The following is a 72,089-nucleotide window of genomic DNA, read 5'->3' as shown; positions in this document are numbered from 1 at the left end:
TCAATGCTTTTGGTTGCTACGAATAGAATTCACTCAAGATTGTTTTCAATAAAAAGTAATGACTGAGAATTAATCTCAGAGACTATGGAAAGAGGAACAATTCCCCAACTCTACCAATTTCAGCAGAGAAACCACCATGGAGGCAGCTCAGCAGCAGCATATATATAAACAGAATGCACTTTCCACTGACTCTTTCTGAGCTGAAATCTCATATTGGTGTCTAATAAAATGATTATTATACTATGATGATATGCTTCTTCAGAATTATCATATCCTTCTTTTAAGCTTGTGTTTGGGATAGTTATGGAAGGCCTTTAGCATTCATCATCTTTGTAATCTTTGCCAGTTATACAATGATACTATTTTCATATTTTAACATCTGTATTATCTTTTTAAATATAGGTGATACTTTGTTATATATCTTGAAAAATTTTCATACATCAATGTCTCATTCATTTAATTCCTATGTGAGTTTTTTTTTCCTATGTGAGTTTTTATGTTATTTTACTGGCACAAAAATAGACACATAGATCAATGGAGCAGAATAGAAAGCCCAAAAATAAACCCACAACTATATGGCCAATTAATTTCCAAAAAGGAGGAAAGAATACCCAATCGGAAAGACAGTCTCTTCAACAAATGGTGTTTGAAAAACTGGACAGCAACATGCAAAAGAATGAAACCAGATCACTTTAATTAAAGACCTACATATGAGACCCAAAACCATAAAAATCCTAGAGGAGAACACAGGTGGCAACCTCTTTGACATTGGTTATAGCAACTTTTTTCTAGATATGTCTCCTGAGGCAAGGGAAACAAACGCAAAGATAAACTATTGGGACTGCATCAAAATAGAAAGCTTCTGCACGGTGAAGGAAACAAGCAAAAAAACTAAAAGGCAACCTACAGAATGGGAGAATATATTTTTAAATGACATATCTGATGAAGGGTTAATATCTAAAATATAAAAAAAACTTCTCAAACTCAGTACCCTCCAAAACCAAATAATCCAGTTAAGAAATGGACAGAAGAAAAAAAAAAAAAAGAAATGGACAGAAGGCATGCATAGCATGAATAAACATTTTCTCCACGTAAGACTTTAGAGATGGCTAACACACATGAAAAGATGCTCAACAATACTCATCATCAGGGAAATACAAGTACAAACTACAATGAGGTATCACCTCATAACTGTCAAAATGGCTAAAACTAACAACACAAGAAGCAAAGGTGTTGGGAAGGGTGTGGAGAAAAGGAAATATTTATACACTGTTGGCGATGCATACTGTTGCAGCTACTCTCTGGAAAACAATGTGGAAGTACCTCAAAAAGTTAAAAATATATACCTTATGATCCAGCAATTGCACTACTAGGTATTTAGCCAAGGAATACAAAAACACTAATTCAATGGGATACTGTACCCCTATAGAACCTGTATTTACAATAGCCAAGATATGGAAGCAGCCCATGTCCATTGAGTGATAAACGGATAAAGAAGATGTGGTGTATACATACAGTGGAATATCTCTCAACCATAAAAAAGAATGAAATCTTGCCATTTGTAATGACGTGGATGGAGCTAAAGAATATAATGCTAAGTGACGTAAGTCAGTCAAAGAAAGACAAATACCATATGATTTCACCTATATGTGGAATTTAAAAAACAAAACAAAGGAACAAAGGAGAGGAGAGAGAGAGAGAGAGAGAGAGAGAGAGAGAGAGAGATATCAAGAAATAAAGTCTTAATTATATAGAACAAACTGATGGTTACCAGAGGGGAGGAGCATGGGAGGATGGATTAAATAGATGATGGAAATTAAGGAGTGCACTTGTCCTGATGACCACATGGTGATATATGGAAGTGTTGAAATTCTTAATTGACATGTTCATGTAATAAATTGAAATGATATATTTTATTTTATTAGTTGTGGATAATTCCTTTAATGTGTTCTTGAATTTTATTTCTTAAGAATTTAGAATTCTTGGGGCACCTGGGTGGTTCAGGTTGAGCATCTGACTCTTGGCTTTGGCTCAGGTCATGATCTTAGGGTCACATTGGGCTCCATGCTCAGCTGGGAGTATGCTTGAGATTCTCTCTCTTCCTCTGCCCCTTTCCCCACTCTTGGGTTTTCTCTCTCAAATAAATAGATAGATCTTTAAAAAAAGTAAAAACTACAAAAAAAGAATTTAGAATTCTTTTGTTAAAGTCTAAAATGAACTTGGCCTCTGGGGTTGTTTGGTATGCTGTTTTTACCCTGCTTTGATACAGGGATCTGTCTCTTTATAACTTGACTTGGGTGCCTTCCATCTTTTTTGTGCTCTGGAGTGCTTAATGATTTGTTTATTCAACATTTTTTCATATTCTACGGGCATGTGATTCAGGTATTCTTAATAAAGGTAATTCTTTGCACATTTAACTATTAGTAGAGAGGAATAATTCTCAAATTTTAATGTGAATAATATTTACTTGATAGAGATTAGATTCCTGGATCACTCTCTAAACATTCTGACCCAGTAACTCTGATAAGTCTTATCAACTGCATTTCCAACTAATATTCCAGGTAAGTCCTAAACTGTAGGGTTAAGAACCATGCCTTGAGAAATACTGGCATAAGTTTCACCTCATATGCTCTTTTAAATATTATCTCCTTATATTGCTTGTTGTATCATTTACCTCATTCCTAATTTTGTTTTCTTGGGGTTTTCTTTATCTCATTTAGAATTGCCAGTGGTGATCACTCACTTTTTAAGATTTTATTTATTTATTCATAAGAGACAGAAAGAGATGAAAGCAGAGGGAGAGGGAGAAGTAGGCTCCCCACAGAGCAGGGAGCCTGATGTGAGACTTGCTCCCAGGACCCTGCTTAACCAACTGAGCCACTCAGGTGCCCAGGTTATCACTCATTTTTAAAAAGTACAATATTTTGTATTCATTTTTTTCTTTGTACTTTTTATAATCTACCGATTTCCTCTGGGATATCTATTATTTCCTCCTTTACTTAAATTTGTCTTGTTTTTCTCAGTTATAGAGTTGCATATGCAGTTTACTTTTTATTTCTGTTTGGTATAAAAATACTGTAGGTCTTCATTTTGAGTATCCTATTTTCATTTCCCATGAGATATAACATAGAATCTTAATTTTAGTCATTTTGTAAAAATCTGGAGTCATAATTTTGAGTTTTATTTAGTACAGTAGCATTGAAAATATTTTATTTCTAAACTTTAACGGTGATGTTTTCTTAACCCTCTGCAATTGGCTTCTGGTTTACTGCGTTGTGGGAGTATATTATAGTTCATGTGATTTTTTTTTTTTTTAAGAGAGAGAGTGCATGCAGGGGTGAGGAGTGGCATAGGGTAAAGGAAAGAGAGACTCTTAAGCAAGCTCCGACACAAAGTTGGACTTGGGGCTTGATCTCAAGACCCTGGGATCATAACTTGAACTGAAATTAGGAGTCAGACACTTAACTGACTGAACTACCCAGGATAAAAAATATGTGATTTTTTTTTAAGAAAGTTACTGATGCTCCAGTGGCTTAATGTGCCACTCACTCTTTTTTAGATTATGACTACTTGAAAAGGTTCAGTTTTGTAGAATACAAACTTCAAAGTTTACTAAATTTTTTATAGTTTTGTATTTTATATAAAATATGTTTCCAAGTTTATATATTTTAATATATTATGTACATTCTTTATGTCTTTTGTATACATATTATGCCAAAGGTTTATTGAAGTATAGTTAAACCTCTCACTGTTTCTATTAATATCTTATTTGCTTTCTAAGAGTTTGTACTGTGCATAATTTGATGCATTTTTATTTGGTATGTAAAATTCCTTAGATGTTAGATGATGAGTTCTACCTTTGTATGGTATACAATCACTCTAAAATCTACTCAGCTATTGAACTTATTTTCTCTTGAATTCTATTTTTTCTAAAATACTTTTCCTACTTTTGATTTATCTTGAAATGTGTTTGATAAATCTCTGCCCATTATTTCATTTTTAACATTTATTTATTATTTTATTGTAGTTGTATCTCTTATAAGCAAGGGAGTTAAAAATAGAACTTAGTTTATTAAAACTATTTATTTATTTATTTATTTATTTATTTATTGCCACGAGGTGTGTTTTATTTCCATTAGTTTTTTTATTTTTAAAAAGTCTTGCCTGTATTATTTTTAATTAAATTATTTTTTCTTATTTAATTATGTAGAACAGGAGTTGGTTGACCTTTATGCTCCTATTCCCTTCTCTTTGTTTTTGTTGTTAGCATGTAATAGACTGCTTTTTTAAAAATCCCAAATTACCACTATTAAATCATTATTTTTACATTGCATATCTTACAGTGAGCATGTATTATCTTCTTAAGCACAGCTCATCAATTTAAAGGCAACCTCTTATTTTTGGCAGCTGCTTCTTTCTACACTTGAACCACCTCTTCTGAGAAAGATGCCATTTGGGGAGCTTTATCTAGGTGGCTGTAATTGATATGTACAGCAATTGGTTTTTGACCAAAGCTAGGCTAACCTGAGTTCTTCTTCAGAAATTTTTGGGCTAGAATGTGTCAAAAGATAATGCTAAATTATCTGGTGGCAAAATATTAATCATGATCTATGGAAAGTGCCAAGTCCTTTGTTTCTAGACCTTCAAGATGCCAGTCTGAAAGAAGAAATCTGATGAGCAAAGAGAAGCAGAGACAGAGATGGAAAGGTGATCATGCTGACATTTGAATACAAATCTTCTTGTTCCTGAGCCCCAGCCATTTCTTGGACTTTCCTGTGGTTGTGTTGGCTATCCCAATTCCCTAGACCAAAGAGTAAAATATGGCTTCCGATCAGGGCCAGCAAAGATTGAAGAGCCCTCTAAATTCTTAAAAATATATATTGAAGGCTAAACAGTTGGTTAAAAGCTTATATGGCGGGCAGGCTGGGTGGCTCAACGGTTTAGCACTGCCTTCAGCCTGGGACATGATCCTGGAGACCCAGGATCAAGTTGCACGTCAGGCTCCCTGCATGGAGCCTACTTCTCCCCTCTGTCTGTGTCTCTACCTCTGCCTCTCTTTCTCTGTGTTTGTCTCTCGTGGATAAATAAATAAAATCTTTAAAAAAAACCCATAAATTTCACAGAGGAAGACATAGACATGGCCAAGAAGCACCTGAGAAAATGCTCCGCATCACTTGCCATCAGGGAAATACAAATCAAAACCACAATGAGATACCACCTCACACCAATGAGAATGGTGAAAATTAACAAGGCAGGAAACCACAAATGTTGGAGAGGATGTGGAGAAAGGGGAACCTCTGGGAATGTGACTTGGTACAGCCACTCTGGAAAACTGTGTGGAGTTTCCTCAAAGAGTTAAAAATAGATCTGCCCTACGACCCAGCAATTGCACAGCTGGTGATTTACCCCAAAGACATAGATGCATTGAAACGCCGGGACACCTGCACCCCAATGTTTATAGCAGCAATGTCCCCAATAGCCAAACTGTGGAAGGAGCCTCGGTGTCCATCGAAAGATGAATGGATAAAGAAGATGTGGTTTGTGTATACAATGGAATATTACTCAGCCATTAGAAATGACAAAGACCCACCGTTTGCTTCAACGTGGATGGAACTGGAGGGTATTATGCTGAGTGAAATAAGTCAATCAGAGAAGGACAAACATTATATGGTCCCATTCATTTGGGGAATATAAATTTAGTGAAAGGGATTAAAGGGGAAAAGAGAGAAAATGAATGGGAAATATCAGAGAGGGTGACAGAACATGAGAGTCCCCTAATTCTGGGAAACAAAAAAGGGGTAGTGGAAGGGGAGGTGGGCGGGGAGTTGGAGTGACTGGGTGACGGGCACTGAGGGGAGCACTTGACGGGATAAGCACTGGGTGTTATGCTATATGTTGGCATATTGGACTCCAATAAAAAATATATACATACAAAAAAGGCTTATATGGCTAAACCCACTAATAGGAGGCAAAGTCAGAAGACATATTCTACTTTCCATTAAATAAGCAGAATTTTCTGTTTCTTTTTTTTCTTTTTTTTTTTAAGCTTTTAAAATTTTTATTTATTTATGATAGTCACAGAGAGAGAGAGAGAGAGAGAGGCAGAGACATAGGCAGAGGGAGAAGCAGGCTCCATGCACCTGGAGCCCGACGTGGGATTCGATCCAGGGTCTCCAGGATCGCGCCCTGGGCCAAAGGCAGGCGCTAAACCGCTGCGCCACCCAGGGATCCCGAATTTTCTGTTTCTAATAACATAGAGCACTTTGGCCAAAGTGGGCTTTTCAATTTGTCTCATTGGCTGCATACAGGAAATGTTTTCTAGGTTCTTGAGAAATAATGATCACTAGTCAAAGTATGTTTGTTGTTGCCTTATTTTGACTCTTACCTTTCCATTTATGTAGCATATATTAAAGTTAGTTTGAGGGCATTATAAGCCAGATACTACCACATACATTCTTTTCATCGAGGAAACATTCGTTTTTCATATATTTGTTTTAGTCCACAATCTTCTCCTATTTGCCCTGTATAGTTAGGCAAAGGATATGCAATTTAATTACTTCTCCATTCATTGTTAATTACTTCTCTATTCATTGTGTAAAGAATCAATCAAGTGAACTCATTTTACTTCTTAAAAAGTTGACAGATCGAAGAGGTTTAATTTATATTTGAAAACAAACAGAAAATAGATTAGGTGAAAAAAATTGTATTGAAAACATTTCTGAAAATAAGCCAAGGCATCTCTGACCTTAAAGAAATCCTACTAGAAGTGCCAGGGTACTTTTATTTGAAAGGTGACCTTTTCCAAAGTTGATCCTTTGTAGTTCATCACCATTTGATTTAAATGGTTCAGCTTCACTAATTAGAGCAAAGTTTAACATGTGTCATTTCAATTCAGAAAACTGCCATATTTGAAAAGACCTGAAGCACTGATTGATATAGATCTGAGTTCTATTATTAATTGCTTTTATACCTGTAGCTTATTAAGATAAAACAAATAATAAAGAAAGATTATATCCACTTCATTGCAATGTAGTGAATAAGGGGTACTATCTCTAAGAACAAGAGGTGACAAGTTATTTGGGCAACTTTGATAATTAATTTCCAGAATTATGTAGCCCTTGAAAGTTGCTATAAGTCTGATATCTTAATAAAGTATTAAAGAAAGTTCATATATATGTAATTTTTCTAATTTTTCTGTGATTCTGAAAAGCAAAGATACAAATTATAGAAAGGTTAAATTATAAGGCTACTATAATCATTAGACCTGGTTGGGAAAATAGTTTCTTTTACTATATTAGCTGTCTTGCAGTTATTCTGAGCCAAATGTCCTTAACTTGTGTTCACTCATTTAGTATTTGAATTTGAAGGGAAGAAATGTATATTTTCACTGATCTCTAATTGAAAGTTAGATTGTTTTCTTTATAATTGAGGCAACATATTTCAATAATGTTAGCATTAGCTGTTATTTTGTTATCAACTGAAATTATAGTTTTCTGTAACATAAAACTGAAAATACTGTTACACTTATAACTACTTCAAAATTATGCTAGTTAGAATACCCACCAGATCTTGCAATATTGTGCATTAATAATGCAGCACATATATTACTATACTAAACTTATTTTCTAATATTTTCAGGCCTGCATCTCAAGATAACTAGTTTTACTTATAATTCTATGTATTTTATGCATCTAAAACATTATAAGAAGTGGTCTAAGAACAACAACAAAATGTTAAGAAAGCAAAGGTTGCAAACTCATGAAACATTAAAAAAATTAGGAAAGAAAAAAATTAGACAACATTATATTTTCCAGGAAATTTCTCATAAGTTTTAGAGCATTTCATGAAAAGAGGACTAATTAAGGCTTTAAAAAGAAAAACACATTTTGAGGGTAACCATATTTTCTGGTTTGCTTGGGATAATCTTAGAGTGATTATTAAAGCATTCCTTTTCACTCTCAAAAGCATCTTGGGTTGATAGTAAATGTACTCATATGCTACACATTATGTACCTAAGCTCACAAGAGAGTAGATTTAGCACTGATTTAATTTGGAGGATTAAAAATAGAACACCTGTTTTTTTTCTTTTCTTTTCTTTTTTCTTTTTTGCTCTTTTCCAGGTTCTACTCCTTTCCTTTTCTTTTCTTACCTTTTCTTACCCTTTCTTTCTTTCTTTCTTTCTTTCTTTTCTTTCTTTCTTTCTTTCTTTCTTTCTTTCTTTTCTTTCTTTCTTTCTTTTCTTTCTTTCTTTTCTTTCTTTCTTTCTTTCTTTCTTTCTTTCTTTCTTTCTTTTCTTTCTTTCTTTCTTCTTTCTCTTTCTTTCTTTCTTTCTTTCTTTCTTTCTTTTCTTTCTTTTTCTTTCTTTTTAAAGATTTTCTTTTATTTGTTCATGAGAGACACACACACAGAGAGAGAGAGAGAGAGAGAGAGGCAGAGACATAGGCAGAGGGAGAAGCAGGCTCCATGCAGGGAGCCCGACGTGGGACTCGATCCCAGGGCTCCAGGATCACGACCTGAGCCCCTGAGCCCAAGTCAGACGCTTAACAGCTGAGCCACCCAGAGTCCCTTTCTTTCTTTTTTTAAAGAGAGAGACAGAGGGCACAAGCAGGGAAGGCGAGGGCCAGAGGGGGGACTCCTAAGAGAGAATCCAAGCAGTCTCCATGTCCAGCACGAGCCAAATATGGGGCTTGATCTCAAAACCCTGATATCATTACCTGAGCTGAGATCAAGAGTCTCACACTTCACTCATCAAGCCAGCCAGGTACTCCAGGTTCTTTTATTTCTTAAATGCAGAAAGAAAACCAAGTAGAAAGCTTTTAAGATTTATCACACTTGAGATTCAAAATAGGAAAACACTGGTAGAGCCTCAGTAAATTTCTACTGTAAATTAAAAGTTCTCTAAAATAAGGTAAGAATGGGACCCCTGGGTGGCATCTACTTTTGGCTCAGGTCATGATCCCAGGGTCCGGGGATCAAGTCCCACATCAGGCTCCCTGCATGAAGCCTGCTTCTCCCTTTGCCTCTGCCTCTCTCTCTCTCTCTCTCTCTCTCTCTCTCTCCCTCTCTGTGTCTCTAATGAATAAATAAATAAAATCTTAAAAAAATAAAGTAAGAATATAATGTTCTCACTGTATAGTTGGTTTTACTTCCTGTGGTTTCTGTTTCCTGTTGGTTTCAGACTACCTCAAGTTTTAGTTTCCCGCCTTTTCAGTTTCCCAAGTTTCAATCTCTCCCCATTAACTGGAGGTCCAGAGCAGACGATTCTCCTCCTGAGGTGCTGTCAGAAGGTCAGCAGTAACCTAACACTGGCTAAGTCACAATGTCTACATCATTTGCCTCACAGCATCTCATCACATAGGCATTTTATCATCCACATTATTACAAAAGGGTAAGTACAGTATAGTAAGTTATTCTAAAAGAAACCACATTCCATAATCTTTATTTCATATTGTTATTATTGTTCTATTTTATTAGTTATTGTTGCAATCCTTACTGTGCCTAATTTATAAGTTAAATTTTATCATAGATATGTATGCATAGAAAAAAGAAAAGTATATATAGGATTCCATACTATCTGTGGTTTCAAGGGGCCACTGGCATTTTGGAATGTATTCCCCAGGGCTGAGAGGTGACTACAGTATTCACTGAGTTAGTCTGTCCTTCTGCAGCTGTAGTTTAAAGTAATCTATACACCAGCCATAATCTAAAATCTAGAATAATCATAAAATGGCCATGCAAATAGGTTATAGTCCATTGCTCACATTGGAGTATTACCCAAAAATCCAAGAAGCAAGCAGACACTGACTCCTTAACATAGATTCACTTAAAAATGAATAAGAAATTGGGGCATGTGGGTGGCTCAGCCACTTAAGTGTTTGCCTTCAGCTCAGGTCATGATCCCCGAGTCCTGGGATGGAGCTCCCACCCCTTTGGGCTCCCTGACTGGTGGGGAGCTGCTTCTCCCTTCCCTTTGCCTCTCTTTTTGCCTCTCCTCACCCTCATACTCATCTCTCTCCCATGCTCGCTCTTTCTCTCTCTCTCAAATATATAAAATCTTTAAAAAAAGAATGAATAAGAGACAAGTCCTTAGATGCATACAAAAATACAAATATTATATATGAGAAAAGCAAAGTTTCAATGTAGAGGTACAGAATAAGAGACTAAGTGCTCATGATATAAGAATTTATGTGTACAGTATACTGGCTGTACATTTCATTCAGGAAATGAGTATTCACTTTTTACAGGTAAATCATAGAAGTAACTTTTCTTTCCCACGTTCTTTTGTTGCTTTAAAATAGTTTTTTTGTTCTCACAATTTTTCTATAATCAAGAAAGGATTATTCCTTCTTATTTGATATGTGTCAGCAAAAATGTTTTCTATGTGGGGTAGCTCCCTGCATCTATTTTTATGGAAATACCAAAACTTCCAAATGAAAATCCATATACCATGACTACTTTAAAATAGGATAATGCTATTGCAAAGAGTAAAATTTTCTTTGTATGTGATTTAAAACAATTCCAAAATAGAAAATACATAATGTTATGAAACAGTTATGAAGCAGAGTTGTCTTTTTAAAATAAATTGTGTGAAAAAATAAAACAAAAGTGCGTGCTAAAAATTCAAAAGCAGCCACAGCAAGCTGTAAATAAAATATTCTATAAAAAATAATTGGTATAGTTGATGGGATATTGAAAAAGCAGTAAAAAATATGCTTTTGAGTGACACTAGTAGTAAAGCAGTTGAATTTTTGTCTTGTTTTATACTCTGCATTTACATAATTAAACCCTTGACAAACAAGGGAAGACAAGAAAATTAAAATACACACAAACAGAACAAATTTTAAACACACACCCTCAGATGTGTCTCAAAATATTTGTACCAAGCAAATATACAGCTTTCCCTTTAAATGCAAGTTAAAAAGCTTACCCTAAAAAATTAATTCAGCAACTAGAGAAAATAGTTTTTAAAAAAGTCAAAAAAAAAAAAAAAAAAAGGAAAAAGTCTGGAGTCAAGAAGATTTTTCCAGTGAGTTCTTTAAAAATTTTGAAGTGAAAGATACTCCTTATGAAATGTAAACTTATTTAAAATATGAAGATAATAGGAAGATGTACAAAATATTCTACAAAGTTTGCATTAAACAATTATCAGAGCTCAAAACAAACAAAAATAAAATTTTTGAGCAATCTCTTAAAAAAAAACAGACAAATCTTAAATAATGTGCAAACAAATTAAATTTAGCTGCACATTTTATTTTATTATTTAAAAAATATTTTATTTATTTATTTGAGAGAGAGAACACAAGCAGGAGGAGCAGCAGAAGGAGAGGGAGAAGCAGGCTCCCCACTGAGCAGGAAGCCCCATGTGAGGCTTGATCCCAGGACCCTGGGATCATAATCTGAGCCGAAGACAGGCCCTTAACTAACCAAGCCACCTGAGTGCCCTTAGCTGCACTATAATTTACTGAACTGCTATTATTGGACATTTATCTTATTGCTGATCTGTAGTATGACAAATAATGGTAGAGTGCAGATCTTGTGACATTTAAAATTTTTTATTATTAGTATAAGATTAAAAGGACTCAGAAAGAAAATAGACAATTTTATGTTTTTGAAACTGGGTACCATGTTTCTTACCAGAAAAGTTCTAGCAGTTTACATTCCAGTAGCAAGGTATTACAGTTTCATTCTCAGTATAACCAGGCCAAAAATAAGTATTTTACTTTGGTTTCTAATTTAACAGCTAGCTGAAAAGTACAAATAATGTTTTAATTTTTATGTTTAGAAACTAATTATTTTAATGTCAAACTTTAGGGATTTTAATTTTTTCTCCTGTAAATTGCCTTTTAGAATTTTGATCAGGTTTTTGTCATTTTCTTATTAATTTATATAGTGTAGCCATATGATGAACTAAAAGGGACACATTATAGATCAAGGGATAATTCATGCTATAATGTAAAAATTTTTATATGCATATCATACATAAAATCTTTCAAATATGTATGCGTACAAATACATATCCAAAATGTACATACATATGTATTTATACTTATAGATAACCAGAAGTTTACCTAACTAGAGTACTACCAATGCACTATAAATGGTGTAATTAAAATTTTTTTTGTTAAAAATGATCTCTTTCAGAATTATTTTACATTAACATATTACTTCTATAATCTAAAAATGTTATATATATATTTTAAAGCTGAAATATCATGTTTGTTTTTTATTCTTCTGGCTATTGTTATATTTCTAATATGGCTTTATTTTCTCAAAAAAGCATCCACTACATGATGGTTAGAGGAGAGTGCACATGTAAAGAGTAATATCTATCACTTAGCTAAAGTTCTCTATTTAGTTGACCCAATGACTTTCTGATGGGAAATCAAAATGGTTTTGAAATAATGTTTAGCTGTGAATAAAAGGAAATATAAATTTGTTTAGTATATGAAATCTAGATTTCAATAGCAAATTTTCCTCTTGTACATATTATTAGGGAACTATCTTCAGTCTCCCAAAGGGTTGAAAATACTGCGAATTAACATTTTATTCAAGGAAAAATTTGGCTGGAGAAATTGAAGGCTTCCCCTCAGCAAAGCTGGAGGGAATACAAACTAGGCTCTCTTAAGATATAATTCTAATTAAGTATATTTCTAACTGTGGAAAATTATTTTATTAAAAAGTTCAATTTTTTGAGTAACTGTGGTTAATTCGGTGTAATTTAAAGATTCTGTTTTCAGAACAAAACAAACATTTTAAATTTCACTTTAAACAAAAGTTAGGCTATCTGCCTTCAGACTGCAATGATGCATACCACAAAATGATACAGAATAGTAATTTCTGCCTCTGCTTAACATACTACCAAACTGCAGCTGTGTCTTCATATTCTGTGATCTGATTATTGATGTGGTATGTCACATGATATGTCAGGTAACTCTTGGGCTTATAAGTTTTGTCCAACTTGAACTTCACAGTTGAGAGCTTTTAAATCATATTTTCAGCATATTTTATACTGAAATTTTAAATACTTAAAATTTTTGTCAGCTATAGGTGTGTGTGTGTCTGTGTGTGTGTGTGTAAGAAACTCAACTTGAAAATCTAAAGTTTTTATATCTAGTTGCAAAACCAATGTAAATATCAAATGATTCTAAAATGAATATATGTAATGTAGAACAATTATAACAAAATTATATTGAGGCCTAGTATGAGTAGCAAAACTCACTTTTATTTTTTTTTTTAAATTGAATATTTTATTTATTTATTCATGAGAGACACAGAAAGAGAGAAGCAGAGACACAGGCAGAGAGAGAAGCAGGCTCCATGCAGGAAGCCCAATGTGTGGGTCTTGATCCCGGGACTCCAGGATCACGTCCTGGGCTGAAGGCACAGAACCACCCAGGAGACCCAAAACTCATTTTTATTTATTTATTTATTATTATTTTTAAAGACTTTATTTGTTTATTCATGATAGACACACACACACAGAGAGAGAGAGAGAGAGAGAGAGGCAGAGACATAAACAGAGGGAGAAACAGGCTCTGGGCAGGGAGCTCAATGTGGGACTCAATCCTGGGACTCCGGGATCACACCTTGAGCCAAAGACACCCAACCGCTGATGCCACCCAGGCATCCCAAAAACTCATTTAAAAAAAAAATATTGGGAGCTCACAAAATCTGTGGATTATCAGGGAGTCAAGCTCTCACTCAAGAACACTCACATTTTTCTATCATACTATTCTATTGGCAACTCCTTTGTTACTGTCCTGTTGATCACAGTTTAAAATGCTGGCATGAGACAAAGCCACTGGTATGCCACCACAGCTGTTGGAACCTGGATGTCTCTCTATCTTTTACTACCATGTTTGCTTGCTAGATTAGATTCCAAATGGCATCCTTTTTCCTTCATTCTCTTTGGCTAGAAAACCTCCTGTAAATGTACTTCATCAATGAAGTGTATGTCCCATGCTTGGGCCTTACTTGCAGGGGACTTTAGGAAGGCAGGTTTCTGGGTTTTATTTTAGAAATGCAAGAATCTAACATAGAAGATATCCTGAACAGGAGAGGAATGTTCAAAAGTCACTGGGAAATAATAATAAAAATGTTTACTAGAGTCAATTCTTTACTTGTCCAATTCAAAATACTCCCTCTTGCAGGTTTGAACACAATGTAGGTACTCCAAGTAATGTAGTTACTACTTACACAAAGAAAATTGTTTTCCTTTGTATCCAAATATAATTAACAAGCATTTCAGTAGTTAAAGCAACCTACTTCAAGTCTAGATGGTCATAATGTTTTCATTCCTTCTTGAGTTTTAGCTTTTTGATATTCTGTAAACTATGAACTAAGTTGTTAAAGCTAACTACCACTGATAACATTCTATATATAAAAAGAAAAGAACAGGAAAAGGAGAGAAAAGAAAGATACATGAAAATCATATTAATCTGCTCATGACACTGAAAGAATTAAAGCTATGGGTAGACACCCTAAGCTATGAACCCAAGATCAAGTTTGTTTGCTAGCCCAGATCCACTTTGACTTTCTGTACTCTAGCCTGAGACCTGCCTTACTTCAGAATACAGCAGCTCCAAAGTAGGTCACAAAGGTTTGATTATTACAATTTCCTTTCATCTCCCAACATGACACATAGTTTCAGCCTCCCTCAGGGTCAAGGGCTGGGTTTGTACCGACTGTTGGATCTGTGGTGCTGGAGACTGACAGTAGCTTTAGTGTCCAGGTCCATCCAAATGAAACCACCAAAGCTCTGAGTTTCCCAATGGCTACCCAGAGGAGCTAACTAACACAACCCAGAACAGAGGAGTTGTACTTCCCTATGGGTTGAACTGTGACTAGTGGAAGCCAGGAGATGGTGAAGACTACAGCAGATTCATTGCTTCCCCTTCCCAACCACAGTGGACTAGAGGTGGTGGTTTTGTATGGCCTCTCCAAAACCCTTTACCAGGAAACCAATTGTGTTCTCTTAAGAAACTGCAAAAGCTAAAAAAAAAATATACCACCCTGTATTTGTTTTCTTTCCTATCTTATTTTTTTCTTCCCTGGGATTGAATATCCCTGTAACATTAGCACAATAAACTTTTCCTTGTTATGTTTGCTAGTGCACCCAGATGAAGATATTATGTTTCTACAGTTGTCAGAAGGCCATCACTGGTATTTATGCTTTCTTTCTTTATTAATTATTCAATACTTTATTTGCAGCCATTAGTGCAGGAAATTGAGGTTTATTTCATAATGAGGTAAATCAAAGTATTGTTTCTCAGGAATAGAATTAGTTGGTGGTCTTGTTTGATATTTCTGTAGTCTTTCTGAAGTTTCTGGAGCCTTTCAATACATTTTACTACCAGATTAGGGGGCACCATAGGGTATACCAGTGGTTTCTAAATATACTATAACCCTGTCCCCAGCAAACCTGTTTCCTCCTGAAAATCATGATCTATAATTCTATTTTGCATCTTTGTCCTATAGCAGGAAGAGCTTGAAATGGAAAAATGAAAGCTTTAGGCTTTAATTCATGAAACCATTGTAGAGTTCTCTCATGGAATAATTTATCTTTGTGTTCTAAAATCTCCTGGCAGAGCTCTAAGACAAAGGGGCAGAACCCAGAGATGTAAAAGGGAAACATTAACTTGTAAGGGATTCACCAGGTATAAGAGTGAGAGTTCTACCTACTTTTATCCTCTGCTTCCTATATTCTGAGTTTGGTTCAGAGAATATACATACTTCATATTAGATAGCACCTTAATTTTGTTAGATGTTATTGTCTACCTTCCTTCCATTCAGACAATTTCAACTCTCTCTAAGGACAAGTGATTTGATTGATATGGTATCTTATCAAAGTAATTTCTGTGAGTGTCAGGTTATTGCCTTAATTTTATCTGGGTGAAGTCAGTTCTTTGGTCAGAAACAATATTGTGAATAAGGCATTCAGTAAGCTCAGAGATGGGGTTGCTAGAAGAAACATGTCAGTTGAAAGGACAAGTTAACTCCAGGGTAAATGTTTAGTACAGTTAGGATAAATTATTATTCCCCTCATGATGGAAGAAGTTTAATGTTTCAATCCACAATCAGGTAGCTAACTGTACCCCTAGGGAATACTAAGAGTTTAGGTTTGTTCTCTTCACTGTTGCTGGAAAATTGGATGCTTAGCAGAGGCTGAAGCCAGTGATCCATGGAGTGGGTAAATACTTATTGCTACATCACCTCTGATCCTGTCTTCTGGGTCATAGCATCCATTAGCCAAGGGGTAAGATGGCTTGGAAAAGAGGTTGACTGAAAATCACCAGAATATGGAGAGTCCCTATTGCAGTAGGGGCCTTTTGGTGAACACTGACATGGTGTATAATATGCTCACATTTTGAGTCCATTCCAAAAGTTCCATCTATATACTTATTTTTAAAACAACCTAGAAACCAATCCCTACATATCTGTTTTTTCCAAGCTCTTCTATGTGAAAATAATTATTCACCATGCACTCATGTAGATTATTTGTTTTATTCAGCTTGCTTCTCTTTTGCCAGAAGAATTAGATGCCATATAACTTAACTTGTGAGTGGGGCTAAAATGTCACAACTTTTCAATTCCTACTTCCAGCATTCCATGAAGGGTCTTCAGTAAATCACTTGACCCCCTTGTTTGCAGCATGTCCCTCCATCTGCAACTGTGGGTTGATGGAGGAGTAGAAGTTTGGCCTGGGTAAGCAGAGTGGGAATATGAGCTACTTGTCAAAGTAACACACTTGTGCTTTCAGAGCATGTGCACATTTGTGTTTCATGATTTAGTTCTGAGGCACATGCATGACATTTCTGGTTTATAACAATCTGGTAACACCCAGTTCATAATGGACAGGTCAGCCAGATTACCTAGCCTTCTTGTTTTATAGTCAGGTATTCAATCTACCAGGGCAAGGAGCAACAAGCCAATAATGATTTCTCTAAAGGAAAATAATTACTTGTTAATAAAGTCCTGGTTTTACCTTAAAACCACAGGGTTCTCTGTGTTAGAGCTTACCACAAATACTACATAACTTCTAGGTATGACACAGATACTTTGGACAATATTGAATTCCCAAGGTCATAAGGTCCCAGTGAAAGAGCTACAGGCATACAGCCTAAATCAGTTAAAATATCTTCATTTTTCTATTTTTCTCTTATACTGTTAGAATTTTGAGCTACTCAGTAAGTGAATCAGAGCAACACACTCCAAACAATATTTTTCCTGTAAAATACAAAAGGTTGTACCACATGTTGTGTCTATTTTTTTTTTTTTTTGTAGTAAAAAGTGCAAGGTGAAGCAAACTGTCTTTTGTTTTGGAAGGAACTTGAAATTTCCAGACTTCTAAATTCCCCCAAAGTTCACTGAAGAATCAGGCCCCTGTATTTTACTAAGAATCATTTCTCACCCTCTGGCAATAGCAACTTACCAAGTCATCTTGCAGACCTGCTGTTTTCTGTCCACCAGGTCTTATGAGCCTGTTGTAATCAAGGTAGCAGAACAGTATATAGCCTTGGGAAGAAGATAAAAAGGTCTTGAGTGGTACCAAGACACTGAAGTAAGTTAATAAAGGCATAATTTTATCCCTATGAAATTAATGCAAACAAATCCTGTTTTTTGCTGAATTTTGGGATGGAGGAAGAAAAATATATTCCAGATCAATACTTGCAGATAATTTGTTATGAGTTTTATTTATATGCTTAGGAAGATACCATATAAATATAATGTGATAACGAATATAATGTGGAATAACATTAGCAATTGGAATCACTAGTTAACTGAATTTATGATAACTCATTCATTCATTCTTAGAGATCTACCTATCTTCTGCATAGGACAAAAAAAAATGTTAAATCATGTGATAAGAATCATCATCCCTCTATCTCTTGTCTTTATTGATAAGATAAATCTCTTGGACTTAACCACGCAGGTGATACTGCTAATATTTTACTTTTCTGAACAGAAGGATATGATGTTTAATTTTATGCGTCAACCTGACTGGGGTATGAGTTGCCTAAATTCCTAGTAAGACATTATTCTTAGGTATGTCTGTGAGGGGATTTCTGGAAGAGATCAGCATTTGAGTGAATAGACTGAGTAAAGAAGATCTGCCCTCACCAGTATGGGTGGCATCATCCAATCCATTGAGAGCCTGATTAGAACAAAAGGTGAAAGAAGGGTAAATTTCCTCTTATTTCTTCAGCTGGGAATTCAATCTTTTCCGGCTCCCAGACATAAGAGTGCACAGGACTTTGGACTCCAGAAATTATTCCAGCAGCCCTCTGGTTCTCAGGTTTTTTGGACTGAGACTGAATTATATCACCAGCTTTCCTGGCTCTCCAGCTTGCAGACCACAAACTGTGGGACTTCTTAACCTCCAAAACCACCTGAGCCAATTCCCATAATAAATTTCCTTTTCTATCTATGTGTATATGTATATATGTATGTATGTATATATGTATGTATGTATGTATGTATCTATCTATCTATCTATCTATCTATCTATCTAATCTATCCACACATACATCCAACCTATTGGTTCTGTGTGCCTGGAGAATACTACTAATGCAAGGTGTAAGGATCAGGAACTTCACTCTTTAAGCACTATTTGTCACAAAACAGAGAGTTCTTATGGATATTCTCTCAATTGCTTATTATATTTATTCTCCTCTTAATGGGAACCAGAGTAACCACCACTTATTTGAATCAAAAGGCCTACAAGTACATTTATTGATTCCAATAAACTAAACTACCACTTGGACCAAAGTGTTCTAGATTACCAGAGAACAGTATTAGTACCATTTCCTGGTACACAAATGCTCTAGTAAATGCCTATAAATCCTTTTGGACAAAACATAAAAAATTATAGCACCTCTTTCTGATATCACACAAGCCTTCTTCAGTTGTGTCCAGTTTCATTTCTATTGTCTTATTCTCTATGCTCCAATAAGAATTCAAACATCCCACAAAGACAAAATTATTGCAAGATCAGAAGGGCTTAATACCAACATTATTTTTCATCTCACTGCTAAGGAATTCTGTTTAAATTCTAAAACATAAGTAAGAATTCATAACAACTGTGGAGTTCTTTTATTTAATTACTGTCATCATAGAATTAATTAAACGTGATTTAAAGATGAGATGAAGAAAATCCAAACTTTCTTTTAGATGGTCATAATGTAAAAAGAGATTTAAAAAAATGTATTCATTGTATTGACAGGTTATCAAAATCCAAAACAAGCAACTCTTAAGTGGATTTACCAATTATCTCTAATAGTGTGGTAACCTTTGCCTCAATCATTTGATGTTTTGGTCATGGTTAAGTTCTGAGTGGGGCGTCTGTCAGTGATTGGAAAAAAATCTCAATTCTCATGAAGAAATCAATGAATTATTTTTTTCTTTAGTAATTTAGGCATTATAGGCATTTTTTTTTAAATCACATTGCCCAAAAGCTTAAAAAAGCTCTGCATTGAGGTACCTGGGTGGCTCAGTCAGTTAAGTGTCTGCCTTCAGCTTAGGTCATGATCCCAGGATCCTGGGAGGGAGCCCTGCATCAGGCTCCCCATTCAATGGGAAACCTGTTTCTCCTTCTCCCTCTGCCTGCCACTCCCCCTGCTTGTACTCTCTCTCTTTGTCAAATAAATAAATAAAATCTTAAAAAAAAAAGCTCTGCCTGTCGATGTATCTGGATTAGATAAAATTATTTATTGATGACTAAAGGTAATAAGCTGTGATTCTGAGTCTTTCATAGGTAAAATTTCATTAGAAGGCAAAATTTTATGAAGAAAATAGGCCATGTTTCTATATCAGAGATACCAACCTTTGCATAATGGATCTGCCAGTAGTTTTTTGAACTTAGAGATTTATCTTTTCTGAGCCTTAGTTTATGATCTTGAATTAGAAATGGAAATACCCAGGGGCATCTGGGTGGCTCAGTGGTTGAGCATCTGCCTTTGGCTCAGGTTGTGATCCTGGGATCCTGGGATCCTGGGGTAGAGTCCTACATCAGGCTCTCCAGAGGGACCCTGCTTCTCCCTCTGCCTATGTCTCTGCCTCTCTCTCTGTTTCTTTCATGAATAAATAAATAAAATCTTAAAAGAAAAGAAAGAGAAATACCTACCTTGTAGTTTCAGCAATAATGTGTAAAAAACACATGGTGAGGGGCTCCTGGGTGAGGCAGACAGTTGAGCACCAGACTCTGGTTTCTGCTCAGATCATGATCTCAGAGTACTGAGATCAGGCCCCATTTTGGGCTCTGTGTTCTGCGTGGAGCCTGTTTAAGATGATCCCTGCCTCTTTCCCCTTCTCTCTCTCAAATAAATAAATAAATCTTAAAAAAAAAGTGGTGAGTATAGGGCATATTACTCAAAGAGTAGTTATTGATTATATGATTTAAAAAATAAAAATTATGAGATAATGGTCTCATTAAATATTTTCTGCATAAACATCTTTAAAAACAGAAAAAGTAGCTATCATTGATATGGATCTTTATAAAGTTTGGTGGCAGCAATATCTCTCTTTCCATACCCTACCCACATTTCAATCACCTTTTACAAATGATTGTGCAGATTAATACTGGGGCTTAATTTATCCTGGACACTGAGGGCCCTCAATAGTTTGTTGAATGTGTGGTAGAGGGTCCAGGAGGCCATAGCCAAGACATTGCACACCAGGCTAAACTAGAGGAACAATGTTTTTAACCAATTTAAATCTTGGTCTTTACAGTAAAATTTAATCTGAAGGAAGAATTTTATACTGCCCATATTTTGAAAGCCACTAGCCTAGATCTTTTCTTCTTAGTTTTTTGAAAATAACAAATGCTGGTTAAAACCACAAACAAGAGCCAGATTGATGTAATATTCTGTTTCTCCCTTAAATACTTACTTTATATAAATGGGAGGACATTAAATTGAATCTGACCTAAGCGTAAAGCCATGTGTTTTTATGTCTCTATAAAAGGAAATTTATTTTCTGTTCTAGTGTTTTCTCTTATATTAAAATGAAGTAAACTATTCTAATTCTCATTATTAAAAGTATAAATATAAGGTTTATTTCAAAATGTATATTATATTTTTCCTTTTACAGCTTCTAAAGCTTATCTCCATTTCCTCTCTTCATGAGTTTAAGAAATAATAGCTAACGATTATGCAACATCCCAAATTTGTGTCAACATTCTCTGATCTTAAAAAAAAAAACAAAAACAAAAAACAACACTTTGTCGAGCACTTTATTGCTCTTCTTCCACACTGTTCAAATGTGTTTTTTCTTCCATTTAACATTTAAAGAAAATTGATTTGGTTATTTTTTCTGGAAATGAGCAGTTATGGGCTGAAGTAAGAGGTCTGCAGTCGGGAATATATATTCCTGGAAGCATATATTGAGTCTGTACCACCTACATTTGGGGTGCTTCTACTCAGGAAAATAGTAGGTACAGTCCATATGGCTTGGGGCTACCTTTAAAACTTATTCTTGCATAAACATTTTTGGAAATAACTCTTTCTTGCCCTTGTATTTTGCATGTATCCTTAAGGGCTTTCCTTGGTCTAGCTGAAGTTGTGCCTTTCAGTCCCACCTTTCTAAAGCATCACAATCTTTTTTTTTTTTTTTAATTTATCATAGCTTTCTGTCCAACAAGGTCTCTGTAGTCTCAGTAACCTCCTTTTGTATATCACTTGCAGTATCCACTAATAAAAAGCAAAACAAAAGAAAACCCCTACAAAATATTCCAGTACAAAATAACAAGAACAAAATTTTAAAACCTTTCATTCTAATAGGCACTTAATCTAGTTATCAGTTTAAAATTGAACACTGTTTTAAATTAAATCAAAGATAACTATTACCTCACCAATAATAATTAAAAACTTAGAAAATTATCATGAAATTCTACCATAAATTCATATTATGGATATAGCCTAAGAGAAAAACTTAATATCCATGGAATGGATAGTTCCTTACAAAAAAAGTTTGCTGTATCCTACTCTACATTGATGATGGTATTAAAGTGAACAGTATTAAACCATTGTGGTGCTCAGTCATCAAGATTACCATATGTTATTTTTGCAGTAGCATGATATGTTCCATATCAATTAGTACAATAGTCACCCACATCATGGCACATAGCTGTAGCTCATTCATTTTGAGTCCTGCTTAATACTTCTTTATGTGGTTATGGCACAGTTCATGTAACCAAGTCTCTGCCTATAGAATTTGAGTCATTTGCAATTTTTTCCCCACCAAAATCATTGCTTCAAAATTTTCAGTTTTCTGTAATGGAAGAATAGTTCCTATTGTACCAAACCTCCCACAGATTAAAAACTGTGAACTCTGGACAATGACAAAAACTTTATGGGCACTGGATAGTAACTGAATAAAGGGAGATACTTCTAGGGTCACTAATTGGAAGACAGAAACTGTACTATGCAGATTTTTATGCCTTTTAGACATAAAGGGCCCTAGTATGTGTTATGTTGGTTGGCTAAAAGTCATTAAAATAACTTTCATTATTCCAGGCTTGAAAAATCAAAGGAGAGAATTTGATACAACCACAAAAACTGAAAAATTAAGACCATAGATCATGGAAAGTACAGAGACAAAGACAGAAGACCGAAAGTATTTGTATAACCTCTGCTCAAATTTTTGTGTAGCCCCTAAACTGCACATGTACTAGGTAGATTCCAAGCAGCCCACTGAGGCTGAAGAAAGTGGGGTAAAATTACCACAGCCACTCACCACAGGGAAAATGATTTGCAGTCTGAATTTTAGTTAAGACAAGATAACTCCCAGTAAAAAGTTCTTTTTTGAAGGAAAATAACAAAATCCAGAATGTCTATAATGTATAATTCACAAGAGTCAGGATAAAATCTACCATACCTTGCCATATTTTTTTTTTTTTAAGGAAATGGTTATCGGGATCCCTGGGTGGAGCAGCGGTTTGGCGCCTGCCTTTGGCCCAGGGCGCGATCCTGGAGACCCGGAATCGAATCCCACATCGGGCTCCCGGTGCATGGAGCCTGCTTCTCCCTCTGCCTGTGTCTCTGCCTCTCTCTCTCTCTTTCTGTGACTATCATAAATTAAAAAAAAATAAAAAAATTAAAAAAAAAGGAAATGGTTATCTACACTCAAAAGAAAAGACAATCAATGAAACTGAACCTGAGATGATATGGTGGAAATAACTGATGAGGATTATTAAAGCATCTATTGCATCTATGAGTATGGATATGAGGGAAAGTTTGCCTCTATTGCATGAGAGAAATGGAGTATCACAGCATCAATAGATACTTTAAATAAGAAGCCAGTGGAAATTCTAGAACTGAAAAATGCCATATCTGAAATATTTGAATGGGCTTAATAGCAGATTGCAGGTGACAAGATTTCAGGTTGTATGAATAGAACTATCCAATACAGAGAAGAAAAAAAAAAGAAATAATCAGAGTTCTGTGGGACAATTTCAGAAATCTTAAACATACATAATTAGAGTCCCTGAATTAAATGAGAGAGAAAAAGAAAGAGAATTAGAGAGATAAAATACTTCTACGAATATCCAAAATTCCTAAAGTTGATGAAGAATGTATCTGTGTAGGTTCAAGAAGCTCAGCTAACCTCAAGCTGAATACATATAAGACATATAAGAGATCACACTTAAGCATACTGAACTGCTGAAGGCAAAAGATGAAGAAGATTATTAGAAGTAACAATTAAAAAGTGGGCAAAAGATCTGAGTAGATATCTCACAGGAGATACACAAATGGAAAATAAGCATATAAGGAGATGCTCAGTGTCATAAGTTATTAAGGAATTGTGAATTAAAGCAATGAGATACTACTCTGCAAGTATTGGAAAGGCTCAAACCCCAAATGGTAGCAAGGATTTAGAGCAACAGAAACTCAAATTCATGGTTCATGGTTTTGGAAAATGGTACAGCCACTTTGGAAGGCAGTTCAGTGGTTTCTTACTAAACCCAACAGACCCTTACCATGTGATTCCACAATTGCGTTCTTTGGTCTTTACCAAATGAGTTGGAAATTTTGGTCTACCAAAAAACATGTATACAAATGGTTATAGCAGCTGTATTCATAACTGCTAAAATGTAGGAGCAAATAAGACGTCCTTCAGTAGATGAATAGATGAATAAATTCAGACAATGGTCTATTATTCAGTGATAAAAAGAAATGAGCTATCAAGTCACAAAAATACATGAAGGAATCTTATATATATTTTTAATTGAAAGAAGCTAGTCAGGAAAAGCTATACTTGTCAACTATAATGACATTCTGGAAGAGGCAAAACTATGATGACAGTGAAAAGATTAGCGCTTGATAGGGGTTTAGGGAGAGATAAGGAGTTATGAATAATTGTAGCACATGAGATTTTTAGAACTTTATGATACTATAATAGCAGACACTTGTCATTATACATTTGACAAAAGCCATAGAATATGCAGCCAAGAGATAACTCTTAAGGTAATGAGATTTGGCTGGAATTACACTAACTTTAGAGAATGATTTGAGGTTAATTGATCTTGTAATGATTACAAGGGATGTTTCAAGTTTTTGTTTTGCTTTTGAAAATACCAAACACAGTAATATTGTTGTAAAACATTTGCCATGTTTATGGAATTCTTAACATAGTTTTGTTAGTAATGCTTTATATTAGCAATACTAGTAATACTTTGATATATTGATATTAGTATTAACTTTTTCTAGGTACTCTTTATTCTAGGTATAAACAAAGTGTTTCTCAAGTGCTCTTCTCTGGTTTCATTCTTTTTAAGATGTATAATTATATAATTCTAGAAAGATTTCTCCTATTTTTGATTATTCAGCTTTACTTTAAATTCAGTTCACGTTAATTTACTTAAAATTATTAGAAGTTTTCTTATAAAATTGAGTAAAGGGAAGTGTATTTCATTAGTGAAGTCAAAATAACATTTTAGATTTGACTTTTGACCCCCATATTAACAAATAACCAAATAAATACAACTCTACATTTTATTTATCCCAATTGTTCTAGTTGAAGATTTGGTTTGGGGGCTTAACTCCAAATTTGTATGCTAGTAATTTTCAAATGAAAAAGAATATCATAAAGCAACACATTTTTAATATGCCCATAATATTCTTGAACATTTTGAAAACTTAATTAAAATAATAAAAGGAAATAATGAATTGAAATGCAGTTACCTGAAAAGTTTCTATATGAAATAGAAAGTTTTATATTAGATGAATGAAAAGGAAGTTACTAAGTCTCATTCATAGTCTTTGTAACTATTATCCTACAATTACAGTTAATTACTGCAGAAGTGGTGGGTTCTCAGCCAAATTTCCCAGTGTACTTTGGCATTGCCCTCTCCTTGTTCATTTCTTAGGTCTACTTGGAAAAGGAGTGCAAATTTTAGAATCTTCATTGAAATTTGACTCTTTGTTTTGATTCTCCCTTCACAGAGAAGATTTAAGAGCCTTGAGGGACTTTTAAATAACAATAAGGGACAATTAAATAGATTCTGACCAACTGGATAATAACATTTGCTCTGAGTAGAAGGAAAAGGTGGATAAAATATGAAAAATTAAAGTATTTCATTTGTCCTTTTAGAATAGAAATGACTTACTTTTATACATATTTAGTTTTCTTCATGATGATGAAATAGTAACTGGAGGTAACATAATTGATGCAGTATGATAAACTTCAGTTAGAAGTGGCTACCTCTTTTATATTAATTGGTTGCTTTTGAATTTCAAAGAATTGTGGGATTTCAGGGAAAAAGGGAAAAAAGGAAACAAGATTTTGAAGTAGGCATTTCCAAAGAAGTCCTTTTGATTTTTGTTTTTGTATTTTAATGTTGGCATATATTATCCAAATGGATGTTGACATAAAGGATGAGTATGTCTATCCTTAGCAAAAAATCGTATTTACTCATTTTCAATATTTCCAGAGGAGGATTTACATTCTTTCTCTTTAATCTATTCCAATGCTTTTCACACTGCACAAACCAGACCACAAAACAAGCGCTTGGTTCCTCAAACAAGTTCTCATTAGACCTCAATTAATCTAAGCACATATTTCTTTATGAAGATGATTATTACCAAAATATGCCAAATATCAGAAAATATTACGCATGGTATTTTCATGTAGCAAATAAATTGCTGAAAGAGAAAGAAAAAGAGTAGAGCTGGTTCTCAAGTGATGGCGATGTTGCTCTCACTCATATGTCCTCATTTCTTTCCTGCCAAAATGTTTACGTGCTATTGTGTAGTCTCAGGCAGGCCATCTGTTGCTGTTGTCAGGGCCAGTAAGCTTAAGGTGATTAGAGGGTGCTAACATTCTTGATTTCAGAAGAGATCAGTTAGCTACACACAGAGAAGCATTCTGGTTTTTTTGGCTACTTCCTATACTTTCAAATCATATAAACTCTCCTGCAAATATGTGCAATGTGTTATATGGGAGATTAGATACAAGCATATGAAGCCAGTGGAAAATCTAGTGTAATCACGTTACTTTAGTGATTAAGAGCATGTCTTTAATCAACCAACTGGACTGAAATTTTGGCTCTGTTATTTACTAGTTCCATAACCTTGGGCAACATAATATTATTCTTTAAGCCTTAGTATCCTCATTTGTGAATCTTAGAGGTAACAAAGGTACCTTTATGTGTTTATGAAGTAAAGCATGCAGAAGTCCTAGAGTGCCTAGCTAATTGTAAGCATTTGATCTTCATTAGCTATTACTATTATTATTATTATTATTATGTGCCTTATGAAGTTGGTATCATAGCAATTTTAGTTTTTTGTTAATGACCTCAAAAATAAAATTAGAAAATAAAATTGAAACATGTACAATATATTGTACTTTATTGTGGATCGAAGTAAATATAAGTGATAATATATTCTCAAGATCATACAATGTTATCCATGGCTGATTTGGGAATAATATATTATTCTCTGACATTGATCCAAAGTTACCTTCACCCACCTAGCATACTTAAATAGACTTGTTTCTTAAAGACATGCCAGTTTATTCACACCTTTAGTTGAAGTAAAATATCCATTATTATTTGATTTCAAAATAAGCATAGTTTCAAAGTATTGGCAATAATGGGTGCTACTGGAGAAAATACGAATGTATGGAGAGAAGTGTTGTGATAATGCTGAAAATCTCTTGGAGAAGATACAGTTTTAATGAGTGATTTTTTTGGCTAAACAACATCCTTTGTCATTTACTCAAGTAAGTGCACATATATGAAAACAAAGTGAATTAACAATTGGAGAAATTTTAGCTGAAGTCAATCAATAGAACCAAACCAGGGATCCCTGGGTGGCGCAGCGGTTTGGCGCCTGCCTTTGGCCCAGGGCGCGATCCCGGAGACCCGGGATCGAATCCCACATCGGGCTCCCGGTGCATGGAGCCTGCTTCTCCCTCTGCCTGTGTCTCTGCCTCTCTCTCTCTCTGTAACTATCATAAATTAAAAAAAAAAAAAAAAAAAAAAAAAAAGAACCTAACCAAAGGAAATCCAGCAGGGGCAGACTCCACTATCCCTTCCTTGGGGTTGTCCCTTTTCCAAGTAATTATTTTATTTTTCTAAATCACATTCCTTTTTGAGACATGTTTTTAGATATTTGATTATCTTTAAGGTTTTTTGCCTGGATATTCTAAGAATTTCCTGCAAGGAGTCCAAGACTATGTTCTGTATCAAGATGTACCTTACAAATTTAGCAATGCCTTACAAAATGTTTTGTTTACTGTGTTCAAATGAGCAACTTTTTTCCTAAATGTGGCAGTTCAGTTATTCTTGGTTACCTTTTCATAGTTACTGCAATTCAGATATACTTAACTAAGGGATACAGATTTTGTAATATAAGAATTTTTGCAGTATCTCCATTTGGCTTATGATTTTGTATTTGGCTCATTTATATATTCTGGTACTACCCATTCAATCCTCAAAACACCTTTCTAGTATTATTTGTTATTAATATTAGTAGATTGCAAAATTAAATAATAAACTATGTAATATTTTCTTTAATACTCAATGTGTTACAAATACTGTGGCAGCCAACTTGGTCCTGAATCCCAACATGAATAAAACAAACTCTTTCCTTAAGTATAAAGGATTTCACAGCATTGTCAGGGGGAGGAAGAGATGAACAAGTGACCAAATTATCATGAGAAATATTCTAAAATGGTAGTGGCGGGCTGCCCTGTTAACTCAGTGGTTTAGCGCCACCTTCAGCCCAGGGTGTGATCCTGGAGACCCAGGATCAAGTCCCACGTCGGGCTCCCTGCATGGAGCCTGCTTCTCCCTCTACCTGTGTCTCTGCCTCTATCTCTCTCTGTGTGTCTCTTGTGAATAAATAAATAAAATCTTAAAAAAAAATAAAATGGTAGTGGAAAGCATCATGAGGAAACAGAGGGCTACATTTGAGTGTGATTAGTATTTCAATCCTCAAGTCCATGGGGTTAGACAGGGCTTGTAACAAGTTATGGCCTCTGAAGTGTACCTCAGAAGGCAATAGGCAGAACTGTGGGAGGGAGAAAATCCATGATCATGAAGCTTTACTTTATTTCTATTTTTCTGTTAAGCTCATCACTTCCTTAGATGTCTAGCTGATACTGCTGCCTCTACGCAAAATCCTCTCTCTTAAGATTTTTTTTTTTTTTTTAAGATTTTATTTATTTACTTTATTTACTGGAGGATCAGGCCCTGGGCTGAAGGCAGCGCTAAACCGCTGAGCCACCCAGGCTGTCCCCGCCCCCTCTTTTTTTTTTTTTTTTTAATTCACATGTGTGAGCAGTATTTGGGAAGCAGTGGGAGAGGGAGAGAGAATCTTAAGCAAACCCTAGGTCCAGCATACAGCCCCATGTGTGGCTGTATCTTACAACCCTGAGATTGTGACTTGAGTCAAAATAAAGAGTTGTGGACTTAACTCTCATAAGAATGTTATCATGACCAGTTCCTTATTGCCATTCAGGTCTCAGTGAAAGGTCACCTTTTAGATAGGCCCTCCTCAATCTCTTCCCCTTTATGTAATTTGCAGTATTTCTCAGACTTGATAATTTATTTGTTTTCTGATTGTTTTTTTTCTCTCCACCCTCATTTGCTCCTCCCACTGTGATGCAAATATCATGAGAGTAAGATCTTGCCTTATTCCCTGCTCTGTCCCCAGCACTAAGGGACAGTTTGGATGACTAGTTGCTCCTAAACTATGTGTCCAATGGATGAATGCATTAATGAGGAGTAAACAAAAGCATTGGGGTCCAAATTAGAAAGTACTTATATTAGGTAAGTTCTTCACCCACTGAAGGAGAGGAGCTAATATGTAAGAGACTTGCATGAGGCTCACTAATTAGCTGCTAACATAGAGTTTCTTCAGTTCCTCCTTTTGGGACTGTTAGTGTGTGGCAAAGGCCTGAAACTATAGGTAAAAATTAACTATAGGTAAAAATTAACTATAGGTAAAAATTAAATAAATCTTAACAGAATATAGGGTCAAAATAATCACTATTTTATTTTACCCAGCCCTTGTAAAAAAATGAGTAAATATTCTTAAGACACATATTTTTAATTTTATGTACAAACATGAGTATAGTTTAACATATTTAAGCATATCCAAAATTTGGGGTTGTTTATGTTAACCAAAGAGAAGATAGATTTTGCTTCCAGCTTTGCCAGGCTAACAGTGACTGGATTTATCCTCTTGCTCTAAAATAATGAGTAAACTAGATAAAATATATGAAATAATGGTTTTTGTTTTTGTTTGTTTGGTTTTTTTTGGTTCTGGATTACAGGATCCACAAAACTGTGATGCTTAGAAAAGAGAAATAAAAATATTGAGCCTAATGATTGCAATAGCTTAATGCTAGAAAATTTTTCCACATATCAGAAATAGAGATGAACCCAGATAATGTCTTGTAGTTACTTGAAGTTACAAAGTCACCATTAGAGAATTGGGAGAACAAAGGTGAATAGATTTGTAGGACAGAAAACATGATAAGATGGAGTTGCCAGAGAAAAAGCTCTGATGATCTTAAAAGTTCCCTGGAAAGTTTGGTAGATTGATTTCAAAATAAATGAGAAGACACTTCCCAATGCCACTAAGGATTACAAGAATGCAACAGGTCAAAAATTTCCTGGAGCTCATACAGGACCAGGAATCCCATAAATAAGAGTATAAATCCCAAGTATAAATACATGGGACATTGGATAGGATGTTAATAGTGGGTCTAAATTAGCCTTGACTAAATGTTACTCTGGACCCAGCCAAAGAAACATTAAGCTCAAGCCTCAGAAAGAAGCCATGTATCATTATTTTTTCTAAGCTCACTGTCCCCCACAAAAGGCAGTACTTGAGATGCTAAAAATAAGCTTAAATACTGAAGGACTGAGCAAGGTAGAGCTACTGGATCAATACAGTGATAAACAAGGTCAACCAAAGCACAGTCTTAGAATACTGCTCCTAGGGGCAAAAGTCTAGTAGAAGTAACTGGATAGAACCAAAAGCATGATGTCAGTACAGGTAGGTTCAGAATTGCATGAGACAGAATTGAAATAGGCCCAACAGAACCTAAAGTAACATTATCTTATTCATTTTTGTAGAATGCCTATAGTCTTTTGTGTCTGAATGGAAGGAACTTTATGGACATAGATTGATTTCAGAGAATTTTTCTGCTAGAATATGGCGTTAGTTTACCATTATTTATGCCAAAGCAATAATACACATAAAAATTAAATAACCATAACATAAAAATGGTTTTCTCTAAAAAAGGAAACCTCATACAGGACTGTAATAAATATTCTCTTAGCTAATTTGTTTCACCACATTCTTGTTCAAGTAACATATCTCCTTCTTGCAGATTCCAGCCTTCCCACTATATTAGGAATATATGAATTATTAAATTTATACACTTACTGTAGATTTACATAAGCTTTTATTTAACAGAGAACATTAACACAAATACCAAATACTAATTTTATACCCAAAATATTAAAATGGACAATTTCAGGAAGACATATTTTAAACTGTTATTTTATCTTTATGGCAATTGTTGTTACTCTATCTTTTTGGGTAGCAGAGTTTGAATTAAAAATCTTCATTGATGTCATCAGGCAGACATGAATTCAATTTTTTTATCCCTTCACCTTACATTACACTCTAACCTCACTTTCTTTTTAGATTTTCCTTCTCAGCTAGAGTTACTTCTGAGCTAATCCCTACCTTCTGAGCTAATTTTTTAAAATAGTCTTGGTCCATTTAGCCCTGTAACCCCCATTGCTCACTATGGTATATTACAGTCTCATATCTTCCTCCATTCATGGGCTATAAGAAATATCTTATATACAACACTGTTAATACTTATTGGAAATATGAAATTCTTTTTCTATTCAGAAACACAACATCAATAGAATATCATAAGGTCATACTCTCTGCCCTATATATATATATATTTTAAGTTTATTTATTTATTCATAGAGACGGGGGGGGGGGAGGCACAGGCAGAGGGAGAAGCAGGCTCCATGCAGGGAGCCCAACTCGGGACTCAATCCAGGGTCCCCAGGATCACACCCCAGGCTGCAGGAGGCGCTAAACTGCTGCGCCACCGGGGCCTCTCTGCCCTATAGAACATCTTAGGTAGCTCAAGCAAGAAAAAGGGGTTGATTTTTACACCTTTATTCTAGCAAAGACAGAATCTTATGCAAGTCAGAAACTGTATCATGAAGAGCCTAGGTGCAGTACGAGGAAAAGGGAATGAGTGAGATAAACACATCGAACTTCCCTAAGATTTACATCTTAAAATTAGGAAAAAAGCTATAGTGTCCAAATACATTTAATATAATAATTACTATGATAGAATGATGTACAAAGTTTTATGAAACTAAGGGTAGGCAGGAAAAGCTATACCTGACTTGTGACATTACAGATTTGATGTCTTAGATGAAGCATGAGAGATAAGTATATCTCTAGACAGAGAAGAATTCTGTATACTTGTTATACTTGTAGAAGACAATTGCCTGGCATATAGTATTATTTGTTGAATAAATAGATATTGTTGAATGAAAGTGAATAAGAGATTTAAACATTCCAAAAAAAAAAAAAAAAGATTATGGCTCAAAGTCAGGCCAATCAAGTAGATTATGTAATAGTAATATATATTTTTTTAACAATTGTCACAAACCACATCAATGTTCTGTCTTTTAGAATAGCCTATATAATGTACATAGGATTACAGAAAAAAAATAGTCCAAAAATATAATTTTCATGCTCTTTTATAAAATTATTCAATAGCAGAAAACGATCATAAAACTGTATTAGAAAAACTACTGTAGATGCAGGGCTCTCCCAAGATGTATCTTAAGTTGGTATTCAAGACAACCTTATTTTCATCCTAGTACAAGTAGAACTCTCTTATTAAGAAAAAAATCAGGAGAGGAGTTCAGATGGTGGAGTTGTTGGAAGATCCTAGGCTTGCCTGTCACTTGACACAGCTAGGGAAATATCAAATAATTCTGAATACCCAAGAAATCGATCTGAGGACTGACTACAAGCTGCACAACTCGGGGAAGAGAGGAGGCCACATTGTGGAAGGTAGGAGGTATAGAGATGTGGTTTACAGGAGAAATGGATCACAGATGCTGTGGAGTGGAGGGAGCCTTGGTTGTGGATAGAGGAGAGTGAGAGAAAGAGAGAGAGAGAGGCACACAGAAGATCACACAAGGAAAACACTTCCTCAATGCCATTGATGGGGAAATGAGAGGGGCTGAGTTTTGCAACCAGCAGGGCTCAAAAGCTGGAGTTTTAGAGCTCCATGATGAGGCTGGTACAATGTCCTGAGGGCACTGTATTGCTCTTACAGAGAAGGAAAGCAGGTAATCAACCCCAGGGACAGAGTTGCCTCTTCAGAATAGGAGGAGAGATAAAGAGTTTTTCAGGCAACCAAAACTAAAGAAATTTGTATCCACTAAACCAGCCCTGCAAGAAATATTAAAGGGCACTCTTTGAATAGGAAAAGGACTAGAAAGGAATAGAGAAAATCTCCAGAAACAAAGACAAAACAAGCAATAAAATGGCACTAAATTCATATCTATCAAGAATCAATCTGAATGTAAGTGGACTAAATGTAAATGTCCAATCAAAAGACATAGTATGGCAGAATGGATAAAAAAACAAGACCCATCTGTTTGCTGCCTATAAGAGACACAGTTGAGACCTAAGAACACCTGCAGATTGAAGGTGAGGGGGTAAAGAAATATTTATCATGTAAATAGACATCAAGAGAAAGCTGGAGTAGCAATGCTTTATGTCAGACAAACTAAATTTTAAACCAAAGACTGTAACAAGATGAAGAAGGTCACTATACCATAATAAAGGGGTCTATTCAACGAGAAGTTCTAACAATTGTAAATATTTATACCCCTCAACTTGGGAGCACCCGAATATATGTCAATTAAAAACAAACATAAAGAAACTCATTGACAATAATACAATAATAGTAGGGGACTTTAACATGCCACTTAGAGCAATGGACAGATTATCTAAGCAGAAAATCGATAAGGAAACAATATCTTTGAATGGCATACTGGACCAGATGGACTTGCCAGATATATTTCAGAACATTTCATCCTAAAGCAGTGGAATACACATTCTTTTCAAGTGCACAGGGAACATTCTCCAGAACAAATCACATACTTGGTCACAAATCTGGGCTCTATATGTACAAAAACATTGAGATCATACCATGCATATTTTCAAACCACAATGCTATGAAACTTGAAGTCAACCAAAAGAAAAAATTTGAAAGGCCATAAATACATGGAGGTTAAAGAACATCCTACTAAAGAGTGAATGGGTCAACCAGGAAATTAAGGAAGAAAAAAAAAATACATGGGAACATATTAAAATAAAAACACAACAGTCCAAACCCTCTGGCCTGCAGCAAAAGTGGTCCTAAGAGGGAAGTACATAACAAAATAAGCCTATCTGAAGAAGCAAGAAAAATCTCAAATACACAACCTGACCTTACATCTAAAGGAGCTAGAAAAAGAACTACAAATGAAGCCTGAAACAGGCAAAAGAGGAGAAATAATAAAGATTATAGCAGAAATAAGTGATCTAGAAACAAACAAAACTCCGGTAGAACAGATCAATTAAATTAGGAGTCTTTCATTGAAAAAAATTAATAAAATTGATAAACCCCTAGACAGACTTATCAAAAAGAGAAGGGAAGGAATATAAATAAATAAAATCATGAATTAGACAGGAGAGATCACAACCAACATCACAGAAATACAACCAATTATAAGAGAATATTATGAAAAGCTATATGCCAATAAACTAGGCAATCTGGAAGAAATGGATAAATTCCTGGAAACATATAAACAACCAAAACTGAAATAGGGAGGAATAGGAAACTTGAAGAGACTGATAACCAGCAAAGAAATGGAATTGGTAATCAAAAATCTCCCAACAAACAAAAGTCCAGGACCAGATATCTTCCCAAGGGAATTCTATCAAACATTTCAGACTGTTCCAAAAAATAGAAATGGAAGGAAAACTTCCAAACTCATTCTACTAGGCCAACATTACCTTAATTCCAAAACCAGACAAAGACCCTACTGAAAAAGAGAATTGTAGGCCAGTATCCCTGATGAACATGGATGCAAAAATGCTCAACAAGATCCTAGCAAATCAGATCCAACAGTGTATTTACATAATAATTCACTATAATCAAGTGGGATTTATTCCGGGGGTTCAGGGGTGGTTCATTTTTCACAAATCAATCAATGTGATACATCAGATTAATAAAAGAAAAAATAAGAAACATATCCTCTCAATAGATATGGAAAAAGCATTTGGCAAAGTATAGCATCTATTCTTGATAAAAACCCTCAACAAAGTAGTGAGCCAGGAAACATACCTGAACATCATAAAGGCTGTATATGAAAGACTCACAGCTAATATCATCCATAATGGGGAAAAACTGATCAAGACAGGGATGTCCACTCTCACCACTGTTATTTAGTATAGTACTGGAAGTCCTAATCTCAGCAATGAGACAACAAAGAGAAATAAAAGGCATCCAAATCAGCAAGGAAGAAGTCAAACGTCTACTTTTTGCAGAAGACATGGTACCCTATGTAGAAAACCTGAAAAATTCCACCAAAAAATTGCTAGAACTGATACACGAATTCAGTAAAATCACAGGACACAAAATCAATGCACAGAAATCTTTGCATTTCTATATGCCAACAAGGAAGCAGCAGAAAGATAAATCAAGGAATTGATCCCATTTGCAATTGCAACAGAACTGTAAGATACCTAGGAATAAACCTAACTAAAAAGATAATATTTATAATCCAAAAACTATAGAACACTTATGAAAGAAATTAACATGAGACAAAGAAATGGAAAAACATTCCATGCTCATGTATTGGAAGAACAAATACTGTTAAAATGTCTGTACCCCCAAAGCAATCCATACATTTAATGCAATCCCTATCAAAACATTTTTCACAGATCTGGAACAATACTAATATTTCTATGGAACCACAAAAGACACAAAATAGTGGAAGCAATCTAGAAAAAGAAAAGAAAAGCTGAAGAAGCTGAAGGGATTACAATTCTGCACTCCAACATATATTACAAAGCTGTAGTGATCAAGACAGTATGGTACTAGCACAAAAACAGACACATAGATCAATGGTACAGAATAGAAAACCCAGAAATGGATCCACAGCTGTATGGTCAACTATTCTTTAACAAAGGAAGAAAGAATATCCAAAGGGAAAAAGATAGTCTCTTCAACAAATGGTATTGGGAAAATTGGACAGCAACATGCAAAAGAATGAGACTAGGCCACTTTCTTAGACTATATAAAAAGTAAATTCACACTGGATGAAAGACTTAAATTTGAGACAGTAAACCATCAAAATCCTAGGAGAGAACATAGGCAATAACCTTTTTCACATCAGCTGTAGCAAATTTTTGTAGATATATTGCCTGAGGCAAGGGAAATAAAAGCAAAAATAAACTACTGGGACTTCATCCAGATAAAAAGCTTCTGCACAGTGAAGGAAACAATCAACAAAACTGAAAGGCAGCTTGTGGGATGGGAGAAGATATTTGCAAATGACATATCTGATAAAGCATTAGTATTAAAATTTATAAAGAACTTATCAAATTCAATACCCAAAAAACAAATAACCTAGTTAAGAGATGGGCAGAAGACATGAATAGACATTTTTCTAAAGAAGACAACCAGATATCTAACAGACACATGAAAAGATGCTCAACATCACTCATCATCAGGGAAATGCAAATCAAAACTAAAATGAGATATCACCTCACACCTATCAGAATGGCTAAAATTAACAACACAGGAAACAACAGATATTGCAAAGATATAGAGAAAAAGGGAACTTCCTTATTTTTCTGGTGGAAATGCAACCTGGTGCAGCCATTCTGGAAAACAGTATGGAGGTTCCCCAAAAGTTAAAAATATAATTACGCTACAATTCAGTAATTGAACTATTAGGTATTTACCCAAAGGAGTAAAATACTAATTTGAAAGGATACATACACCCAATGTTTATAGCAGCATTATCAACAATAGCCAAATTATAGAAAGTGCCCAAATGTCCATCAGCTGATGAACAGATAAAGAAGACATGGTATATATCTATATCTATATATGTAGAGAGTATTACATGTATATATTATATGTGATATGTTAGATATATATATACACACACACACACACACAATGGACTATTACTCAGCCCTAAAAAAGAACGAAATCTTACCATTTGCAAGGAGGTGGACAAGGCTAGATAGTATTATGCTAAGCAAAATAAGTCAGAGAAAAACAAATACCATATGATTTTATTCATATGTGGAATTTAAGGAACAAAACAGATGAACACAAGGGAGAAAAAGAGAGAAAGGCAAACCATAAAACAGACTCTTAGTTATAGAGAACAAACTGAAGGTTGCTGGAGGGGTGGTGCACAGAGGATGGGTTAAGTGGGTGATGGGTATTGAGGAGGGCACTTGTTGTGGTGAGCACTGGATGTTGTATGTAGGTGGTGAGTCAGTAAATCCTACACATGAAATTGATACTACACTGTATGCTAACTAACCAGAATTTAAACAAAACCTTGGAAGAAAATAAAATTAAAAAAAGAAATAAACAATGACCTTTGCAAGAAAAGAAAAATCATATGACTTCCATTATCATTAAGAAAAATGGCTAGAATGGTAAAAATGCTGGGATAGACGTTGGAAGATCTGGTGTGTAGTTCAGCCTCATAGACTAATAATTAACATGTCCTTGAACAAACCTCCTAACTTCCCTAGTCTCATTTATTTATCTATAACACAAGGAGAGGACACAATAGCTTAGCTCCAGATCTAATATGCTAGCACACTGATAACCACAGAATAAAATATTATTTCTCCAGACATTTCAATGTGCATTTTCAAGTTCTTTATATGTGCTATTTTATGTATGACACATGTGTATGTGTGCGCATGCATGTGTACAGAATATCATACCTCTTGTCTCAGAAACAAGGATACAAAAAGTTAAGTAGGAGTTTCTTTGTCAGGCACATATCTATTTCCCTTGGACAAGTGAACCACATATTAGGGAGTGAAACTGATTCACAGATTTCATGTGACCTAGACCAATAAATACATCAGCTCTGTCTTGCTGTTCGTATCAGTTATACGTTCATTTTCTGATTCCTTCTGGTTAATAGACTAGTAAGTCAGTCATAAGATCAATAAAATCAAGACTGATTGCTTGAAAGAAAAATGGAGTCTCCAGAAACTTGTCAGTGGAAGTCTTAAATTTATAACTGGAATTTTTTTCTACAGAGAACTATTAGAAGTCTAAAACTATATTGTAGATATGTAGCTATTTCAGTGAGAATATTTTTTTTTGTTTTCATAACAATAAGTAGGCAAATATCCAAATGCAATTTCTTTTTTTTTTCTTAATGAGAAATCCATCCAAGTTATTCAAATTCCAGTTAGTTAAGATAATATGTGATATTAATTTTGGATGTAAAACTTAGTGATTCATCACTTACATACAACACCCAGAGCTTATCACAAGTGCCTTCCTTAATCACCTACTTAACCCATCCCCGTTTACCTTCCCTTCTGGTAATCATCAGTTTGTTCTTTATAATTAAGAGTCTGTTTTTTTTGGTTCAAATGCAATTGCTTTGACTAAGGATAGATATTATTTTCTCATGCATAACTTGCACTAATCTTTTAAAATGAAAACATTCTCCTTAAAAAAAGATTAAACAGTATAGAAGTTAAGCAAAATGAGATCCTCTCCCTTACCAACTATTCTTGTCACTCCCCTTTATACACGTAACCACTAGCAGAGGTGGAGTGTGCTTCCTCTTAGGCCTCTCTATATGTGTAGATTTACCTTCAGGCATAGATTTATTTTCATATTTAAATGTTTAACCACTGTATATACATGCATTGCCTTCTATGTAATATGATTTACATATCTTTCTACCTTGGTAAGTTTAGATTGATCTCATCATCTTTAATGGACACAAAATATTCCATAGTATGAATATGCTAAAATGTTTTATACCATTTGGACATTGGTGAAGGCTTGATTACCTTCATTGTTTGTCCTAACATACACAGCAGTGGAATGTATATCATTTAACATATATTTTTTGCAGATATGTGTATATTTGTTGTGGGATTAACTATGTTATTCATATTTTTCATATATCCTGTAGGTTACATTCCAAAGTAACTTCATTAGTTTTCCTTATTACTAACAGCGTGACTGTGTCCCTGCTTCTGTATTCTCAACAAAACTTACATTTTCAAACTTTAAAAAATGTTTTATTAGTCTTATAGATTGGTAAAATCTAGAAAATGATCTCATTTTCATTCTCTAAAACTGCTAAGATTCAGCAATGTTTTATATGCTTATCATCCAGCATGTTCCTTTTGTGAACAATTGATGACAGCCTTTCCACATTTCCAGTTGGTCTGCTTTTCTTTTCACAATCTGTGTGTACTGTGCATAGAAACTCTTCTCAGCAAAATGCATTGCACATATTTTCTTCCAGTCTGTTACTTGTGTTTTACCTTTTGCACATGGTATCCTTATTGCACTGTTGCTTTTAATTTGTATGCCATATGATCTGTTACTCTACTCCTTTGTGACTTCTACATTATGTGTCTTCTATCTACAGAAAGGCATTTCTCATTTTAGATGATTTCAAAAATCTGCTCTCTTCCTTTGTTTTATTTTTATGTGTTTAACATTTGTTTACTTAATTCATGTCGAATTATGTTTCTTAAACAAGCAAGAGGGTGATTGGACCTGTTTTTTTTCCTAGATAACTCATTTTCACAATGCTATTTATTAAATCATTTATTTTCCATGACCATCTTAAAACCATAATTTAAAATGCTATCTGAACTATATCATAAACTAAATTTTATAGATATAAATATTTATTTTGGATATTATTTAAATTTGGTTCTCTATTTGTCTTTTTTTCCCAATATAATCTTTTAAATTACTATTGCTTTTAAGTATGTTTAAATATATGATAATACAGATCAACACAGATTGTTCCTGCTTTTGATTTTCAAAATATTGAAATTATTTTGCAATTTTTCCTTCCAAATTAATTTGAAAATTAGTCAAATTTTATAAAAATCTTTCTTGGATCCTGAATAGAAGTGTCAGTGAAGTCATAAAATTGACATTTAATGCTAAGTCTCTTCTTTAAGGATTGATTGATTGATTTTGCATGTCACTCAAAAATTTTATAATTTTTATCATGAAAGTACACTTTTTAAGGATTATTCCTATGTATTTTGTTGGTTTTCTTGCAGTATTTAATGAGATTATTTTTCTTTATTCCCTTATAAATACTGAAATATATTTAATCAGGGAAGTTCTACTTACTTTACATGTTTATCTTTATTTGACTACTTTAATAATAGATACTCCTATGAATTTAAATTTTTATTTGATTTGCTTTGATTTTGTAAGAAGGCAATACTAATCACTTCAAATAGTTACAGGTGTGTGTCTTTTTCTAAAATTTATCTTTGCATAGCTTATCTCCAGTGAAATATTGACTAGTGGCAATGATATCAGGTAGTGTTGCTTCATCCCTACTGCCTTTGGTAAGAATATTTCTGTTTTGACCATCATATATGAAGCTTAGTGTACTGTTTTGGTTCTACCTTTTATAGAGTAAGAAATTTTGCTTGTGTTCCTAGCTTATTGAAGTTTAACTTTTTAAAAATTATATGTAAACTTGAATTCTAGCTAAAGCCTTTTATATTAAATCTTCTCAAAATCCTGGAATAAACCCTGCAGTGGCATGATGCCTATTAATATCTCTTTAGCAGCAGCACACTGATGGCCATTATCCCCAGAATAAACTAGTCTTAAAGTGGGTGGTACTGTGAGGGTCGAGGACCTTAGTCTGTGTGCAGGGCCAAAAAGAGATTATGTTCATGTTTCTTATTCTCTAGATTTTAATCCCCCCAAAACATGATATTTGTGGTGGAATACCATCACTGTGCTGATGAGACACAAAAACAAAGACAGTGAGACAGTTAAATCAAAGAACCAGCTACTTCTAATTGGTCAAATATGAATGCACGACTTTTGGGTAACTAATTTTCAAATAACTCAGATGTCTGAGACTTGTTGCATCTATGTTCATGAGAGGTACTGGTTTGTAGTTTTCTTTTTTGGTATTAGATTAATGACTGTAGGGCATGGGGGTGTTGTCTAACAGAATAAGCAAGGAAGTATTCCCTATGTTTCAGAAAGATATTTTAAAGAACAGATATAATTTCTTCCTTAAAGGTTTGGTAGAATTTACCAAGGAACCCATCTTGGTGTGGTACTTTCTGTTTTGGAAAAATATTAATTATTGATTCAATTTCTTTAATAGACATTCTCTATTGATTTCTTTTTTTCAATTTTACTGATTTCTGCTCTAATTCTTATTATTCTATTTCTCTGCTTACTTTGGATTTAATTTGCTCTTCTTTTTTCTCATTTCTTAAGGTAAAAACAGTATTTATTATGTCTGTATTCTTTTCTAATATATAGTTTTCCTATTATTTTTAATTAATTTATTTTTTTTGAGAGAGAGAGAGAGAGAGAGAGAGAGAGAGAAAGAGAGAGGAGAGGGGAAAAGGAGAGGGAGAGGGAGAGAGAGAGAATCTTAAACAGGCTCTATACCTCCACCATGGAGCCTGATGCAGGGCTCAGTCTTATGACCCTGAGATATGAACTGAGCAAAATCAAGAGTCAGATGCTTAACCAACTGAACCACTCAAGTGCCCCAGTATAGTATTCCTTTTAAACTATGCTGCATCCCACCAATTTTGCTAAATTTTCAATTTTCAAGAAGTTTAAAGTATTTTTAAATATCTCTTGGAGTTTCTTCTCTGACCCATGTGTAATTTAGAAGTGTATTGTTTAATCTCCACATGTTGCGATTTTTCATTTATCTTTTTGTTATTGAGTTGTAGTTTAATTGCATTATGATCTGAGAGCAGACATTGCATAATTTCTATTGTTTAACATTTGTTAAGATGTGTTTTATGGCCTAGACTGCAGTCTATCTTGGTTAATATTCCACATGAGAATAAAAAAGTGTATTCTGCTGTTGTTGGATAAAATAGTTTATAGGTGTCAATTATACACAGTTTTGATTATGTTGTTGAGTTCAACTATGTTTTTACTGATTTTCTGCCTGTTGGATTAATCCACGTCTGAGTGGGTGGTATTATAGTCTCCAAATATGATAGTGGATTTTATCTATCTATTATCTCTATCATCTATCTATCTATCTATATCTATCTATCTATCTATCATCTATCATCTATCTATTTATCTATCTATCATCTATCTATCTATCATCTATCATCTATCTATTATTATCTATCTATCCTTGCAGTTCTATAAGTTTTTGACTTATGTGACTCTCTTATTAGTGTCATACATATTAAGAATTTTTATGCCTTCTTGGAGAATTGGCTTTTTTATCATTATGTAATGCTTTCCTTTATTCCTGGTAACTTTCCTTACTTTGATGTTTCTCTGTCTGAAACTAACATAGGTATTCCTGCTTTCTTTTGATTAGCAAATGCATTTACTATTAATCTATATGTGTCTATATGTGTCTTTTTATTTAAAGTAAGTTTCTTACAGACAAATATAGTTGGATCTTGTTCTTTGATCCATTCTGACAATCTCTTTAATTATTATTATTTTTTAAAAATTTATTTATTCATGAGAGACTCACAGAAAGTGAGAGAGAGAGAGAGAGCAAGGCAGAGACACAGGCAGAGGGAGAAGCAGGCTCCATGCAGGGAGCCTGATGTGGGACTTGATCCCGGGTCTCTATCATCAGGCCCTGGGCTGAAGGTGGCGCTAAACCGCTGAAACATCCGGGCTGCCCTGACAATCTCTTTTAAATGGTGCATTTAGACTATTGCATTCAAAATGATTATTTTATAGCTTGTTTAATATTTGCCATATTTGTTACTGTTTCTATTTCTTGCCCTTGTTTGTTTCTATTTTTGTTTTCTATTCTTGTCCTCTTGTGGTTTTAAGTGAGCATTTTATATGATTGCATCTTTTCTTCTCTTAACATATATTTTACTTAATTTTTAAAATGTTTTTTTGGTCATTTCCCTACAATTCAATACACATTTACAAATAATCCAAGTCCGCTTTCAAACGACACAACACCACTTCAAAGATAGTGTGATTACCTTATAATAATGGAATAATCCTAAATCCTTTCTCCTGTCCCTTGTATCATTGCTGCCATTCATTTTATTTTTATATAAACATACTACATAAGCATATATATATATATATATATATATATATAATATAAGGGACAGGAGAAAGGAATATATATATGAATATTTATAATTGCACATATACTAATATGTATATGCATATTATATATGCATGCATAATTGGGTTCATCATTGTTATTATTTTGAACACATTTTAGATCAATTAAGAATATAAAAAATAAATGTTTTTATTTTATCTTTACTTATTCTTTCTTTGAGTTTTTCCTTTTTTTCTGTAGTTCCAAACTTCAGACTTATATTATTTTCATCTCTCTAAAGAACTTCTTTTAACATTTCTTGCAAAGCATGCCTACTGATAATAAAGCCCTTCAGCTTTGTTTGTCTGGAAAAGTCTTTGTTTCTCATTTTTGAAGGCTAATTTTGTAGAGTGTAGAATTGTAGGTTCTCTATGATTGTATTTCTCTTGAGTTTTTAACTCTCAGACTTGGCTTTGTTGAGCTTCAATCTGTGTTAATTTTTCAATTACAGTTGAAGTTTCCTACCCCTGGCACAGGTCCTCCAGGCAGTTTCTGCCCAAAGAGTGTCCATTCCAGTAAGCCTCTACTGTCTGTATTCACTTGTCTGACTCTCCAGTCTTGGATAAGGTGGTTTGCCTTGTGTCCTCTCCTCTCCCTAGTTCCAGGAAGAATTGTTGTTTTTTCAGTTTGTTCAGCTTTTCACTTGTTCAGATAGAGTGGCAGCTTCTAAGGTACCTACATGTAGAACCAGAAACTAGAAGTCCTTGTCATGCTCCATTTTAAGAGTAATGTCCATTTTTTCATGTGTATGTTAGCCATCTGGATGTCTTCATTGGAAAAATGTCTATTCATGTCTTCTGCCCATTTTTAACCATATTATTTGATTTTTGGGTGTTGAATTTGATTAGTTCTTTATAGACTTGATACTAACCTTTTATCAGGTCATTTGCTAATATCTTCTCCCATTCTGAAGGTTGTCTTTTAGCTTTAATATTTCCTTCACTAAACATGTCTTCAGTATACACACACACACACAGGAATATTACTGAAATATTACTCATCCATAAAAAAGAATGAAATTAAACATACAAAACAGATGAACATAGGAGAAAGGAAAAAGAAGAGAGAGAGAGAGAGAGGCAAACCATAAAAGAGATTCTTAACTGTAGAAAACAAACTGAAGGTTGCTGGAGGGGATAGGCTAAACGAGTGATGGTTATTAAGAAGGGGATTTGTTGTGTTGATAACTGGGTGTTATATGTAAGTGATGAATCACTAAATTCTACTCCTGAAACTAATGTTACACTATATGCTAACTAACTAGAATTTAAATTAAAACTTTAAATATAAAAAAATAGAGGTAATGTCCAAACTCATCATAGATATATACCTGAGTTTGTGCATTACTTTGACACAGTATAAATATAAAGAGGCTTATATAGAACTTGGGAACCTCATCAAGAAAACAACTTTAAGAAGAAAGAAATCTATGACTTTCCAACAAAGAAAATCTTTTTATTTATACTGAAGTCCATAATAAAAGCACATTTAAAAAGTGAAAGTGATACTCTTGCTAACTACCCTAAAAAATAAGCATCAATTATTAGTTTTACAATTAAAAGCATTACAACAACAGATATTTGATTTTATTTTCAGAACCCTGAAGAATATATTTTAAAAAATACCCTACAGATAAGAAAGTATATTAACCATTTCAATACTTTCTCAGGAATGATGATAGATGATGAAAATTTCAAGGCAGTTTCTTGGTGGTTCTTAAATCTATTTGCAAGACATTTATTTCATGTGAGCATCCATAATGGCAGGAATAGTATGGCTCAAACTTCACAAAAATATTAGTGAGATAATTTTCTAAAGGATTTAATGAGTGACTGAGTCTTGTCTTATCTATAATTTGTTATATAAACTGAATTTTTTGTACAGGTTCAACAAGTCTGGTAACTACTTCAAGGACCATTTGAATATTTACAAATGGATGTCATTTGTGCAAATCACAAGCTGTTGTGCAAATCATAAAGTTTGGAATATGTTTTAGAAACAGTTTTTAAATTTTATTGTGGATTAAAACTTTTTCTTACCAAAGGCAAATGGTCTGTAACACAAAAGCTTATGCTGTATCATTCAAGAAGCATTTATTGAGCACCTTCTATATGTTTGACATTGGGCTAAAGAATGTGAATACAATAATTAGGAAGACAAACCCATTTTCTACTCTTACAGATCGTATCATCTCATGTGTAGTAACAATTAACGATAGACATCCAAAGTGAATATTAAAATGTTATACAGATATTTTTCCAAAGAAGATATATAGATGGCCAACAGGCACATGAAAAGATGCTCAACATTAGTAATAATCAGGGGAATGAAAATCAAAACTCAATGAAATATCACCTCCATCACATTAACTATTATCAAAAAAGACAAAAAATAACCAGTATTAGGATGCAGAGAAAATACATTGTTGGTAGAAATGTAAATAGTCAGCCACTATGAAAAATAGTGTGGAAGTTTCTCAAAAAATTGACTATAGAACTAGTGAATGACCCAGTAATTCCACTTGTGGGCATATATCTGAAGAAAATGAAAACACCAATTCAAAGAGATATCTGCTCCTTTGTTTATTGCAGCATTATTTACAATAGCCAAGACATGTAAGCAATCTAAGTGTCCATTGATAGATGACTGGATAAAATAAGTGTAAATATATACAATGATATATTATTTTTCAGCCATAAAAGAGAATGAAGTCTTGTCATCTGCAACAAAATGAATGGACCTGGAGGATACTATGTTAAGTGAAATAAATTGGGCATAGAAAGACAAATACCATACGATTTCACTTACCTGTGGAATCTAAAAAACAAAACAAATGAACAAACAAAACAAAACATAAATACTCATAAATACAGAGAACAAACTGTGGTTGCCAGAGGGAAGGGGAATTAGAGGACAGGCAAAATAGGTGAAGAGGATTAAGAGGTACAAACTTCCAGTTATAAAATAGGTAAGTCATGGGGATTTAATGTGCAGCATAGGGAATATAGTCAATAATAACATAATAACTTTGTTTGGTGACAGATGGTAGCTAGACTTATCATGGGAATCATTTCATTATGTATAAATATATTGAATCACTATGCTGTACACCTGAAACTAATGGGATACTGTAGATCAATTATACCTCAATAAGAAAGAAATGTTATTTTAAAAACACAATCAGATATGATTTGCCTAAAAAACTAAGTGAACTTTTCAAATTAATAATTCTAGATTTTCCTGAAAATTTTCATGAAGAATTTTTCCTAGTTAAATATGAGTCAAAAAAAGTATTGAATATATTTCATTGAAGAATAAACATATTGTTTCTTAAGCAGGGGTGTCCTTTAGAATCACCTGGGGATATCTTGGAAATACCTATGTCTCACTCCTAGAGACTGTTCTGCAAACATCTCTAAGTAATTGTGATGCTCACATCTACCTAAGAACTGTTGTAATATTAAAATCCTTATTAGAAAGTCATGTAGTCCATATGACTCCACAATAGTAATAATTTGACATAAAGTAAGACAAAGATAGACCTAAAGTGATTAACTACATTAATCAATAAGAAGAGAAGAAGCAACACTCAGTGCCCCAAGTAAAAGATGATTTCTGACTGGTTAGTGGTGCTTCTCACTGTGAATGAAACTTTAGAAGTGGTTGATATCTGAGATCAGTGAACTAGTAGAACAAATAGAAGGATACTTCCCCTTGTTCATGGATTTGGATAATTTGGAAAAATGACTAAAGGATTCTATTGGACATCATGTGATTTTTTTTGACATCATGTGATTTTGAAAAGGTTAAGGAAAAGGTAGTAGGTGATACTAACTGGTGTATTTGAATTGTTCTTTTTCTTTATGAAGATCCTAGGAAAGAAAAGAAAAAAATACAGAGACTGTTAAGGATCTGTAACCACCTGAAAAATGCTAGGAAAAAATTATCCCCAGGATGTTTTGCTAATCATCTAACCAGGAGAAGTAGCGAATTCTTATTAGATGATATGATCCAACTGAAAACCTTACTTGGGTTTATGCTTAATTCTATCTAAGTTAAGAAGGAACAAAAGATATTGACTAAACAATGCACTTATATTAACTATACAGTTTTTTATGCCTTTATAAATTATGTTAGAATAAAATACTTTTGCAAAGTCACATATACTTTTGAATGTTATATTTAATAACATTGCTGCTTGGTAAAATTACAGTTTTAAAGGAGAAATATGTTTTTAAAGAACGCATTTCTAAACACATTTCTAAATGTGCCAATTTGATTTCTGTTGTCATTAGAAATGCAGATGGTGTGGGGTCCGAGAGCCCAAATCTTTCTTCTTTCTGTTTTGATTAGAAATAGTAAATGAACCCTTAATTAGTATACAGGAAAATACATTTCAGTTTGTAATAGAAATGCATTATGTTTACGAGGTTAATTTTATTATTACTAAGGAAACCATAAAGCTTTGTGTAGAAAATCTGTTCAAAGTGAATAAGTGAATGAAACAAAGTAAGCAACAGGGAATTTGGATTTAGACTGGAAGAGTGTCTTGTTCAATATGTGTACTTTTGAAAAGCAGCTCTTTCATTTAATTAAGTACATATAAAATATATAACTCCTTGTAAATACTTGACCTTGGGGTGTTTAGTTTTGATTTTGTTTTTGTTTTGTTTTTTAGAGACAGAGAGAGAGCACCTGCATTTGCCAAGGGGGAGAAGGAAGAAGTGGAGGAGGGTCAGTGGGAGAAGGAGACAGATAATCTCAAACAGACTCCACAGAGGAACCCAAGGGTGGGCTTGATCTCGGTATCCCAAGATCATGAGATGAGCTGAAATAAGAGTCGAGGTCTAACCAACTGAGCCACCCAGGCACCCCATGGGCTGTTTGTTTTATACCTTGCACATCTGTTCACACCTTACTCGTTCTTTTGTCTGTTTATTTTGTGACACTGTTAGAGGGGGGACAAAAAAAGAAATTGGATTTTCAGAGGACTCCTATCTCTAATTCTTTAAAATAATCATTTATTCAATTAGCATGTTTCTTCAACAATTTTTCTTTTGATATAAAATTTTAAAAGAGGAGTTTAAAAAAGGCCCATATTTGGAATAATAGAAGAAATGAGAATACAAGATTCATATTTAGATTTGAGTCTAGAGATTTGGTAAGAAAGTTGGTAGAGAGAGGAAAATTCAAAACCATCAGTGAACAGTTTGAGGAAAGCTCCGGAGATGTTCTCTCCAAAGATGAAAGGGAACCCAAAGGAAGAAAGAAACTCTTCCGTATCTACAAACGCCCACTTTCTCCACATACTGCCATTGAGATCCAGTTTACTTTTTGTTCTAGCCCTGCATATTCCTGAGATAAAACTCAGGTCATGACCTACACGTTATGAGAATATCAGAGCTTTTCTTGGTATATAATGTGCTGTATCAGAAATATGCAACCTATAAGTATGAAGAAACAGTTTTATTCTTTTTATCAAAGAGCCCCTCTCCATAATAATAATTTTTTCAGGTTATGTATGTTGATCAAGAAATAAAATTTTAAGTTCTTTTCAATTTTAAAATTCTAGGTCAAAATTCTGTTTAAAACATTTCTATATAAGCCTAAACACTTTTTAAAAACTATTTAGAGGAAAGGGTTGATTAGTAAATCACCCTTCTGATTACACTAGCATTTTCTACTGATGATTCTGTTATTTACATACTTTGTAGATAACCTATGGGAGTTTTATAAGATTTTTTTTCAGGGGGATCGTAAGGTCAAAACTACTTTCATAATAATAGTAAGGTATTATTTGCCTTTTTTCACAGGTGTTGACATTTTCACTGATGGTACAGAAAAGTCAATAAGCAGAACTCCAGATGGCCTGGCCCAGAATCCAAGCAATGGCATGAAACTGAACCAGGAGTTCTTGTTTACTCTCATGCGCTCATAGTTAAAAAATTAAAAAAAAATACATGAATACTTTCACTTAAAGGGTTCTTAATGGAGCAGGGGATTTTATTAATTTCATTAAGTCTCTAACCTTGAGTATAGCACTCTTTAATATTCTGTGAGAGGGGATCCCTGGGTGGCTCAGAAGTTTGGCACCTGCCTTTGGCCCAGGGTGCGATGCTGGAGTCCCGGAATCGAGTCCTGCGTCGGGCTCCGGCATGGAGCCTGCTTCTCCCTCTGCCTCTCTCTCTCTCTTTCTTTGTCTATCATAAATTAATTTAAAAAAATCTTTAATATTCTGTGTGAGAAAGTAGGATATATGAGTAAAACACTTCTGTTGGTTAGCAAGGTAGAATGGTTGTTTCAAAAGAAAGCATTTGTGCAATTGTTTGAGATGTGAGCTGAAATAGTAGGTTTTGTTTTATTTGTTTTTGGTTTGTTTTGATTTTTAATGGTGCACACATTTAGATAAATACAGTTATCCGGACTTCGATATTAGGCTAATATTTTCTTGAAAATGAACAAGTGAGCCCATTAAAAAAAAGACATATTTGTTGCCGATGATAAAATTTGAACTTTCAAAAAAAATTTAGAATTTTGAAATACTATCCACCATCGTGAGCTTGACAGTTTCCCAATACTTAAAAAAAAAAAAAAAAAAAAAAAAATCTGATATCTGTGGTAACATTTGAAAATGTGATTTTTTGAACTTTTATGTAATGAAACATGAAAACATTTGGGCAGTCTAGTGACTGAACCAAGTGAACCAAGATATTTCAAATGACAAATGCCTGACATTATGTATGAATAAAATATCCATTTACAGTGCAAGATAGAGGACGCCCAGGTGGCTTGCTCAGTTAATCCGACTCTTGGTTTCACCTCATGTCATGATCTCAGGGTCCTGAAATAGAGCCCCACATTGGGCTCTTGTTCAACCGGGAGTCTCTCTCCCTTTCCCTCTGTCCCTACCCCAACTCGCACACCACATACTCTCTCTAAAATCAATCAATCAATCAATCAATCAATCAATCTTTTACAAAAAAGTGCAAGGTGGACCAATGGATTTTATTGTAATAAAGTATGAAAAGTTTTTTGATATGTTTTTAGATTCTATACTGCAACTAATGTTTAAGGAGAAACACCAAATTTTGCTGTAACTTCACAGAAGAATATTCAAAGTTATCTGAAAAAGGTTATTAAATACTCTTTCCTTTTCCAATTATATGTTTTTATGAGGCTGCATTTTCTTCAAATATTTCACACAACACAAGGTACTACAATAGATCGAAGGAAAAAGCAAATAGGAGAACTCAGGTTTCTTCTAGTAGCCAAAGATTAAAGAAATTCACAAATATTTTAAAAATCCCATTCTTCTAATTTTTCGAAAGTAATTTTATTAACAAAACTATGTTATTTATGTTAACATATAAAGACTTTATCATTGACATATAGAATTTATACATAAATATTTTAAAATTTATGTTTTAATTTCTAGTGGCAAATATCAATAGATATAACCCACATAAACAAAAGTTCTTTGGAGTACTCAATAATTTTTAAGAGTACAAAGTGCTTTTGCAATCAAGGTATTTGGGAAACCTGGGTTAGATTCTTCTGGTGTTCTATGTCAATCTGGGATCATCTCTATCTGCTTCCTAATATCTTACAAATTTGGGGATGAAAATTTCAAACCTACACATAGGTAAGTATAATAGTATATGTTAATAGTTATGAATTATTTGTAGTAATATATATTATATTATATGTTAACTATACGATTATATGACATAATTATATATCAATATCCAGTTTCAATAATTATGAACATTTTGCCAATGTTGTTTCAACTATTTCTTCTTTCCATTGATATTCTATTTTGTTTAAGTGTTTTAAAAGCAAATCTCAGATACTATAGCATTACCAGGAAAGACTTCAGTATGTATATAAGTTGATAAAATGTGTATATACACACAAATACACACATTGTATTCATATACTTGCATTTTAAAGTTCTAAGAAAAAGGCATATAAATATTCTTAATAAAATCAGTAATATTCCCTTAATATCACCCAACATCTTGTCTAAAAATATCCCCAATTGTTTAAGAAATATGTGATTGTATATTTAGTTGTTTTGTCAAGTTAGACAAAACAAGTTAGAATCTATTTAGGAGTTAAAGTCTACTCATTTTATGGGTTATGTCTCCTTTTTAACACTAACTGTGTCATCTCCCCACCCCCTTGTCCCCATGTTGTCAATGATTGAAATATTGGAGAAATCAGCTCTGTATGCTATGTTGGAGAAGCCAGTTCTCTTGTCCAACAGAATGTTTCAATTTCCACGTTTGGCTGATTGCTTCATTTGATGTTATTCACTTTTCCTTTATTCTTCATAAGCTGGTACTTAAATATGTAGGTACGATTAGATTCAGACATATTATTTAGCAAGAATGCTTCCTAGATGGATGCTTTCAACTTCCTTCTGAAGTACCTCTTAAAACTCAAAGTGTTTTGTTATGCTTTTTATGAATAATAAAGTTAATCAGTGGGTTCAGGTGTGGTCACCCTGATTTCTTCATGATAAAGTTCTTCATTATCACTTCAGTCAATAGCTTTAGAATCCATTTAATAATTGTTTCTTAGATTTATTATTTCAATTTGGGTGATTTCCTTATTCTGTTATTCTTTCTGCACTTTTTAAAGCTGAACATTTTCTATAAAGAATAATTTTCCTCATTTACTATTGGCTATTTTGAAATGCCACTATTCATGAATTACAGGATAAATGCTTAATCATTTTCCCTTACTTTTTCTCAACATAATGAGTTGGTGCCATAGGAGCCAGCCAGCATTATTGGCCAATGAGAATTTATCAATATAAACACAGGATTTTTTATATAAAATATGTTAATCAATTGCAGTGAATGTTTTCTCTGATGATCAAATTACATCACGCTTGCTTAGTGGGAACCCCTTCAAGTTAGCTGTTATATTTTGTGTCATGACTTCATTAGTTATGTGAAAACTTCCTTTCTTTCTGGCAAAAGATGTTATCGGCTCATTTTGTATATTTCTTACCATAAAAATGGAAATACTCATTTCTGCAAGAAGACTTGTTTCTGTCCATAGGAATTAGTGATAGAAACTAAAACCTAGGTGCAATGCCACTTCATTTTTAATTTCTCATATTAATTGAGGCAATTAAATTAGTAATTAAATACGTACTAAGAAAATCCCATCATATATCTTTCAGAATGAATAAGTATTGTTTGGTCATTGGTGGAATTTGGAGAAAAGCATTTGATTGATTAATGTTTATTTTTATTTCATGAACTATGATAATTAAGAATTGATCACAAGTTTGAATTGTATAATGTCTTTCAGTTTAAACTCATTTAATTCTCTTAATATCCCATAAAAACCCCAGAAAGGATGAAGTATTTTAAAAAATTGGCAGGTAGTTTTATATTACCGTATTAATGATATGACCACACTAAAAGCTGGTTCTCCTTACAGTTTCTTTCAGATTTAAAACCGAGTGCCTTAGTAGTCCTACATAGGGAATTTTCTAAGAACCCAGGTCAACAAAGATGAATAATACAAGCCCTTTAAATTTCCAGATTTTGAAATCATATTTAGTTTAGATTTTCCATCTGATTAAAGTAGATATATAAACTCCATTTCACTTTTGCTAAGATATGGAAGATGTACAGTTCAGTGTTTTACCATCTTGATACTTTTTTAAAGTGACAGTTTTAACCCTTCTTTCAAATGAAGTATTACCCATAATCCCAATATTGGCAAATATATTAAAAAAAAACATGCCTAGCTGTTCGTCTGAAGCAGAGATGGGTGGGAGGGAAGCTCTAACTGTAGTTGGAGAGCAATTAATTTATGTCAGTTACTCTCAAAGTGTGCTACCCAGACCTGCAGCATCCTATTCCCTGAAAGCTCAAAAATGCAAAATCTCCAGCACTATCCTGTGCCTACTGAATCAGAGACCCAGGAAATGGAGCCCAGATGTCTGTATTTTAACAAATCCTGAGGAATGCTAGAGTTTGAGAACTACTGAAATGTAGCACTCTGTATTTTCTAAAGTGCCTTCCCCAATATCCGCTCCCTGTATCTTTGTAATACCCATAGGGGCAGTCAGTTGCAAAATCTGCTTTATAGTTGAGAAACCTGAGAGGCTCCAGCAAATCTGCAACCAACATTCTGATCTCTTTACCTTTGAACTGGAGTATATTTTACCATATTGTGTGGCTATAGTGATAAGTTCCCTCTGTCATGGAAATTATGTATTTCAGATGCTTAGACATTTTCTAAAGTGATGCTTGGCAATTATGTAATGAGAGCAAGAAATCCTTTGCCTGTAAAACTTCTTGTAAGACAGTAATCTGAATGCAGAAATGACATTTATCTTGTGAGGCTGCAGTAGCATCTTTTGAAATCAGACCAGTCTAGCTAGGGACAGCAAGTATGTTGGGCATATGCATCAATTTAGCTTTCATAATCCCTTATTTCCTTTTTTTATCAGCTACTCAGGGAATTGGTCACAGTGTAAAATACCTCTATTTTAAATTACTTTCATTCTTGAGGTATCCTGGACTATAAGAAACACTTCACTTCTCCTTGTAAGACATGGAAGAGATTGAGTTTAAAGATAAGAGTTTGTTTCCTCTTCACAAGAGACAAAGTGTTGGATTATTTGTTCAGGTCTCTTGAGCAGCTGGAGCAGCAGTGGCCACAGCAGCCGGCTGCAGTGTGAAGGGCATCATGTGCGGTGAGAGGGAGATTTGGTACCCAAGGAAATGAAAAAAATATTAGAACTGTTATTATCTGTACTTACAATAGAAGTACTGCATGGCAGATAACAGTATTCGACGTTCTCTTTATTTATCTTACATTATATCTCCTGAACAAAACCAACGTGTAGACAACTGAAGCTTGTTCTAATAACAAAATTGTTGCCTGAAATGAAATTCTTGACATACCAATCATTCTCTGTAGCCAAATCATTCTTTCATATAAAACATGTTCGGAGAGTACTTTAATGAATGTTTTGCACTTAGTCATCCACTTTATTTTCTTAGCTAAGAGATCCTTCAGTAGCCACAAAAGAACAAAGCTTTCCTGGGCAGTATATTTCCTGGTATGTTATTAGCAAAAGATCTTCCCAGAGAGTTAGGGAGAAAGAAGCCGACAATGACTGGGAACAAACATGACTTTTTTCTTGCAATTGAAAAGAACAAATGAGAAATTTAGGGATTTCTGTTTTTGATAGTCTCTGAAGTTTTGAGTTAGAATGTTCTAGGTCTGAGAAAAATCTGAGACGTAAGAGATCTGGTAAAGGCCAACCACTAATTTAACTGTTAACTGATAGAAATAGACCATGGTCCTTGAGTTTGATGTGGATGATAGAAGACATATTAGAAAGTGAATCTGGGCTTGGTCCAGATAAATCAGTGTTAGAAGTGTGTGATAATTTCCCTTGAGCAAGGCACTATCCCTATATCATACTGAACCTCCCTCACCTAACAAACACTTGAACTTTTCACCCTACAATTAGAAGTAATATTTTACATGAGCTACCCTTGAGTAGATTAATACTGTATTTAACTGATAATTTTGAGCACTAAGATCAATATCGGCTTCCTTTCTGACAGCATGTTTTGGAAACTAGGAGGGCTTGAGACTCTAAACAACAGTAATGTTGAAGAGGTAAGGTCACCACTGAAGTATAGACTCCCTGAGGGCAAGAGTGACATCTGCCTTGCTCACTGCCTTGCTCACATGCCCAGCATGGTGCCTGAGCAGCTTATCTGTTGTTGGAATTAAGGCACATGTGGAGGATGAAGGCTGCGAAGAAGTGTCACTGAGAGTAGAAAAGGTACCAAAACATATTTTAGGGGTGTCGCAAGTGTTTGGACTTGGAACTGCTGTTTTACTTAGTAGTTGCTGGGCAGCTATTTCTACTGGAGTCTTAAAAGTAGCTAGAAATGTTGCTGGGAAAGTCGTCAAATTTACTGAAGCAGTGCTTCTCAAAGTATCTGTGGTGAAGGGCCAGTTTGGTTTGGTTTTGTTTGCATTCCATTGTGGGCCATAAAATATAATAAAAGTGAATTAACAGAGTAGGTGAAACAGAAGAAGAGGATAGAGGAAGTATCATCTATCTATCTATCATCTATCTATCTATCTATCTATCTATCTATCTATCTATCTATCATCTATCATTTATTTATCACAAGACCAAATTTAAAAAGTATCACTAGTTCCTGCAACCTTAAATCACTTTGTAAGATTGCTGTAAGGATGCTGTATATAAGCATCCTCTCCACTTCTATACTTCTCTGTTGCAGCATGGTAGCAAGTTTCCTGGAGGGCACCAGTTGCAGAACACACACTAGATAGTGCTGCACTAAAAGCACCCTGTTATTTGAAAGAGTGTGGAGTGATCTGGGAACTCTCAGGAGTCTGGTTATTCCAACAGAGAACTGCAGAGCCTGGGGTCATGTGATGGATCATGGCTCTGCATGCCAACTCTGCTCTCTGAAATACAAGTAGAAAGAATTAAAGAAGCAATCATTTTTCAACACAATTACTTGTCATAAAATAATATCCAATAAACTTCAGACAAAACTGATTAGATACAAAAGCAACTGCCTTCTCTTCTACCTCTCCCTGTGCAACAACTGTGGGTTGAGTAAAGAGTGCAAGTAAACCAACATCTTATTTATTAGACACTTTATTTTACTTGCTTTAGAATGTAGGTTCTACAAAGTCAAAAGCATTGACTCTTCTAATCAGATTTGCCAGGGGTCTTAGAGTGATAGATTTTTTGCTCCATTTAAATTTTTTTGTGCAGACTATATTGCTTTTTACTAGTTTATGATGCCTATTTTAAAAAATAATTATTTCCTTATTGTGATTGTGAATGTAATTGATTGCTGATTATAGGTCTAGTTCCTAGAATTAAAAACTTTGCTTATCAAATGCATTTTAGCATTTACATTTTTCTCCTATATACCTTTTTTACACTCAGGAGTTTTGATGTATTGTAATTCTGTTTTATTTCAGGCCTACATATTTTGTAATTTTTTTTCCAATTTCCACCTTAGGTTATGAATTGCTTAAAATTGAATTTTTGTAGCTTCCAAATATATTTTAGCCAATATTTGGTTTTGAGTTTTAATTTCACTTAATTATGGTCAGTGAACATGGACTCTGTGGTACTAATTTGAAAGAAATGTTAAGATTTCTTTGTAGTCTAAGAAATGTATAGTGCATACTTTATATCATATTTGCTTATTTTTATTAATATATGTTTTTCTGGGTTCCTATTAACAGCTTTCCCTTTGAATTGTATTTTGCCCAATGCAACTAGCTTTTGGTTAGTATTTGGTCAATACAACTGATTCTACTCTTTATTTTCATCAGCTTCATGTTTTATTCTAGTTGCATTACTTATAATGTAAAAGTCACATTTTTAAAATCCAAGCTGAGAATTTTCTGGTAACAAATGATACAGAATACGGATGTTTTTGGTAAAATAAAAACAAAACAAAACAAAAACTCATTCTATATATTTCACATCCTCCTGAACAAGACAAAAAGGAAATTTGACTTAGTATTAACCTGGGAATCTGGTCAGAAATAATATTGCTTCCTCTGAAACAGTAATGCTAAAGGGGAAGAAAAAAAGAATAAGGAAAAGAGACAAGAGAATTCTACAGAGTTTAAACAACCTAATGTAACGTTGAGATTCAGAGGGGAAAATGAGCATCTGTGACAGCTGACTAGATCCTTGTGTACTTTGATAGGAAATAAGTAACATATGATACCCATTCAGTTAGGGAATTCTGTGTTCAGTTTTCTTATTAAACACTGTAATCACAGATCTTCCCATATTGAAGGTAAACATTCTTTAATATTATAATCAAAAGCTTGAATATGTTTTGCTGAAAACACTCTAAAGGGGTAAGTGTAAGAGAACAAAAGGAAACATTTGATATCCCTAAAACACAGTCTTTGGGGATAAGAAACACACGGTCCCTAAACTGATGGTGGAGGAAGAACAATACTCAGCAGGGGAAAGGAGAGGCTTTTTAATAAGTGTGGCTCTGGATCTCCTTAATCAAAGAAGACATGCTCACAGCATTCAGGTGAGTTAGAATCCTTTGGGAACCTGAACACATTTAGGAGAGAGTCTGAAAATATCTCACTTCCTATCCTCCATTTCATTTCCAAATGCTGCTTAGAAAGCAGAAACATCTTGGTAACATTCTGTTGCAAAGTGGCAGTCTAAAAGAATTGTCTACTCTTTCAAGAGAATGGGGTGTACCTCCCATTTTTACTTCATTTCTTAGGGACAGGAAAAAAAGAAATGTAGATATCAGGGACAACAAACATGTACATTTTGACCGTTTGTGGTGCTTTTCATTTGTTTGTTTTTAGGGAGAAAGGAGTATGTATGAAGCAAAATGAAGAACCAGAAAATATATCACTATAGGAGGGAAAAATTTCAGTGATGGTGCCAATGTCTGTCATTTGCAATGTCTAATTTCTTCTTGCCCTGACTTCCATCACTGGTTCTTCTCCATTCTGGGTTTCCCCACAGACTAGGAAAGTAGGAGTAAATTGAAATTTCAGATTCTTGTTTGTTTTTAAACTCTCTCAGAGTCCTTCTTATGCTGTCTTTTATACTTCAGGGATTCTGGTAAATTAGGGACCCAAATGCTAAATATATTCACAGAATAAAGTGTTTCCAAGGATTCATTTCTTCCATACCTGGAGCCTGCTAATGTGGCTACCCAGGAGAGGTTAAGAAGAACATGTGCCTTTTATTTGGTTATATGAGGATATGTTAAAAGTTGTAAACACTAAATATTAGTGTTTACAACACTAATATTTCTTGTTTGCAAAAAAGTCAACTTTATGCAAGTTCACACCGAGAAGGAAAAAAAGAGTTTTGTTAATGTTTGTATACTAATATGAACTCCATTTTTAAAAAAATTGTTTTTATTCCTGAGACAATTGTATAAAATACATAAATAGGGGACTTTTGTTTAATGTGTAATTGAGTGACTGACAAGACCAGTAGATCACAGAAACAAAAATAAAAGCTATGTATTTAATTTTCACAAGGATTCTGGTTTAGTTTCACATAAATATTAAGAAAATATTTTAGATGATACGTTCAGTGGATCTAACCAGTTAAATAGTCTACAATTATAGCAATGGAGATTCAATGTTCTCTGGGGAGAGGGGAGACCTAACAAAGTAAAGTTTTAAAAGAGATCTGTCATGACTCCAAAATAGATATTTTGTTAATCAAGTATGTTTTTCAAATATTTTATTATCGTACCTTTGTCAAAACCTTTTGCAAAATGTAATTAATGAAGATTTATACACAGGATTATTTAGTAGTCACTTTCTAGTTTCAGTTTCAGGAGAATTACTTCTTTTAGGTATCAGTAGGAATGATTTAATGAGCCTGCCATTTTAAGTCTAGATTACTGGATAAGTATGTATGTATGTATATGTGTATCTAGAAATAAAATAGAAATCTATGAGTCCACAATAGAAATTAGGTAGCTAGCTACGTAGGTAGATTAGATAAATGTCTGTTCTTACAATATAATACTGATTGATAAATATTGAAGAAGAGGCAGAGTTAAAATATTATTTTGCAATTATAATTCTAAATATTTCAAGATTCACGAGTGAGTATTAAGTCTAGGGGTCCAGCCGTTATGGTAGATTGCTTGGTAATCCTGTTTACAATAAATTGCTTAAATAAAAAAAAAAGTTTGATGAAGATCAGAATATCTGCATTAATCTCAAAGTTTCGGCCTACATATTGCTTACTAGTTACAGAATAGAAATAATAACTATTTAGTGTGAAATCTAGAGGACACTCTGATTGAGTTATTGAAGTCAACATCGCCAATAAGAAGCAGTAGACATGGTGGGCCCCTAAATGGGACAGCCTCTAAAGGTCACAATATGGTTTATGCAGTATTCCAGCATCTGAGAATGCATGGTTTGCATCTTCCTCATGAAGAGATATCAGGCAGAACAAAACTGAAGAACACTTTATAAAGTAATTGGCCAGTATCTTCAAGCCACTGACGTTACAAAATACAAATTTCCCCTCTTGAGTCTCTGCTCCCCTAAACCATGATTCCGTGTATTCATTTATTGGACTTTCCAATCTTGGAAACAGTAGTTTGCCTTGCATTCTTCTCTTTTAGGGGTCTGAGAAAAATTGTTGATTTTTTAGTTTGTCTACTTGTTGCTTCTTGTCTGAAAAGGGTGTAACTTCCAAGCTCCTCACATAGGGACTAGGGTGTTTTAAAGTCTTTGTGTTATATTTCCTATGTGAGCCATTTCAGGATTTTCAGCTTTTGATTGTCTTTTCCAATGACTGTTAGTCATGTTCGTATATCATATTCTCTTGAGTTTTTTAATGTCAAATAGTTTTGGAATGCATGCTGGACACATAGACTAATTTGTTAAGAGAATTGGGATTCTATACAAATTCTCTGGAGAACGTTGATTTGCTGCTGTTGCTCTTGCTGTTTTGCCAGGCAATGGACTTGTGTAGGTTCAACAAGTTCGTTCTTGGCCAGCCCTGGTGGCGCAGCGGTTTAGCGCCACCTTCCGCCGGGGCGTGATCCTGGGGACCAGGGATCGAGTCCCATGTCAGGCTCCCTGAATGGAGCCTGCTTCTCCCTCCGCCTGTGTCTCTGCCTCTCTTTCTCATAAAAAAATAAATAAAATCTTTAAAACAAAACAAACAAAAAAAAAAAACAAGTTCTTTCTTGCCTTCTGCCAGCAGTGATTCCTTTGTCATCTAGTTTTTCTTTTTCTTTTTTCTTTTCTTTTTTTTTTTTTTTTTTCCACCTCAGCACCTGAGGGAAGGATGATGGCAGGGGCCAGCTGTGGCCCCAGGATGCCTGCCTCTCTTGCCTTCCCCATCCCAGTCCTGGACTGGGTTGTTGGCTAATTTTTCAAAGCATTTTCTGTGGTAATTAGATCTGATCCATCTAAGCCACTCATAGTTTTCTGGGACTTGGCAGTGGTTCTCAGCCTTTCCTATGCTTTTGTGAGCCTGCTCTACACTTGTCCAGATCGAAGGTGAGCCCAGCACTTGTATTGGCTCATACACAAAATTATGGAATTTTCTCCCCAGTTGTAACTTCTCTAAGACTTCACCTACAATTTCAGGATAGTACTGGCCCCCTTTCTAGATTCCTCTGACTTGAAATTTGGACTTTTTCCCAGAGCTTAACTTCCTGAGCATTTATATTTGACTGAGTAGGTGTCTTCTTTAGGGCAAAACTGCGAGGGCACAGAAAAAAAAAATATTAGGAATTCCATAACATATATTTTTTTTTCTTAACAACAGCGACCCATTTTTTTCTGATTCATCTGGCCAGGGATAAAAGTCTGACTTTGAGATTTTACATGCCCTCAACTCCATCTCCCAAACTGCAGCAGCCATACATCTCTGCAATGATTTTACCCTGCAGCAGGGCTAGAGAAGGAAAAAAAGACATAAAAGAAAAGAAATTCACCCCAAATTCTCAACTTTTTTTGGCCTTCTGGCCAGAAAGAGGATGTTCCCTTAAAGTTTTTGCTGTTTACATCCTCTGCACAATTCTGTAATTCTAGCTACTAGATTTTCCTTGGATCAAAGCTGGAAAAGGAAGGAGAGAAAAAATATCAGAAATATACTGGTGTTCATTATTCCTCAAATTTGATTCTCTTTTATCTGCCTGTTATTTACCTTCTCGGATAGTTGCATTTTATATTCTTTGAGGTTTTATAGTTGTAACTAGTGAGAGAGATAGGATCTTGTGATCTTATGCTATGGCACTGAAGTCTTCACTCTTGTAGGAAAACCTTCGGAAATATTAAATATCTAAATATGGATATAGTTATAGAAAGAATGTTAAAATGTAGAAAAATATTAAAAATCAGTGAACATGATTAAAATGTGTAGAGTCCCTGTTTCTATTTTTGTAACTTTTCATTAATTTTTAAATTATTTTTAAAAATTAAAAAAATGAAAACTCAAACATCTGTTTTTTAAGACCATTCTCTAATAAAATTCTTCAATACAAGACATTTACCAATACTGCTTGAAAGGTCTTGACATCTTTATAACCTGTGCTTTTCTGGGCAACATAGAATGACATCTTTAACACAATAACACAATAAATCTTCACTTTATATAAGAGAATCGGTTCCTGGAGCAATTGTTTTTGGTATTGCTTTTGTTCCATCAACTCAGAAGTCAATGTTTTGTTACAAATTAATGTGATGGGGTCTTAAAGACTGACAAAAACACTTCAGAGCATCTTTGTTGTATTGTGTCAAGTATTTTTGAAAATATTTTATTTCGATTATATTCACCTGCATAAAATCTCTGTATAAGCAAAATAGAGATGGGCATAATGAATGTGCTCTATTCCAGCCAAACTGTGATATCTTGCTGAATTATAAAGTGTTACAAAAATTTATTATTTAAACAAGCTCATCAATTATTCTAGGTGTTGATTTTTGGATCAAACAATACTGAGAACTGCATTTTTGTAGCACTTTTTTTTTCTTCATAAAAACACTTGTTTCAATGTCAATGGCATAGGACTTGGAAGATTTCTTTTTATATTTCTGAAGGTCTATGCTTTTTCTTTTCCTCAAAACAAACAAATGAACAAAAAATAACAAACTGTAGTATACAAGGTCATAGAGTTTTTTAAGCAACATTTCACTCTGAAAAATACTGAATAAATTCTCTTATTATTAAATGTAAAATTCGATGTACTACCCTATTATGTTTAAATGACTTTGGTGGTAGTGTTTGGCAATATATGCTTTAATTTAATCTTTCTGATTGACCATTATTACACATTTGATTGATGATAGTGTATGTGAATTAGTCCAATATAGCTCCTGCCTTCATGGAATACAAGTCTAATGGAGGAAACATAAAACAATTGACAAAAAGATAAGAAGAATGATTCTAAATGATGACAAATAGGGTGTGATGATTAGACATAAATAAATGAGACCAAAGAGTAGGATTGTAGACACCCAAATGTGTAAGGAAAGAAACTTCTCAGCATGCTGAAGAACCAAAGGAAGATCAATGAAATTGGAGATTTCCAAAGAAAGAGTGGGAAGATCTGAATGAGGGAAAGAGTGGAAAGATCTCAAGGTAACCTGGGAAAATTATATGGGACTCTGAAAGCCATGATAAAGGATTAAGATTTTATTCTAAATGCTGAAGGAAAGCACTATTTATTAACATATAAAATTTACAATAAGAAATACACATTTCTCCAATTGCCAAGTAAAAATGTATTGGCTAGAACAAGGTTGGAAGCAGAAATATCAGTTGGGAAGACTTTGCTTTAATCAAGAATAATTGTTAGCTTGCACAAAGTTGGAGGCTATGGAGATAGAGACAAGTAAATGAATTGGGGACATATTTTTGAGATAGAATCAGTAAGAAATGATAATATATTAGAGGTTGGGTTTTGAGAGAATATTGAGACATTATTCCTTGATTTGTAGCCTGAGGAGCTGGTTGCATAATAATGCAATTTTTTGGGATGATGAAAATTGGGAAAGAAACATCTGGAAAGGAATTTAATCAAGCATTTGATTTTGCTTATCTTAAATATCCTACTGGAAGTGGGAGAGGGTGATATTCTGGTCACAGATATACAGGTTAACCTTGGAATGCAGAATGACAATAAAAAGAGAATGGGATAATCTTTTTTCTTTCAGAACAGTGGCTGAAGGACTCACTCAAGGTTTAAAGAGAGGGAGATTTTGAATCACAATTGTGAAGATCTTACTAAATAATAAGAATGAAAAGAGAAGTCAACAGAAAAATTTTGAGGTCTCAGTTGAAGTCAGATATCATGCATTTGCAATGAATATACTAGTACATACTAAAAAATGTACATCACTAGAGATGTTTTTTGAAATATATTAGTAATGTATTCCTCATCATGGATTCCTTTAGAGGTGTAGACAACATTGTTCTTGAGTGATTAAGACATTTGTGTTTTACATGCCCACAGGGGAGAATGGGAAGCCATGTGAAGTCACAACAGCCAGGCACCCACAGCTGCTTGTGAGTCTGGATCAGGCCTTGCCTTCTGTCACTAGTTAGCATTAGTGCCCACCTGCACTAGTGCACCTGCATCCCACAGCCTAACTCTATCACCAGACTCCATGGACGTGTGCTACCTAGGTAGAGAGGGTGCAGCCACAGGAGAGCAGGCTGAAAGTCAGGGTCTTTGCAGCTGCCAGTGAGCCTATGATTGATTGGTCCTGGTCCTGGTTATTTACCCTGGGCCCCATCACTACAGGGATGTCTACATTTGGTCCCTTCAACTACATTGGAACCTGCAGGTGGCCTCCCTAGCTGAATGTGTGCACACCACTGGCTCCAGTCACTATTGCTGCCTGCTCTGATCCCTTGTTACTAGACCAAAAGTGCCATTTTAGCACCCCAAAAGTTCTTGTAGCCACTGAGGACCCCCACAGTGCTTGTCAAGCACCACACTGTTGTTGATACATTGGACTCCAGAGACTTGAGCTAAAGAAAATTATGTCCTCTTGGGCCCACTGCCACCACGTGTCTCCACAATTGGCATCTTGCATCACTAGACCTAGGGTCAAAGCACAATTTAGCATGACCCCACTGGGAGGTGAAAGGCTTCCCTTACCAAAGTCAGTCCATAAAATTTGGAAAAGATGGATGCTTCTTTCAAGTGCACAGAAAACTACAGAAGACTACAGAGATCATGAAGAATCAGGGAAACATGTTTTTACAAAAGAAATACAGTAAACCTCTAGTAACTGGACACAAGGAAATGGAGATCCAGAAATTGCCCAACAAAGAATTCAAAATAATTGTCGTACCGATACTCTGAGTGTTACAAGAGAATAAAAATAAACAGTATAGCAATAGGAGGAAAACAGCACAAAAACAAAAGTTCAACAAAGAGAAAGAAAACCAAACATAATTTTGGATCCCAAAAATACAATGACTGAACTGAAGAGTTCAATAGTTTCTTTTTTTTTTTTTTAAGATTTTATTTATTTATTCATGAGAGATGCACACACACACACACACACACAGAGGCAGAGAAACAGACAGAGGGAGAAGCAGGCTCCGTGCAGGGAGCCCGATGTGAGACTCTATCCCGGGTCTCCAGGATCACACCCTGGGCTGCAGGCGGCGCTAAACCACTGCACCGCCAGGGCTGCCCCAATAGACAGTTTCAATAACAGACTTGAAAAAGTAGAAGATAGAACCAATTACCCAAAAGACAGATTAATTGAAATGATCTAATCAGAAGAGCAAAATAACTAACAACTAACTAACTAACTAACTAAATAGAGAAAAGCATATGGGAATTATGCGACATCAGGAAAAAAAAGAAAAGAAAGAAAAGAAAAGAAAAGAAAAGAAAAGAAAAGAAAAGAAAAAGAAAAGAAAAGAAAAGAAAAGAAAAGAAAGAAAAGAAAAGAAAAGAAAGAAAAGAAAAGAAAAGAAAAGAAACAGAAAAAGAAAAGAAGGATAGAAAGCTTATTTAAATAATTATGGCTGAGAAATTCTCTAACCTGGGGATAGATTTAGAAATTCATGTTCATTGAAATTAATAGGTCACCTCAAAATTTCAATCCAAAATGATTGTCTTCAAAGCACATTATAAAAAAAGCTGTTTAAAACCAAAGACAAACAGAATTTTAAAAGAAGCAAGAGAAAAAAGTTCTCTTGAAAGGGAACCCCCATAAGGCTATTAGAGGATTTCTCAGCAGAGGCCAGGAGAGAATGGTGTGATGCTTTCAGAGTGCTAAAATAAGGAAACACAGGAAAGTTGTCTTTCAAAATTGAAAACTAAATAAAAACTTTCACTAATAAATAAAAGTTGAGGAAATTTATTGCCAGTAAACCTACCTTACAAGAAATGCTGAAAAGAGTTTTTCAAGCTGAAGCAAAAGGATGCTAATAGTAACATAAAAACACAAAAATATATAACACACACTGGTAAAGGTAAGCATATAGTGAGATTCAGAATACTCTAATACAGTGATATGGTGATATGTTAATCGACTACTTAACTCTAGTATAAAAGTTAAAGGAGAAAAATATTAAAAATAGCTATAGCTTCAACAAATTGTTAATGGATACAGAATATTAAAGGATGTAAATGGAGACATCAGAAACATAAAAGGGAATTAAAAAATAGAGTTTTTTTGTGTGCAATGTATGATAAATTGTCAGCAAAAAATAGTCTATTAAATATATAAGATACATATAAGATGTTTTGGGTCAGCCTCAGGAGAACCCCCCCCCAAAAAAAAAATCTACCATAGCCACACAAAAGATAAAGAAATGAATCACAGCATTCCACTATGAACAATTGTCAACTTACCAAGGAAGACAGCAAGAAAGGAAGAAAAGTAAAATGGAACTACAAAACAGCCAGATAACAGTAAGATAGCATTAGTAAATCTTTACCCAACTACTTTAAATGTTAATGGATTGAATCCTCTAATCAAAGAACGTACAGTGACAGGATGGATAGAAAAACAAGTCCTGGGATCCCTGGGTGGCACAGCGGTTTGGCGCCTGCCTTTGGCCTAGGGCGCGATCCTGGAGACCCCAGATTGAGTCCCACATCGGGCTCCCGGTGCATGGAGCCTGCTTCTCCCTCTGCCTGTGTCTCTGCGCCTCTCTCTCTCTCTCTGTGACTATCATAAATAAATAAAAATTTAAAAAAAATTAAAAAAAAAAAAGTCCTAACTATGTGTTACCTCTAAAAGACTCACTCCAGGTTTAAGGATACATAGGCTCAAAGTGAAGGGATAGGTCATTCAGACAGAAAATCAACAAGGAAACATTGGATTTGAACCATAATTTAGTCAAAGATATAAATAGAACATTCCATTCAACAGCAGTAGAATACATATTTTTCTCAAGTATACACAGAACATTCTCCAGAACAGATCAAATTATAGGCCACAAAACAAATCTCAGCAAAATTTAAAAGACTGAAATCATATCAAGTATCTTTTCTGACCACAGTGGTGTAAAACTAAAAATTAATAACAGGAAAAAAGCTGGAAAATCCACAAATTCGTGGAAATTAGGAAACATGCTACTGAACAATTATGGGTCCAGAAGAAACGAAAAGGGAAATGAAGAAATACCTTGAAACAAACATAAAAGGAAGCACAATATATCAAAGCCTATGGGAAGCTGTAAAAGCAATTCTAAGAGGAAAGTTTATGGCAATAAACACCTAGATTGAGAAAAAAGAAAGATCTCAAATCAATGATTTCACTTTACACCTCAAGGAACTAGAAAAAAGAACAAACCAAGCCTAAAGTTAGCAGAGGGAAGAAACAACAAAGATTATAGCAGAAATAAATGAAATAGAGACTAGAAAAACAATATAAAAAATGAATGAAGCTAAGAGTTTCACTGAAAAGATAAATAAAGTCGACAAACCTTTAGCTAGACTACCTCAGGAAAAAAGAGAGACAACTCAAATAAAGTTAGAAATGAAAGAAGAGACATTACAAGTGATATCACAGAAATACAAAGAATAATTAGAGACTACTATGAATGATTCTCTGCCAACAAACTGATAGAAGAAATGGATAATTTTCTAAAAATATACAAGGCTGAATCAAAAAGAAATAGAAAATCTGAACATAACAATAATTAGCAGAGATTTGAATCAGTAATCAAAAACTTCCTAACACAAAAGTTCAGGACCAGATGATTTCACTGGTCAAGTCTGTCAAACATCTGAAGAATTAATGCCAATTCTTCTCAAACTCTTCCTAAAAAACTGAAGAAGAGGTACTATTCCTAAATTCTTTGATGAGGCCAACATTACCTTGATATTAAAACAAGATAAAGGGATCCCTGGGTGGTGCAGCGGTTTAGCGCCTGCCTTTGGCCCAGGGCGCGATCCTGGAGACCCGGGATCGAATCCCACGTCGGGCTCCCGGTGCATGGAGCCTGCTTCTCCCTCTGCCTGTGTCTCTGCCTCTCTCTCTCTCTCTCTGTGACTATCATAAATAAATAAAAATTTAAAAAAAAAAAAAAAACAAGTTAAAAATACTATGAGAAAAGAATTAGAGACCAATACCCCTGAATATAGATGAGAAAGTTCTCAACAAAATATTATCAAACTTAATTATTATCAGCACATTAAAAGGATTTCTCGTTGTGGTAAGTGGAATCTATCTCTAGGATAGCTCAACATATGCAAATCAATAAATGTGATATACCACATTCAGATAATGAAAGAAAAATTACATGGCCATCTCAATAGATGCAGAAAAAGCATCTGATCAAATACAAAATTCTTTCATGATATAAACTCTTAACAAATTGAATGTGGAAGGAACAATACTTCAGCACAATAAACGCCTTATATCATAAACTCATAGCTAACAATACACTCAATGATAAGAGGTTGAAAACTCTTCTGCTAAGATCAAGAACAAGACATAAGTGCCTACTCTTACCACTATTATTCACAGTACTAGTAGTTCTATCTAGACCAATGAGACAAGAGAAAAAAAGCATCCAAACAGGAAGAAGTAAAATCATTTCTGTTTACAGATGATATGATCACATATATAGTGAATTTTAAAACTCCACCAAAAAACCCACTAAAACTAACTCATCGAAGAATTCAGTAATGTTGCCAGATGTAAAATCAACATACAGATAAGAGTTATGTTTTATACACAAACAACAAAATAACCTAAGAAAGACATAAAGAAGATAATCCCATTTACAATAGCATAAAACACAATACTTAGGAAAAAATTTAATCAAACAAGTAAAGATGTGTACACTGAAAAGTATAAGACTTCAATGAAAGAAATTGAAGAACACAAAAACAAATGAAAGGATGTCGTCTGGCATGGTTTGGAAGACTTAATATTGTTAAAATATTTATACTACGAAAGTCACCTGTAGATTAAAGGCAATCTCTCTCAAAATTCCAATGGCATTTTTTTCACAGAAATAGAAAAAATATCTCTAAAATGTGTATGGAGCCACAAAACAACCCTGAATAGCCAAAGCAATTCCGAGAAAAAAGAACAAAGTTGAAGGCAGCACACTTAATTTCAAACTATTCTACAAAGTTCTAGAAATGAATAATATGCTATTGGCACAAAAATAGATAGACCAATGAACACAATAGAAAGCCCAGAAGCAAAGCCTACATTTATGTTCAATTAATCTTTAACAAAAAAGCTAAGAATACACAATGAGGAAAGAATAGTATTTTCAATAATGGTGCTAGTAAAACTGAATAACCACATGCAGAAGAATGAAGTGGAACCTGCACTTATATGATACACAAAAATGTACTTAAAATGGGTTAAAAAGTTTGAAGACTTGAAAATGAAAAACTTCTATAAGAAAACATAGGGAAATAGCTCCTTGATATTGGTCTTGGCAGTGATTTCCAGGATATGACACAAAAAGCACAAGCAGCAAAAGCAAAAGTCAAGTAGACAACATCAAATTAAAATGCTAAACAGCAAAAGAAACAATCTACAAATGAAACAATCAACCTACAGAATGGAAGAAAACATTTGCAAATCATATAGCTTATAAAGGATCCTTATTCAGCATAAAGACCTCATGCAACTTCATAGAAAAAAAAAAAAACAAAAAAAACAACCCATTTGAAAAATGGGCCAAAGAACTGAATAGATTGCTTTCCAGAGACATACAAATAGCCAGCAAGTAATGAAAAAGTGCTCAACATCAGCAATCATCAGGGAAATGAAAATCAAATCAACAATGAGATAAATTGCCTTACACCTGTTTAATGGCTATTACCAAAAAAGACAAAAGATAGCAAGTGTTTACAAGGATGTATTGAACACTTCTATGGTGGGAGTGAAAATTGGTAGATCCATTATGGAAAACAGTATGGAGTTTCCTCAAAAAATTAACAACAGACATACCATATCATCTAGCAATATCTCACTTCTGGGTATACATCCAAAGGAATTGAAATCAGGATCATAGAGGTATCTGTGCTCACATGCTTGTAATAATATCATTCACAACTGCCAAGATATGTGACTAACTTAGGTGTCCATCAACAGATGACTCTATAAAGATTATATATATATATATATTTATATTTTAATGTACATGTAAAATTCAACCACAAGAAAGAAGGAAATCTTGCCATTTGTGACAACTTGGGTGAACTTTGAAGGCATTATGCTAAGTGAAATAAGTCATACATAGAAAGTCAAATACTATATAATTTATATATGGAATCTAAAAAAGCCAAACTCAGAGAAATATAGTAAGGTCGTACTTACCAGGGGCTTGGATAGGGAAAAAGGAGGGTATTTTTCCAAGGGTATAGACTTCCAGTTATAAAATTACCAAATTCTTTGGATATAATGTACAACATGGTTATTATAGGTAATACTTTTATATTTGAATGTTGCTAAGAGAGTAGATATTAAATGTTCTCACAGCAAAAAGAAAATGCTAATTATGGGGGTGCCTGGGTGGTTCAGTCAGTTAAGTATCTGCCTTCAGCTCAGGTCATGATCTCAGGGTCCTGAGATCAAGTGCCTCATAGGGCTCCCTGCTCAGTGAGGAGTCTGCCTCTCCCTCTCCCTTTGCCCCTACCCCCTGCTCATGGTCTCTCTCACACACTGTTTCTGTCCCAAATAAATAAATAAAATATTTAAAGAAAATGAAATGGTAATTATGTGACAAAATGGAGCTGTTAGCTAGTGCTAAGGTGTTGATCATTTTGTAATATATAAATGTATTACATCTACAGGTTGTATGTCTTAAATTTATATGATTTATCAGTCAATGATATCTCAGTAAATCCAGAAAATAAATTTTAAAAAAGATAAAAATTGAACTTTATTAAACATTTCCAAAAGATATTGATGCTTTAGTGTAAAAGACATTTTTATCTTATGTCCAGAATGAATACTGTAAGATAAAGTTTCTATTGAAAAGCTTATGAAATCACAATGTTCTAGAACAGAATTGGAAAACTTGCACTGATGAGAAATCCAATGACTGAGACCCCTTTCTCCATTATTCTGTGTCATGACATTTTGCTTATTGTGGTGAAATAAATCTAGGGACATTCAAAATTTTGGCCTGTTCTGTGATTTCTGTTGGACATTAGGGTAGGGTTTTAACAGCATCAGATAATATTATAATCAAGGCTATAAAAAAAACCTTTTTTCTCCACATGAAGTTTCTGGGAGGATTGAAAAGTTAGAGAACAAAGCAGATTAGAAAATAGAGCTCTGTTACTAGCTCACTTAGAGCTCTGGTAAAAGGCTGCCTGCCTTAAAGCTGTCTGTGCCTTTCTACTCCTACAATGTGTAGGTAAACTAGTTTATGCCTTTCATGCCTTTTTTTTTTTCTCTTTGATTTCAGACTTAAATATTTGTTTTCCTAAAAAAATCTTACCAATTCTTGCTGTAGAGTGCCCCACAGAGAGAGATAAATCTAAGTAGCTTATGTTATATTAGAAGCTTCCTGACCATCTTCAGCCAGGTTATACCCCAGGAAAAATCCTCTCAACTTCCTATGTAACCCAGGCCTAAATTTGATACATTATAGCATTTCTATTCTTTTTATCATGTCTTATTTTCCTTGTTATCTTTCTCCTGTCATATACTCAGGCTTTTCATACCTGGAATCACTATGAAACTCAGCTAATAAGGTCTGAAATATTCTTTGGTGAAATCTTGATCTTCACTTCTTAATGCCATCCATATTTAGCATAATCTCCTAACTGATCGAACAAGAAGGATTTCCTAATTTTTCTTGCTATTTTCTCCCTATGTCATTCTCAGAGGGCACTTCTCAGTTCCTTGGATCCTGGCTTTTGAGGTGGGGGATGGTGAGGTGTGGCTCTTTGAGACCTTGTTTCATCAACCTTTGACTTTTGGGGGGCTTAAACATACCCATATTCCTAGAGCCATCTTTAAAAGCAATAGTATGTGAGCATGCTTTTTTTTTTTTTTTAAATTCCTGGCCATCTAGGCTTTGTCTTAGAATGTGTTCATTTGGTATAAGTTACTTTGAGTTCCTATACATAGCTTAAAAATGGCATATTCAGTTAATACTAACTCTACAATTTTTGGAGTGAAAAATACTTTTTTTATTTTTAAGTAACATTAACTGGAATGATATTGTAAGCACCCTGGTTCTTGTGGAAAGGATCCCTGGGAAATCCGTTAACACATTCTTACCTTGGGAATCAGTTCCATGGTGATAGGTTCAAGTTCTTTCAAGAGTCAATTGTGCTACCTCCAAATGAGTATAAGTGGAAAATCTCTGTGAAGAAGCCACACTTTAGACTCATAACATAATGTTCAGTAATGTCTACTTAACTATAACTACATCTTAAAGTATTCAGAGTACTTCAGCCATGTTGTTAAAAAAAAAACCTCATGAAGACATATTTAGGTAAATATCTTTACTGATGATTGGCAAACCATAACAAAATCAAGTTTTATCTTATATTCATGTCTGTGGCAATGCTGTAAATCCTCCTATATCCCAGGAGATTCTTTAGTGACTGTTCTGTATATGACACAAATCCTAAGCTTTGCTGTAATGTGGACAATGAAGATTACCTGAGTAGGGTAATATGAATTGCTGCACAGTTTTGATAACTTTATTCCAAGTGATTATGGGTCACATCCTTTTAAAAATCCAAGGCCTTTGTGTCCCTTGCAGAGTATAACCATGCACACTTGAAATTTCAATGAGAATGTTATAATCTTCTGGCACTGGGCTGAGGAGTTACTCACATGAATAAACATGATGACATTCTGCAGCCAAAATTACCTATTTTTCTGATAATTTTTGCAAGCCTTTGCCTTATATGTCTTGAGAAGTATTTACCTTCAAAGCTGTCTTTAACATTTTGTAGCTTGGAATAATTTATTTCCTCAAGTAAGGATGTTTAAATTCCTTACTTTTGGAGCCCTGCAAGGGAGGGAAGCTTGGGGACTGGGCTCTAAGAGAGGACTGTGTTGAAGACAAATGAAGAGAATTTGGGGTGATTGAATAACTACTAAGAGTATGCTGGGGTCATTTTTGTAATGGCTGTGTGCTTAAAATATGGAATTAAGAAAGATAACATAATTTTAT

The sequence above is a fragment of the Canis lupus genome, chromosome 12 (assembly GCF_003254725.2).
Source record: "Canis lupus dingo isolate Sandy chromosome 12, ASM325472v2, whole genome shotgun sequence".
NCBI lineage: Eukaryota > Metazoa > Chordata > Mammalia > Carnivora > Canidae > Canis > Canis lupus.
The sequence above is the reverse complement of the archived record's forward strand: the minus strand, read 5'-3'. Positions refer to the sequence as shown.